This window comes from Suncus etruscus, chromosome 1, assembly GCF_024139225.1.
Source record: "Suncus etruscus isolate mSunEtr1 chromosome 1, mSunEtr1.pri.cur, whole genome shotgun sequence".
NCBI classification, from domain to species: domain Eukaryota; kingdom Metazoa; phylum Chordata; class Mammalia; order Eulipotyphla; family Soricidae; genus Suncus; species Suncus etruscus.
Window position 1 is genome coordinate 186318220 of NC_064848.1, and position 72089 is coordinate 186390308.

The following is a 72089-nucleotide window of genomic DNA, read 5'->3' on the forward strand; positions in this document are numbered from 1 at the left end:
ATTAAATCTGGTGTTTAGTTTATCAAAATACGGAGAGACAAGGCTTATTTTCCAGAGAAATCTCAGTATATTCTTGAACTTGTTAGAAAATTTTTATATCAATAATGATAATTGTTTCTAAAATTCTATGCAGCTTTTAATTCTTAGGTTACAGGAAAAATTTCCATGTATAATTCTGAGTGTGGAAAAGTAGCACTTTGAAAGATGAGTTCAGTGAGGTATTGACCAAATGCAAGAAGGATTTTTGAGTATTTAGGAAGAGAAAGTATTCATGGCTAGATATAGGATCTCCTTTTGGAAGTTAGCCTGAGCATGAATGAGATGAAACAAATTCAAGAAGTTTCTGTCATCTTCATCACGGTTTCCTACACACCATACACATAAATAAAAAATAGGGAAGAAAAAGAAGTTAAAAATGTTAATATATAATTAACTAGATATTCTGATTTTCCTTAATATGTAACAGGAATGAATTAGTGAACTTTACTAAGACATTAGCCACTGAAGTAAAAAAAATTTCCACAGTCATGGAATTTTTTTTTGGGGGGGGTTTTAGGGTCACACCGGCAGTGCTCAGGGGTTACTCCTGGCTGTCTGCTCAGAAATAGCTCCTGGCAGGCACGAGGGACCATATGGGACACCAGGATTCGAACCAACCACCTTTGGTCCTGGATCGGCTGCTTGCAAGGCAAACGCCGCTGAGCTATCTCTCTGGGCCCTCAGTCATGGAATTTTATGACTCTTTAAATAAAAGTCATAAGAATTCTGATCCATGATTTTTATTTATTTTTTTTTGGGCCACACCCGGCGATGCTCAGAGGTTACTCCTGGCTGTCTGCTCAGAAATAGCTCCTGGCAGGCACGGGGGACCATATGGGACAGTGGGATTCGAACCAACCACCTTTGGTCCTGGATCAGCTGCTTGCAAGGCAAACGCCACTGTGCTATCTCTTCGGGCCCTATCCATGATTTCTTTCTTTTTTTTTTTTTTTCTTTTTTAGTTTTTGGGTCACTCCCGGCAGTGCTCAGGGGTTACTCCTGGCTCTAGCCTCAGAAACTGCCCCTGGCAGGCACCAGGGACCATATGGGATGCCGGGATTCGAACCACCATCCTTCTGCATGAAAGGCAAATGCCTTACCTCCATGCTATTTCTCCGGCCCCTGATCCATGATTTCTTGCTTTCAACTCTTTATTTTATTTTAATTATTATTATTTTATTTTTGGTGTCATACCCGGAGATGTTCAGGGGTTACTCTTGGCTCTGTGCTCAGAAATCATTTCTGGCAGGCATGGAGGACCATATGGGATGCTGGGATTCAAACCAGGGTCCTCCTGGATTGGCTGCATGCAAGGCAAATGCCCTATTGCTGTGCTATTCTCTGGCCCCCTCAACTTATTTTTTAAAATTATATTTTGGGGGGGTTGGAGAGATTACATGGAGGTAAGGCATTTGCCTTGCATGCAGGAGGACGGTGGTTTGAATCTGGCATCCCATATGGTCCCCCTCGCCTGCTAGGGGCGATTTCTGAGCGTAGAGCCAGGAGTAACCCCTGAGTACCTCGGGGTGTGACACAAAAATAAACAAACAAACAAAATTATTTTTTGGGGGACTTATACTCATCAATGCTCAGGAATCATGCTTAGCAGGCTTGGGGGACCATAGGAAAAGTTGGGGATCAGCTACATGAAAGGCAAATAAATGCCTTATATGCTATACTTTTTTTTTTTGGTAGTTTTTGGGTCACATCCGGCAGTGTTCAGGGATTATTCCTGGCTCCAGGCTCAGAAATTGCTCCTGGTAGGCACGTGGGACCATATGGGACGCCGGGATTCGAACTGATGACCTCCTGCATGAAAAGCAAATGCCTTACCTCCATGCTATCTCTCCGGCCCCTATATGCTATACTATTATTCCAGCTCCTTCTTTTAACTTTAAAACTATGAGAAAGTTTAAAAGTGTGAGAAATTATCTTAAATATTAGTTTTGTTTTTACAATAAAATAAGGTTAATTGTGTGGCCTCTTTTTGTTGTTTTGAGGCTACACTTGGTGATGCTCAGAGGTTACTCCTGGCTCTGCACCCAGAAATCGCTCCTGGCAGGCTTGGGGGGACCATCCCATCACCAAATGGGATGCAGGGAAACAAACCCAGTTTGGTCCCTGGTGGGTCGGCTGCATGCAAGGCAAATGCCCTATCACTGTGCAATTGCTCTGGCCCTGTGTTGACTTTCTAATAAATCTAAAATGGTCTGGAGTGAAACCACAGTGGGTAGGGCATTTGATGTGGACAACCTAGGTTGGATCTCCATATGGTCCCTTATGGCATCCCATATGGTTCCCCCGAGCCTACCAGGAGTGATTTCTAAGTGCAGAGCCAGGAGTAACCTCTGAGCACTGCTGGGTATGACCCCCAAACAAACAAACAAAAAACCTAAAACAATACAATTGAAATTATATGTCTTTGTGATATATTAAGTGAGCATGTTAAATTTTGTTTTGGGGCCACACCTGGCAGTTCCTGGACAGGGGAAACTACTTCCAGTATGGTGTTCAGTGGATAAGGCAGTACCAGATATTAAACCTGGGGTACCTGAATGCTAAGTATGTACTCCAGTCCTTTGACCCATTTCCATGGTCCCAAAGTTAAAGTTATGATATACAAAATTGAAATTGAGAGGCCAGAGTGAAAGTACAGTAGGTAGGGTGTTTGCCTTGCACATAACTAATCCGGGTTCGATCCACAGCAGCCCATATGGTCCCCCAAGCCTGCCAGGAGTGATTCCTAAGTGAAGAGCCAGGAGCAAGCCCTGAGTACTGCTGGGTGTGGCCACAAAAAAAAAATCAGATTTAGGAAGAGTGGAGTTGTAGAGGTGGGTTGGTCCACACTTAGTGGTGCTCAGGGGCAGTGTCACGTGATGGCAGAGATGGAACCAGAGTTAGTTGCATTGCAAGACAAGTGCCTAATTCTTGTACTATCTCCACAAATTCTAAAACCAGATTTTAAAAGTATTAAGACTGGGGGCTGGAAAGATAGCACAGCGGTAGGGAATTTTCCTTAGACAATGAAGAACAGTGGTTTGAATCCCGGCATCCCATATGGTCCCTTGAGCCTGCCAGGATTGATTTCTGAGCATGGAGCCAGGAGTAACCCCTGAGCACTGCCGGGTATGATCCAACCCCCCCCCCAAAGTGTTAAAACTGGAAACTACAAAATTGTTCATTATTAAGATTTAGTCATAAAATGTTCCAACACCCACAAATGTCCTGTTTCTTTCCTACCTGCCCTCCCCTCACCAGCTCACCTCTCTGACAGACACACACTTTTCTCTTTTTCCCTCTTTCCCTTTTATCTTTTTTAGGCACTGTGGTTTGCAATACTTTTAGCTGTCTGCACACCCACAAATGTCCTGTTTCTTTTCTACCTGCCCTCCCCTCACCGGCTCACCTCTATGACAGACACACACTTTTCTTTTTCCCTCTTTCCCTTTTATCTTTTTTAGGCACTGTGGATGGCAATACTTTTAGCTGTCTGCTTTTTTTTGGGGGGGAGGGGTTCACATCCAGCAGTGCTCAGGGGTTACTCCTGGCTCTACACTCAGAAATTGCTCCTGGCAGCTCGGAGGACCATATGAGTTGCCGGGATTCAAACCACTGTCCTTCTGCATTCAAGGCAAATGCTCTATCTCCATGCTATCTCTCCGGCCCTTTGTCTGCTTCTTAATTTGGTTTGGAAACAATTTATACAGAATTACCTATCTTAAATAGAGGTAAAGGTGCTTGTGATGGAGTGATGAAACATCAGGTATGGGGGGCAGAACATATGGTCAACCTGGATTCGATCCCTGGCATCTCATTCTGTTGTACCCTGAGCATCATCAGGACTAATTCCTGAATGCAGAGTTAGAATTAACCCCTGAGTATTGCCATAAATGGCCTCCAAAAACAAAGAACAAATAGTAGGTAGGGTGCTCAGCATGCAGCTGACTCAGGTTCTAATCCTCACAACCTCATGTCGTCCTTTGAGCCTACCACGAGTGACTGGAGCATAGTGTTTGTGCACAGTGTTTGTGCACGGATGTGGTCCAAACCAAACACAGGGGAAGGGATGCAGTTTACTCATATCTATACATCATCTCTGTACATACTTACCAGATATAACTACCTGCAGCATTTCCATTGTAAGACATGCAAATGCATTTGTCACATTTTGTAGGAAGTTACTTCTTTCCACTGGAGTGCTAAAGACCTTACAGACTTTCTGCATTATTTTAACTGCCCAATCCATGCAGTATAGCTCTTTCTCACACACCTGATTTAGACATAAAATCATTATGGTAAATCTTCATTGCAAAGAAAGCTGTTGAATTTGAAAATGGTAAAACAATAGCTTATACCTTAACTATCAATATCACATTATATTAAGCCTATAAATGGAAAATAATCATATCAATACTCCTTCCTTTTATTTATTTATATGAAGGGTTCATATATTATTTTGTATTTTGGGGAGACACTCCTGAAGATGCTCAGGGGTTATTCTTGGCTCTGTAATCAGGAACTACTCCTAGCAGTGATTGGGGACCATATGGGATGCTGGGATTAGAAACTGGGTCGGTTTTATTCAATGCAAGTGCTCTTCCTGCTGTACTATCTCTGCAGTCCCTAATACTTCCTTTTAAATGGTCCAATTTAGGACTGAAGAGATAGAACAATAGGTAGGGCACTTGTCCTGCACATGGTCAATTTGGGTTTCATTCTAAATGCCACATATGGTCTCTGAGCCTTACGAGGAATGATTCCTGGGCACAGAGCCAGGAGTAATTCACAAGCACTGTTAGTTGTGGCCCTAAAACTAAAATTAAGTGATATAATTTGGGTCTAGGCACATGGTTTGCTGGTAGAATACATGCCTTGCCTGGATGAGGGATTTCTGGTATGCAACTACAACAACAACAATAAATGTGGTACAGTTTTGGGGCCACATCTGGCAGTGCTCAGAGGCTACTCTTAGAACATTGCTTAGGGGTTGTACCCTGTAGTATTAAGGTAACCATGTGGTCCTGGGGCTCAAACCTGTGCCTTTGGTATATATATTCTGTAATCTACCTCCACAGGCCCAAAAGACAAAATATTAGTGAGAAAAATATGTGAATTAAATAAAAGACTGATTTAATATCATCACAAATGTTATTTACTAAGGTAAAACTACTGAAAGGTATTGAATTAAAATAAATTAGAAAAAAATAAATAAATAAGAGTTCTGCTTTGTAAGTATTATTGACCAAATGCCATGAGCTGAAATACAAGGACAATCCATATAGACACTTCTTTTTTTTTTTTTTTTTTTTTGGTTTTTGGGCCACACCCGTTTGATGCTCAGGGGTTACTCCTGGCTATGTGCTCAGAAATCGCCCCTGGCTTGGGGGAACCATATGGGACGCCGGGGGATCGAACCGCGGTCCTTCCTTGGCTAGCGCTTGCAAGGCAGACACCTTACCTCCAGCGCCACCTACCCGGCCCCCATATAGACACTTCTATTTTTTTTTTTTTTTTTGTCACACCTGGTGGCTCTCAGGGGTTACTCCTGGCTTTTGCACTAAGAAGTCGCTCTTGGCAGGCTCAGAGGACCACATGGGATGCCAGGATTAAAACCACCATCTGTTCAAATTAGCTGCATGCAAAGCAAATACCTTACCCCTGTGCTATCTCTCCAGCCCTGACACTTTTTTTTGTTTTGTTTGTTTTTGGGTCACACCTTGCAGTGTTCAGGGATTACTCCTGGCACTATGCTCAGAAATCGCTCCTGGCAGACACAGGGGACCATATGGGATGCTGGGATTTGAACCACCGACCTTCTGATTATAAGGCAATTGCCTTACCTCCTGCTATCTCTCTGCCCCCCCCAGCCCTGACACTTCTATTTTTTTTTTTTTTTTTGGTTTTTGGGCCACACCCGGTTGATGCTCAGGGGTTACTCCTGGCTATGTGCTCAGAAATCGCCCCTGGCTTGGGGGGGACCATATGGGACGCCGGGGGATCGAACCACGGTCCTTCCTTGGCTAGCACTTTCAAGGCAGACACCTTACCTCCAGCGCCACCTACCCGGCCCGACACTTCTATTTTTTGACTGAGGGTTATGAGGTAGTGGTGGTTTGGGCCATACCCTGCAATATGCTCAGGGGTTACTCCTGGCTCTGTACTCAGGAATGACTCCTGACAGTGCTCAGAGAACCATATATTTTTTTGGGGGGTGCCACACCCGGAGACTCTCAGGGGTTAATCCTGGCTATGCACTCAGAAATCGCTCTTAGAGAGCCATATGGGATACTGGGGATCAAACCCAGAATGGCTGTGTCAAAGCAAATGCCCTACCTGCTGTACAATCTATCACTCCAGCCCCAAGATACAACTTCTATTTTATTTATTTTTAATTTTTATTTTGACCCAAGTGGATTATAAATCTTTCACAGTAATATTTTAGGTACACAGAGATATTGAATCAGGGGCATTTCCACCACCAACGTTGTCCTTCTCCACCCCTGTTCCCAGCATGCATCCCATATCCCCCTCCTTTACAACCCCCACCCCCGGTTGCTAGTATAAGTGATCCCTTCTGTGTCTAGCATGTTGTAGATTGGGTATCAATTCTGTTGTCGTTGGCTTTGGATTTGGTGTTTAGGTCTGATCATTTTTAAATTTCTATTTAATGTTCATACATTAAATATTGGTCTTGGTTCCTCCATTATTCCCCCCTCAATTTGTGAGGTGGAACAAGATGATTCAAGTTATGTGGTTCTGTTTATTTATTTTTAACTTTTTTGGTCATACCCGGTGGTGCTCAGGGAACCATATGAGGTTCCAGGGTTTGAATACAGGTCAACTCTATTTAAAGTAAGTGTCCTATCCTTTGTACATCATTTTGGTTTCACTGCTTCTTTTTTTTTTTTTTTGCCATATCTGGTGGTGCTTAAGGTTTATTCCTGGTTTTGTTTTTAGGGATCACTTCTGGCAGGCTCAAGGGATCCATAAGGAGTTCCAGGTATCAAATTTGTGAAGAACCACAGCTTTTTTTTTTTTTTTTTTTTTTGAGGCCACACCCAGTATTGTTCAGTGCTTATTCATGGGGTGCCATGAATAAGACCTGGGTCTTACGTGGCTTACCAGCTATTCTATCCCATTTTCTTTTTTTTTTTTGCTTTTGGGCCACACCTACCAGTTCTGCTGCTGTGCTAAGAAATTACTCCTGGAAAGCTCAGGGGGACCATATAGGATGCTGAGGATTGAACACAGTTTGGCCATGTGCAAGGCAAACACCCTACCTGCTGTGCTATCTACTCTGGCCCCATGACTTTTTTTGTTTGTTTGTTTGTTTGTTTTGTTTTTTGGGTCACACCTGGCAATGCTCTGGGGTTACTCCTGGCTTTATGCTCAGAAATTCCTCCTGGCAGGCTCGAGGACCATATGGGATGCCGGGATGTGAACCACTGTCCTTCTGCATGCAAGGCAAATGCCCTACCTCCTTGCTATCTTTCCGGCCTCAGAATTCTTTTTTTTGGGGGGGGGCACACCCAATAACCCTCAGGGGTTATTCCTGGCTATGCACTCAGAAATCGCTCCTGGCTTGGGGGATCATATAGGATGCTGGGGGGATCGTCATATGTGCAAGGCAGACGCTCTACTGCTTGCGCCACCACTCCAGCCCCATAAATACTTTTTTTATTTTTTTGGTTTTTGGCTTTTGGGTCACACCCGGCAGCGCTCAGGGGTTACTCCTGGCTCCACACTCAGAAATCGCCCCTGGCAGGCACAGGGGACCATATGGGGTGCCGGGATTCAAACCACCGTCCTTCTGCATGAAAGGCAAACGCCTTACCTCCATGCTATTTCTCTGGCCCATAAATACTAATTCTTTTTTTTTTTTTTTTTGTGGTTTTTGGGTCACACCCAGCAGTACTCAGGGGTTATTCCTGGCTCCAGACTCAGAAATTGCTCCTGGCAGGCACGGAGGAGCATATGGGAAACCGGGATTCGAACAGATGACATCCTGCATGAAAGGCAAATGCCTTACCTCCATGCTATCTCTCCAGCCCCTAAATACTAATTCTTTTTTTTTTTTTTTTGGTTTTTGGGCCACACCCGGCGGTGCTCAGGGGTTACTCCTGGCTGTCTGCTCAGACACAGCTCCTGGCAGGCACGGGGGACCATATGGGACACCGGGATTCGAACCAACCACCTTAGGTCCTGGATCGGCTGATTGCAAGGCAAACGCCGCTGTGCTATCTCTCCGGACCCTAAATACTAATTCTTATAAAATAATATTAACATAGTTTAGTTTCTTTAGGGTAACTTCCTGATGGAAAAAACAGAATGTTAAACAATTTTCTAGATAAAAACTTGTTTTGCTTACCAAAGCCAAAAACACGATCAGCCTTGCTAATTCTATAGCCCGTCCATTCACAGCCTTACTAGCCATGAAGGTGAAACAGATGTTGTTCCCACTTAGGATCAGAAGACGTGCATTATTTTCTAGAAGCCATTCCCGGGGAACCACTTTTATTAGAAGAACAGTTAATGAGAAATCACACACAGCAATAGTCAACATCATTAAATATACTACTATATCAATTCATTGGAAATAAAATTCACACCAAGGGTAAAGCTTTAGTTTTTAAATTACACTATTCAATTAGAGATAGAATTATTGCCATGTTGAGACAGCTATTATAAATAAACGTAGTTGGAATAGACTCAAAGCATTTTCTTTCATTTGGATCAACAGGTAAGGCGGTCTAATGTATAAGGAAAGAAATTCTGTAAAGTTTTAAACTTATTTAATTTTTGGGGTCATACCCAGCATGCTCAGGAATTACTCCTGGCTCTTTGTTCAGAAATCGTTCCTGGCAGGCTCGGGGGACCATATGGGATGCTGGGATTCGAACCACCTTTGGCTCTGGGTCAGCCACTTGCAAGGCAAATGCCCTGCCACTGTGCTATCTCTCCAGCCCTAATGGTGAACTCTTGATAGAGGAACTGCATGTGATGAAAAGGATCAAATTCTGGTCAGCAGTATGCAAGGCAAGTTAAACCTTTTTTTTTAAAACCTTTTTTTTTTTTTTTTTGGTTTTTGGGCCACACCCGGCGCTGCTCAGGGGTGACTCCTGGCTGTCTGTTCAGAAATAGTTCCTGGCAGGCACGGGGGACCTTATGGGACACTGGGATTCGAACCAACCACCTTTGGTCCTGGGTCGGCTGTTTGCAAGGCAAACGCCGCTGTGCTATCTCTCCGGGCCCTTTTTTTTTTTTTTAATCTTTTTAAATCATATTTTTCCCCTTCCTTCCTTCCTTCCTTCCTTCCTTCCTTCCTTCCTTCCTTCCTTCCTTCCTTCCTTCCTTCCTTCCTTCCTTCCTTCCTTCCTTCCTTTTCCTTTCCTTCCTTTCCTTCCCTCCCTCCCTCCCTCCCTCCCTCCTCCCTCCCTCCCTCCCTCCCTTTCTCTCTCTCTCTCTCTCTCTCTCTCTCTCTCTCTCTCTCTCTTTCTTTTTATTTATTTTTTGGTTTTTGGTTTTTGGGCCACACCTAGTGGCGCTCAGGGATTACTCCTGGCTCTGAGCTCAGAATTTGCTCCTGGCAGGCTCAGGGGGCCATATGGGGGAGGGAGGGAGGGAGGATGGGAGGGAGGGAGGATGGGAGGGAGGGAGGAAGGAAGGAAGGAAGGAAGGAAGGAAGGAAGGAAGGAAGGAAGGAAGGAAGGAAGGAAGGAAGGAGAAAATAAACTGATTATATGATATTTTTCAAACATTTATGCCAAACTCTTTTTCTTGACTACACTAAGTGGTCTGCTGGGGTTACTCCTGGATCTGTACTCGGATAGCTCTGGATAATGCTTGGGAAAAAGCTTGGGGATTGAATCCTGTTCTCCTACATGCAAAGCATGTGCTCATCCCATGGAGTTAGCTCTCTGACCCCAAAATTGATTATTTATTTATTTTTGTTTTTTTGTGGACCATACCATGCAGTGCTCAGGGCTTTTTTTGGGCTCTGTGCTCAGTGATTCCTTTCCAGCTGTGAACAAGATAAGCACTCTAACCCCTAGTGAAGTCCACTGCCTGCCTGCCTTCCTTCCTTCCTTCCTTCCTTCCTTCCTTCCTTCCTTCCTTCCTTCCTTCCTTCCTTCCTTCCTTCCTTCCTTCCTTCCTTCCTTCCTTCCTTCCTCCCTCCCTCCCTCCCTCCCTCCCTCCCTCCCCCCTCCCTCCCTCCCTCTTTCCCTCCCTCTTTCCTTTCCTAACTCATTGCTCTGCACACAGGAATCAATCCTGGTGGGCTCAGGGGATCATACAGGATTCCAGGAATCAAACCTGGGTTGGTCATGTACAAGGCAAAAATTCCCTATAGCTACTATATTATGGCTTCAGCCTCCCAACTCTATATTTTTTTCCCCACAGGAAACACACCCACGAGAAAATACTCATGGGCTACTTGAGGCTTGGTGCTTAAGGAGTGCTCCTGGACAACCATGTGGAACTGGGATCAAACCCAGGAGTCCTACATGCAAAGTATGTACTCCAGTACTTTTTTTTGTACTCCAGTACTTTAAGTTATCTTTCTAGCCCCATAATACCAAGCTATTTAAATATTTCCAAACACTCAGTGATTTCCAAAAGGTACCGTATTTTCTGGCATAATATAAGACGACTTTTGAAACAAAAAAGTCAACTGAAAATCGGGGGTCGTCTTATACGAGTATATCCTGAAAAATGTTTCAATATGCCGCTAAACGAAACAAACAAACAAAAAAATCAGGCCGCAGAGTTTCCAAATCTCTTTCTTGGGGACTCCCAAACAGTACTCAGGAGATCTGGGGGCCACTTCTGGCAAAACCCAGCTAACCGTGTTGGTGGTTCACTTCTAGGGTCCGAGGATGGGGTGTTGTTTGGTTCATGTAGCCGGGGAGATTAATTGACACCACCAGGGAATTGCCAGAAAAGGTGCCTATGATAAGGGACCAATCACTGCAAGGCTGCTCGGACCGCCTCTCTAACTCAGCCAATCCAAGCAGGCTTTTTATGCATGCAAATTAGACAATGTTCTGTACCGAATCTACACTGTCAAAAGCCTGCTCTGATTGGCTCGAGTCAGAGAGGAAGTCTATGACCTTTGAACCTTTGCTTGTTGTGTTGGCTCACTGTGGTACAGACAGTTGCAGCACAGGAATGTTCTGTCTGATACAGCGAATATAGGCCTCAATCTATGTTTTAACTGCAAAAATTAGGGGGTCGTCTTATACGCCAGAAAATACGGTAATATGTTATTTGTAAAATGATCCTTATAAATTTATAAGTATAATCATAATTTTTTATTACAATGTGAAATACATATATTTTTACCTGATAGTTCATCTACAAGACTGATAATATCATCTGCTGTCCACTCTTTGGTGTCTGTTTCATATAATAATTTAATGGCATCTGCCAAACCTTTTAGACTGGATTCATCTGAAGGTCCTTCTATCATTTTCTGCCAAACAACCAGCCCTGAATGATAATTGAAACAAAACTAGGATTTGACCAAATAATTGGCTTTGTGATAAAGATTTCATGGATTGTTTAAAAATGAAATTAAATCGCATAAAGGAATTCACTAGTAAAATATATGCTACTTTCAACTTTCAGTTCTAATAACAAAATAAATTAAATGTCTCTGACTGATGAAATGAAGTGACAATAACTAAATGAGGAGAAGCAGTTTTACTGTGTAGAAAGCTTCTAGCTCAAAGATAGTGCTACTTTATAACAGAGACTAGAATAAATAATTGATATAAACTCCTGAAAATAAGGGCTGGAGTGATAATGGTAGGGCATTTACCTTGTAAGCAGCCAACCTACCAGGACGGACCTGAGTTCCATCCCCATCTCATATGGTCCCCCAAGCCTGCCAGGAACAATTTCTTATATATATGTATATATATTAGGATTACTGTGATTTATTTATTTTAAATTATATCTTTATTTAAGCACCATGATTACAAACATGTTTGGAATTGGGTTTCAGTTATAAATAAAGAACATCACCCTACACCAGTGCAACATTTCCACCACCAATAACCCCCATCTTCCTCCTCTCCCACCCCCTGTCTGCATTTGAGACAGGTATTCTATTTCTCTCACTCACTACCACTATCATGATAGTTGTCAGTGTAGTTATTTCTCTAATTGAACTCCCCACTCTTTGTAGTAAACTTCATATCACGGGCTGGTCCCAGGAGTGATTTCTGTGCTCAGAGCCAGGAGTAAAGCCTGAGCGTCAACAGTGTGGCCCCAAAACCAAAAACCAAAAACCAAAATCCAAAGCAAAACAAAATTTTGAAAATATGGGGCTAGAGAGATAGCACAGCGGTAGGGCGTTTGCCTTGCATGTGGCAGACCTGGGAGGGAGGAACTGGTTCAATTCCCGACATCCCATATGGGCCCCCACCCTGCCAGGGGCGATGTCTGAGTGCAGATTTCTTTTTCTTTTCTTTTTTTTGGTTTTTGGGCCACACCCGGTGGTGCTCAGGAGTTACTACTGGCTGTCTGTTCAGAAATAGCTCCTGGCAGGCATGGGGGACCATATGGGACACCGGGATTCGAACCAACCACCTTAGGTCCTGGATCGGCTCTGCTTGCAAGGCAAATGCCACTGTGCTATCTCTCCGGGCCCTGAGTGCAGATTTCTGAGCGTCGCTGGGTGTGGCCCAAAAAACAATAAATAAATAATAAAGTTAAAATAAAAATAAAGTATGCTGATCTCTTCCCAAAATTAGAGTATATTGTATAAGATTCTCCCAAACATAGAAAAACAAGGTAGTATGGTTAATGTTTTATTATTTATCTATTACCAAGTATTTCTGTGAATTTAATATATAAGACTTAATATTACATTAAAACCAGATTGACTTTTTGCTATATATTTCTGGGTTTTTTTGTTTGTTTGTTTTTGCTTTTGCTATACTGAACAATGCTCAGGGGTTACTCTTGACTTTATTTATTTTAATTAGTTAATTAATTAATTTACTTTTTGGGTTTTGGGCCATACCAGGCTGTGCTTAGGGGTTACTCCTGGCTTTGTGTCAGAAAGTATTCCTGGCAGGCTTGTGGGACCATGTGGGAGACTGGGGATTGAACCTGGGTCAGCCATATACAAGACAGATGCCCTATCCACTGTACTCTTTTTATCGTTTTGTTTTGTTGTTGTTTTGGCCATACCTGGCTGTGCTTAGGGCTTACTCCTGGCTCTGGTTCTGTGGTCAGGTATTACTCCTAATGTTCTCATGACTCAGGGGACATATGGGATGTGGGGGATTAAACCCAGGTCAGAAACGTGCAAGGCAAGTGCCCTATTCATTGTACTATTGCTCTGGTCCCTTTTCCTGGCTGAGCTCAAGAATTATTTTATGGGCCGGAGAGATAGCATGGAGGTAAGGCGTTTGCCTTTCATGCAGGAGGTCATCGGTTCGAATCCCGGCGTCCCATATGGTCCCCCGTGCCTGCCAGGAACAATTTCTGAGCCTGGAGCCAGGAATAATCCCTGAGCACTGCCGGGTGTGACCCAAAAACCACAAAAAAAAAAAAAAAAAAAAAAAGAATTATTTTATTTTTATTTATGTATAAAATACAAATACACTTATACACTTTTAATTTTTTGCTTTTTGGGCCACACCTGGTGATGTTCAGGGGTTACTCCTGGCTATGTGCTCAGAAATTGCTCCTGGCTTGAGGAACAATATGGGATGCCGGAGGATGGAACTGTCTAGGTCAGCCGTTTGCAAGGCAAATGCCTACCACTGTGCCACCGTTCCAGTCCCCAAATACACTTATTTTTTAAACTGGTTTCTGTCTAACTTACATTAATTTGGACTGCAAAAGAAATACCTGGTTGGTTAGAGTCTGGCATCCCATGACTGATTCCCTATGACCACCAGAAGTGATTCCTGAGGCAGAACCAGGAGTAAGCTCTGAGCGCTACCAGGTGTGGACCAACCCACACCCCAATAGTAATTTTATATGTTTGTTTTTGGGCTACACTAGTGGTGCTTAGAGGCTACTCATGGTTTGGTACTTTGGGGTCACTCAGGTGTTTAGGGGACCATATGATGTCAGAGATGCACCTTGCAACCTACATGAAGAGTATGCATTCCAGCCATTTGAGCTAGCTCTTTAGCACCAATATGCTAATTTAAACATTAATCTAAGAAAAGCTTAATTAAAAATGTAAATAAAGGGGACAGAGCGATAGCACAGCGGTAGGGCGTTTTCCTTGCACGCAGCAGATCCAGGACAAACGGTGGTTTGAATCCTGGCATCCCATATGGTCTTCCGTGCCTGCCAGAAGTGACTTCTGAGTGTAGAGCCAGTAGTAACCCCTGAGCGCCACCACGTATGGCCAGTAGTAACCCCTGAGCGCCACCAGGTGTGAACGAAACACCAAAAAAAAAGGGGGGGGGAGGGGAGGCCAGAGAGATAGCACAGCAGTGTTTGCCTTGCAAGCAGCCGATCCAAGACCTAAGGTGGTTGGTTCGAATCCCAGCATCCCATATGGTCCCCCGTGCCTGCCAGGAGCTATTTCTGAGCAGATAGCTAAGAGTAACCCCTGAGCACCGCCGGGTGTGACCAAAAAAAAAAAAAAACAAAAAACCCAAAATAAAAAGTAAATAAAAACCTCAAAAGCAGGGGCTGGAGAGATAGCACAGCTGTAGAGCATTTGCTTTGCAAGCTGCGAACCCAGGACCGACGGTGGTTCAAATCCCAGCATCCCATATGGTCCTCCATACCTGCTAGGATCGATTTCTGAGCACAGAGCCAGGAGTAACCCCTGAGCGCCACTGGGTGTGGCCCAAAAATCAAAAACCAAAATAAATAAATAAATAAATAAAATACCCCAAAACAAAAATCCTCAAAAGCAAAATGTCATATACTGAAAATTAAATAAAATATCAGTTCTGATCATTGTGCATCACTGCCACCTTAGTCCTCCTCCAGCAACAAACATAGTGTTTAATGAATTAGAATAATGTTTAAAAATAAAAACCAATTATTTTAGGTGAAGATAGAAATATATTTGGTAATAAGCTGCAGCAGAATAAATTTTTTTTGCAGAATAATTTTTGTCTGAAAGTGTGAGTTATACACAAGTTAACATAGTATCATTTGTGAAATTATGAAGCAGTTTAGTCATAGGAATGATGAAACTGAAGAGGTATGAAGAGATATGATCCTCAAAGTAAATATAATTATTCTGTGACAAACATCATTAATGAAATGGGTACTCACCATCTTGAGGAGATACTGGTCCAAAGATGATATAAAGTAATCTTGCCTGATTCACCATTGGCCATGGTTTTAATATACGTGTCAACCAAAAAGCAGAATCACTTCGATGTGTCCACTGATCAAGCAAGACATGTCTACAGAAGAGTCGAATTCTTAACTCCAGTTTTCGGGCACTTCCTAGGAAAATAAGAAAATAAAATGTAGGGGCTGGAGTGATAGCACAGTGGTAGGGCATTTGCCTTGCACAAAGCCAACCTGGGTTTCTCCCTGGCATCTCATTTGGTCCCTTGAGCCTGCCAGGAAAGATTTCTGAGTGAGAACCAGGAGTAACCCCTGAGCACTGGTGTGTGTGGCCCCCAAACAAAACAAAAGCAAAACAAAACAGTAATAATTTTTTCTGGAAAAGTTGATTTGGGGACAGAGAGACAGTACAGTGGGTAAAGCACCTGCCTTGCTCATGTCCAACTTTTTTTGTTTTTCCATGTCCAACTTTGGTTTGCTTCCAAGAACTACCTATCATCCCCTGGGCACTGCCAGAAGTGATCCCGGAGCACAGAACTAGGAGTAAAGTCCTAGCTACACTGTATGTACCCTGTCCCCACACAAAAAATTCCAACAAAAAACAAAATAAGAGGCCTGGAGAGATAGCACAGTGGCGTTTGCCTTGCAAGCAGCCGATCCAGGACCAAAGGTGGTTGGTTCGAATCCCGGTGTCCCATATGGTCCCCCGTGCCTATTCTGAGCTATTTCTGAGCAGACAGCCAGGAGTAACCCCTGAGCACCGCCGGGTGTGGCCCAAAAACAAAAACAAAAAAAAAAAAAAAAAGAAAAAACCAAAATAAGTTAATTTGAATACTGAATAGCTAACAGTGATACCTTGTTAAAGTGTCTTGTACTGAAAGTGCAACTTTGGGATCGGAGAGATAGCAAGGAGGTAAGGTGTTTGCCTTTCATACAGAAGGCCATTGGTTCAAATCCCGGCATCCCATATGGTCCCCCGAGCCTGCACCCAAAAACCAAAAACCAAAAAAAAAAAAAAAAAAAAAGTGCAACTTTAATGCAACTGTATTAATGGCAAGGGGCTAGCTTTTTTTAATTGTCTTCAGATACAATTTATAAACATACACTTTGCTCACTTAAGACATGGATTTTCTTTGGTGTTGTTTTTGGGTCACTCCTGAGGGCACGCAGGGGTTACTCCTAGCTCTGCATTCAGAAATCACTCCTGGCAGGCTCGAGGACCATATGGGATGCTGAGGATCGAACCCAGGTCTGTCCCAGATTGGCCGCATGCAAAGCAAATGCCTTGCCACTGTGCTATCTCTCCGGCCCTGAGATATGGAATATTTTTCAAATATTCAAATCTATGTAGACCTCAAGGAAAATTTAAAACGTTTTGTCTTTGTTTTTAGGCCACACCCAGTTATGCTCAGGGTTTACTCCTAGCTCTGAGTTTAGGGATTACTTCTGGTAAACCTCAGGGTACGTTCTGGAGTGTAGGGGAATGAACCTTGGTCAGCTTTATCCAAGGCATGCACCATACTCTCTGTATTATTTCTCTAGCCCTCATAAAATGCTTTGCTTACGGTGCCAAAGTGATATTACAAACTTGGTCCTGCATACTGCTAACCCTAGTTTGAATCTCTGGCATCACATATGGTTCCTGAGGACTTCCAGGGGTCACTCACTCCTGGCATAGCCTGTGACCACCACCAGTGTGGTCAAAAACTAAAAAACCAGGCCCAGAGAGATAGCACGGCGGTGCTTGCCCTTGCAAGTAGCCGATCCAGGACCAAAGGTGGTTGGTTCGAATCCCGGTGTCCCATATGGTCCCCCGTGCCTGCCATGAGCTATTTCTGAGCAGACAGCCAGGAGTAACCCCTGAGCAATGCCGGATGTGGCCCAAAAACAAAAACAAACAAAAAAACCCCTATTTTTTCTGATCAAGAGTGGGACATGACAAATTAATATTTCTACTGTTTAATTGGGATTCTAAACATTTTTGGGAGGTGGGGAGCCAGACCTGATGATACTCGAGGGCTATTCCCATTTTGCAGGTCAGGGGCCACTTTGGGGAACCATGAGGTATCAGGACTTGAATCCTTATATTCTACTTGCAAAGTATATACTCTAGTCTGTTGCTATCTCTCCAACCCTCAAACCTACCTTTTATGTGTATGTGGGAGGAGGTGGAGAAGTGTTGTCCATTTAAGTGGTGCTTAAGACTACTTTCGGCAATGCTCAGGGGACCATGCAGGACTGGGGCTTGAAGCCAAGGCTTCTCACATACAAAGCATGTATCATCTCTACAGCCCCTAAACCTTATTTTTGATCCATAATTTGGGGAGAGGGTGTTTCAGGGCTATACTCAGTGGTTCTCAAGGGCTATTTCTAGCTCTGTGCTCAGGAATAACCCTGGCAGTATTCAGGGGTCCCTATGTGATCTGAGGAATCAAGCCTAGGTTAGTGGGATACAAAGCAAGCACTCAAACTCTTCCTTGAGACATTTTTGCTTCTGTTTGATTTTTTGGGGGCTATATCAGTGGTGTTTGAGGTTCTACTGAATGTAGTCCAATGTCTGGGGTTGTGCTAGGGTATTGTGTGATGTTGGTGATAGAACTTATAGCCCTACATTTGGGGTTAGAGCTATATAGTACAGTGGCACTTGCTTTGCATACAGACAACCATGATCTTCACCACTCCATACTCAAGCCCCTCCAAGTGTGAATGCAGAGCCAGGAGTAAACCCTAAGCGCTTCTGATTGTGCTCCCCTTCTTGGATTACATTACTATAAAAGGGGACTGTCCCTTTAAGGGTGGAGAAATCTGCTAAAAAGGAACCATTGGTTAGTTGTCCAGGAGGTATAAAAAACCCCAGTTGAGGGCCGGGCGGTGGCGCTAAAGGTAAGGTGCCTGCCTTGCCTGCGCTAGCCTAGGACGGACCTCGGTTCGATCCCCCGGTGTCCCATATGGTCCCCCAAGCCAGGAGCAACTTCTGAGCGCATAGCCAGGAGTAACCACTGAGCGTTACCGGGTGTGGCCCAAAAACCAAAAAAAAAAAAAAAAAAAAAAAAAAACCCCCAGTTGGAGTACAGCTGGCTGGCTGTTTTCTCCTGGCATTTTCTCCTGGTTGTTTCTTCCAGATGCTGGCTGTATTTCTGGGATGGCTTCACTGGGAAAACTGTTGACTAGCCTACCGTTTTCTGCTGTAAGGCCCCTAATTTTCCTAAACTGCCTGTTGCCCACTAAACCCAGTCTCAAGAAAAATCCTGTTGTGTCAGAGTTGTGCCTGCTCAACCTTAGGTGGAAGGTGGCTCCTGGCACTCCTCTTCCCCCAAGAAAAAGTGTAACCCAACATTGAGAGTCCTCTCTATTTGATTCCATTGTAACGGTGAAGGTCTGATTCCACTGTCACTCAAGTGCCAATCAAATGAGAAACAAAAGTGATGGGTCAAAAATGAGCTTTGTGGGGCCAGAGTGATAGCACAGTGGGTAGGGATTTTGTCTTGCATGTGGTCAACCTGTGTTCAATCCCTGGCTTCTCATATGGTCCCTGGAAGCTACCAGGAGTGATTTCTGAATGTAGACCCAGGAGCAACCCCTGAGCACAGCTGGTGTGACCCAAAAGCAAGCAAGTAAACAAACAAGCAAGAATAAATCAATCAATTATACAAATACTTTGACCCCTGTGCTATCGTTCTAGCCCTTTTTGCAATGCAGAAAGACCTGTTGGCCCCTGACATTACCTGGTGCTGTGAGAATCACAGTCTGGAATAGGGAGTAACTCCCAAGCACTGTTTGTTTGGTCCCAAAATATAACAACAACAATAATAATAACTATTATTTGGCTTACCCAATTGACATACAAAATTAACTATAAATGTTTACAGCTATGTTCTTTTTTTCCCCCCGGTTTTTGGGCCACACCCAGTGACACTCAGAGGTTACTCCTGGCTATGCATTCAGAAATCCATTCTGGCTTGGGGGACCATATAGGATACCAGGGGATTGAATCACGGTTCGTCCTAGGTTAGCATGGGCAAGGCAGACGCCTTACCACTTGCACCACGGCTCAGGCCCCTATAACTATTTTTTTTTTTTTTTGGATCACATCCGGCAGTAGTCAGGGATTACTCCGGGCTCTACGCTCAGAAATCGCTCCTGGCAGGCTCGGGGGACCATATGAGATGCTGGGATTCAAACTACCGTCCTTCTGCATGCAAGGCAAACGCTCTACCTCTATGCTATCTCTCTGCCCCCCCCCCAGTACAACTATGTTCTTATAGGTTTTGTTTGTTTGTTTTTTGGGTTACTCCTGGCTATTAGCTCAGAAATTGCTCCTGGCTTGGGGGACCATATAGGATGCTGGGGGATCAAGCCTCGGTTTGTCCTAGGTTAGCACGAGCAAGGCAAACACCCTACAGCTTGCGCCACCACTCTGGTCCCTGTTCTTACAGTTTTTTAAAATATCTATATAACCATATAAAGGGCACATGGAATTACTTAAGTGATTTGTATCTTTATAAATATATAAATAATATCAGGTTGAAAATATCCTTTCTTGGGTGGGGTTTCTTTTGCGTTGCTTAGAGGCCAACCAGGCAGTTTGATGCTGGAGTTCATAGATGTGGTAATGTTCATGCAGTTTAGACACCTGAAATGTTGCTAATGATCACCTGGATTATACCTTTGGTACTCAGGGGCTGGCCTGCAAGGGCTTTACCCATTGATGAGCAAGGACCATGTGGTATCAGAGATCAAACTGGTATTGACTGCTTGTAAGGCAAATGCTTTAATCCCTATATTATTATTATTATTATTATTATTATTATTATTATTATTATTATTATTATTATTATTATTATTTTGGGTGTTGGGCCATATCTGGTAGTACTCAGGATTTATTCCTGGCTTTGAATTCAGGAATTACTTTTGGTGGTGCTCAGGAGATCATATGGGATGCTGGGGATCAAACCTGGGTTGGCCACATGCAAGACAAGAGCTGTACCCGCTGCATATTGCTCTGGTCTCATGAGAAAGTTTTCATTAAAACTTATTTAGAGGGCAAAGATATAGCATGGAGGTAAGGCGTTTGCCTTTATTGCAGAAGGACGGTGGCTCGAATTCGGCATCCCATATGGTCCCCCGAGCCTGCTAGGGGCAATTTCTGAGCAAAGAGCCAGGAGTAAAACCTGAGCGCTGCCGAGTGTGACCCAAAAACAAAAACAAACAAACAAAAACTTATTTAGAGGGCTGGAGAGATAGCATAAAAGTAAGGCATTTGCCTTTATTGCAGAAGGACGGTGGTTCGAACCCCGACATCCCATATGGTTCCCCGAGCCTGCCAGAAGCGATTTCTGAGTGTAGAACCAGGAGTAACCCCTGAGTGCTGCTGGGTGTGACCCAAAAACCAAAATAATAAACCAAAAACCAAAAAACAAAAGAACCCAACTTATTTAGAGGGGCCCGAGCGGTAGCACAAGTGGTAAGGCATTTGGCTTGGAGGTGTGTAACCTAGGACAGACCATAGTTCGATCCCCTAGCATCCAATATAGTCCCCCAAGCCAGGGGAGATTTCTGAATGCATAGCCAGGAGTAATCCCTGAGCATCACCAGGTGTGGCCACCCCCCAAAAAAAACTTATTTAGAAAGATTCAAGGAGGGCCCGGTGAGATAGCACAGTGGCGTTTGCCTTGCAAGCAGCCAATCCAGGACCTAAGGTGGTTGGTTCAAATCCTGGTGTCCTATATGGTCCCCCATGCCTGCCAGGAGCTATTTCTTTTTTTTTTTTTTTTTTTCTTTTTTTGGTTTTTGGGCCACACCCGTTTGACGCTCAGGGATTACTCCTGGCTATGCGCCCCTGGCTTGGGGGGACCATATGGGACACTGGGGGATCGAACCACGGTCTGTCCTACGCTAGTGCTTGCAAGGCAGACACCTTACCTTTAGTGCCACCTTCCGGGCCCCAAGGAGCTATTTTTGAGCAGACAGCCAGGAGTAACCCCTGAGCACCGCCAGGTGTGGCCAAAAAACCAAAAAAAAAAAAAAAAAAAAAGAAAGAAAGATTCAAGAGAGGGTCTGGAGCAGTGACACAGTGGTAAGTCATTTGCCTTGCACACCACTAACCTAGGATGGACCTCGGTTTGATACCCTGGCGTTCCATATGGTCCCCTAATCCAGAAACGATTTCTGAGTGCATAGCCAGGAGTAACCCCTGAGTATCACTGGATGTGCCCCCCACCAAAAAAAAAAAAAGATTCAAGGGAAAAGAAAAAGAAAAGTATGTGCTCAAGAGAATGTAGGCTTTTCTAAAGTGTAAATAAAGAAATGTAGAGACCAGCAAGAGAGATATGTGTTCAAGGCTTAAAGAGCAAGACTTATATAAGTCTCCTTGTGTGCGCATAGAAATGTCTCAAAATTAAAAAAAAAAAGAAAAGTCTCAAAGTGAAAATATTAGATTGAAGCATTCTATAATTTGATAAGTATGTATCCTTTATAAATTTTATAAATATAAAAGTTTATATAGGGGGATAGTGATATGTCGTATTAGTAGAGCTACTTGCTTTGCATGTACAAGAGCATGGGTTTGATCTTTAACTTCAATAGAAAAAATACTATGATAGGGTCAAAAGGAATAAATAGTTTAGTGACTAACAGTGCCTGCCTTGTAAGCATAAAGTCACAAGTTCAAATCCCCATGACCTACATGTGCTCAGTGCAATACTGGCAGTTCTGCTGACTGTGATCCTCAACACCCAAGCAATTTGTCTGCACCACAGCAGATAGCTCAGTGGTCAGGAATACATGCCTTCCATGCACAAGGACTCAAGTTCAATTAATGGCATATCCTTTCCCTGCTGTGTATGATCCTAATGGCTGCCCAGGTCTGAGCACACTGCCTAGGTCTGAGCACACTGTATCACCAGGCCCAAGTATTGAATTATCCTACCTGATTGGCAGAGTATTGTACATGGGAGCTGCCTGTTCCACCAATAATAAGGGACAAAAAACTTTGGATTATAACAGAACTTTAAAGTGTGCATGGGGGCCAGATAGATAGCACAATGATAGGGTATTTGTCTTGATTGTGGCCGACCCCGGAAGGACCGGTTTGATTCCTGGCAGCCCCATATGGTCCCCCAGCCTGCCAGGGGCTATTTCTGAGTGCAGATCCAGGAGTGACCTCTGAGCACTGCTGGGTGTGGCCCCCAAACCAACCAATTAATCAATCAATCAATAAAAAAAAGTGTCAATGGACCACTGACAGGTGTGTATGATACCTGGTCATTGCAATAACATCAACAACTAAAGAGAAAGGTGGAAGGTATAAAAGTAGATAGATAAGTAGGTAGATAAAAATAAAGTGAACTGGGGTCCAGAGTGATGCTACAGAGGGATGGTCACTGGACTTGCATGTGGCTGACATGGGTTCAATACCCAGCATCCCATATGGTACTCCAAGCCATGCCAGGAGTGGTCCTTGAGTGCAGAGCTAGGAGTAACCTGAGCACTGCTAGGTGTATCACACACACACACACACACACACACACACACACACACACACACACACACGCACACACAAAGAGCAGTACCTTTAAAAAAAAAAAAAGGAGGGGCTGGATCGATAGCACAGCAGTACAGTAGGCGTTTGCCTTGCACGCCGCTGATCCAGGAAGGATCATGGTTTGATCCCCAGTGTCCCATATGGTCCCCTAAGCCAGGAGCGATTTCTGAGCACCTAGCCAGGAGTAACCCCTAAGTCACTGGTGTGGCCCCCACCCCTCAAAAAAGGAATACCAGGGTCAGAGATATAGTTCAATGAGTGGAGTGTATGCAAGAAGTCCAGGTTTGATCCCCAGAAACTATTGGTTCTGACTACCACTAGAAGTAACCCTTTAGTACATAGTTCCCTCAATCCCTGTCAAGCACCACTGGGTGATCCCCCATTCCCTCCAATAAATACTGTAATAACCTTCTTTGAATACGCCACACAGATTAAGGAAAAGCATCAATACAATTGAAGCAGTTTGAATACCTCTTTCTCTAATTACATGCCACTTTTGTCTCACTATACAATTCAATATTTATCATCTTCTTGCATTTCTTGCTCCTTTTGCTATATATAGATCTGACCTTTATGTTTTGTTTTGTTTTGGGTCACACTTGGTGGCACTGAGGGGTTACTCCTGGCTCTGCACTCAGAAATCTCTTCTGGCCAGCCTGGGGGACCATATGGGAAACTGGAATTTGAACCACTGTCTGTCCTGAATTGGCTGCATGCAAGGCAAATGCCCTACTGCTGTGCTATTTCTCTGGCTCCAGATGTGAACTTTTATTTAGAAAGAAAATGGGGGGAGGCACGTTCAGCGGTGCTCAGGGGTTACTCCTGACTATGCTCAGAATTCACTCCTGGCAGGCTCAGGGACCATATGGGATGGTTGATGTGATGATCAAACCTGGTTCCTTCCTGGGTAGGCCATTCCAAGGCAAATACCCTTCCACTGTGATATTACTCCAGCCCCTATTTAAAATTTTTTGTTGATTTTGGGCCACATTCAGCAGTGTTCAGAGTTTATTCCTGGTTCTATTCTCAGGGATCACTCATAGCAGTGCTCAGGGAACCATATAGGGTGCCAGGGATTATTTCCAAGTTTACCACATGCAAGGTAAGTGTCCTACCGATTGTGCTATCACTTTTGTCTTGTGAACATTTTTTTGTTGTTTGCTTTTGAGCTACACCTGGTTGGGCTCAGAAATCACTTTTTTTTTTTTTTTGGTTTTTGGGTCACACCCGGCAGTACTCAGGGGTTATTCCTGGCTCCAGGCTCAGAAATTGCTCTTGGTAGGCACGGGGGACCATATGGGGTGCCGGGATTTGAACCGATGACCTCCTGCATGAAAGGCAAACGCCTTACCTCCATGCTATCACTCCAGCCCCAGAAATCACTTTTGAAGGGACCATATAAGGTACCAGGGATTGAACTAGGTCTGCCATATGCAAGGTAAGCACTCTACCCTCTATACATCAGTCCAGCACCTGTGATCACTTACTTTTAATCATTTTTGTGTGCATTTTGGTTCTGGGGATTTAACCAAGGTCCTTTTACTATAAATGGATATGACAATTAAATTTTTTTTTTTTTGGTTTTTGGGTCACACCCAGTGGTGCTCAGGAGTTACTCCTGGCTCTGCACTCAAAAATCACCCCTGGCAGGCTTGGGAGACCATATGGGATGCCGGGATTCGAATCACTATCTGTCCTGAATTGGCTGCATGCAAAGCAAAAGCCCTACCACTGTGCTATCTCTCTGGCCCCTGACAATTAATTTTTTTTTTTTTTGGTTTTTGGGTCACACCTGGCAGTGCTCAGGGGTTATTCCTGGCTCCAGGCTCAGAAATTGCTCCTGGCAGGCACAGGGGACCATATGGGACGCCGGGATTCGAACCGATGACCTCCTGCATGAAAGGCAAACGCCTTACCTCCATGCTATCACTCCAGCCCCAGAAATCACTTTTGAAGGGACCATATAAGGTACCAGGGATTGAACTAGGTCTGCCATATGCAAGGTAAGCACTCTACCCTCTATACATCAGTCCAGCACCTGTGATCACTTACTTTTAATCATTTTTGTGTGCATTTTGGTTCTGGGGATTTAACCAAGGTCCTTTTACTATAAATGGATATGACAATTAAATTTTTTTTTTTTGGTTTTTGGGTCACACCCAGTGGTGCTCAGGAGTTACTCCTGGCTCTGCACTCAAAAATCACCCCTGGCAGGCTTGGGAGACCATATGGGAAACCGGGATTCGAATCACTATCTGTCCTGAATTGGCTGCATGCAAGGCAAAAGCCCTACCACTGTGCTATCTCTCTGGCCCCTGACAATTAATTTTTTAATTTATTTATTTTTGATTCTGGGGCCACACTTGGTGGTGCTCAGGGATTACTTTGACTCTGCACTCAGAAATTACTCCTGGTAGGCTCATATTCTGGGGCTCAAACCCAGATCTGCCATGTGCAAAGCAAATGCCCTATCTGCTGTGCTATATGGCTCCAGACCCAACAGTGCTGGGGACTGAACCCAGGGCCTCATACATGGAAGGTTTAGCTCTATTACTGAGCTACATCTCTAGTCAAGGTATAATTTTTTTTTTTTTTTTACATTTTTTTTGGGCCACACCCGGCATTGCTCAGGGGTTACTCCTGGCTGTCTGCTCAGAAATAGCTCCTGGCAGGCACGGGGGACCATATGGGACACCGGGATTCGAACCAACCACCTTTGGTCCTGGATCAGCTGCTTGCAAGGCAAACACCGCTGTGCTATCTCTCCGGGCCCACAATTTATTTTTAAATACACATTTGAGCTTTGACACACAACCTCACTTTAGTCATCTGTGAATAGTGTTCTTTACCTGGCTTGCTGCATACAACAGTCTGCATCTTGCGGGACAGGTTAGTTAGCTCACTTAAGAAGTTAAAGACACGGTGACACTCAAGTTCATCCCAACCTGCTGTTAATGTCTGAGGATAATAAAATAAAGGAAACACTGTAGATGTTCAGTCTATCAAATAAAAAATAAAGTCACTACTGCTCTATGGTCATAACTGTTAGAAGTGCATGACTGAAGTGATGAAGTTTTGATACAAAACTGTATAAAACTATTTGAAAATTAACTTTCTTTTCTTTTTGCCCAACTTATTTATTTTTTGGTCCAACAATTGATATACATTGTGCAAAACTAAGGTATACAATTCAGTAATTTTTTTTTTAGTTTCTGGGCCATACTTTGCAATGCTCAGAGGGTTATACTGGCTCTGTACCAAGGAATACTCCTGACATTGCTGGGAATAGGGGAACCCTATGGGAAGGGGTCAGCTGCATGCAAGGTAGTACCCTACTTGATGCACTATGGCTCCAGTCCCCACTTAATAATTTTATATATTCTCTTATCCAAGGGAATATGTTCTTCAAAGACCCTCAACTAAAATTTTGTGCTGTATACAGCAGAAAACACTATACAAATTGTATTTTTTCTTTTGGTTTTTCGGGCCACACCCGTTGCTCAGGGGTTACTCCTGGCTAAGCACTCAGAAATTGCCCCTGGCTTGGGGGTACCATATGGGACGCCGGGGAATAGAGGGGGGGGGGTTTCGAACCTCGGTCCTTCCTTGGCTAGCATTTGCAAGGCAGACACCTTACCTCTAGTGCCACCTCACCGGCCCCACAAATTGTATTTTTCTACATATATTATGGTAATGCTTACTTTATAAATTAGGTGCAGTAAGATATTGCCAGTAATCAAAAACAAACAATTATAGCAATATGCTATAATAAAAGCTATACCAATGCTATCTTCTCTCTCAAATTATCTTACTATACTTAATATTTATAGACTACAATTGACTATGGACAACTGAATTTACAGATAATAAAACTGAGGATAAGTGGGAACTATTATATCTGTAGATTACCATAATTATAATTTTTCCACAAGTTGATTTTTAAATTTTACTCTTTAAGTAAATATGGAGGTTAGAGCAATAGTACAGTGGGTAAAGTGCTTGCCTTACATGCAGCAAACCCTATTTTAATCCTCAGAACCCCATATTGTCCCCCTGAGCCTTGCCAGGAGTCAGCTTTCAGCACCACAAGGTGTAATCTCAAAACCAAGATAAATATATGCACATCGCCATTCATTGTAGCACTCAGTACAATAGCTAAGAGTTGGAATCAACCAAGATATCTAACAACAGATGAGTGAATGATGAAGATGTGGTACATATATTCAATAGAATACTACACAGTTATAAGGGATGATGCAATCATGCAATTTGTCACAACATGGATGAAGCTGGAGGATATTAGTTTTTGTTTTTTGGCCCACACCTGGCGACGCTCAGGGGTTACTCTTGGTTCTGCGCACAGAAATCGCTTGTAGCAGGCTCGGAAACCATATGGGATGCCGGGGATCAACCCGGGTCCATCCCGGTTGGCAGCATGAAAGGCACATGCCCCACAGCTGTGCTATCGCTCTGATCCTGATATTATGTTAAATAAAGGAAGCTAGAAGAAGAAGGATAGAATGATATCACTTATATGGGATACATAGAATAATTGCATGAATAAATGCAATAATTTAAATGGGAGTTGTCTTGAACACCCTTGGCCCCAGTGTATAGAGAGGAGAAAGAAATTGAGTGGAGAAGGAAAAACACAAATATGAAAGAATGGGGGCAAGGGGCCAAGTGGTCTCAGGTGGATTGGTAGTGTTAAAAAGGACAGAATTAAATATCTAAGCCAAAGTCAGAAACAATGAAATCAAAAGACCAAAACTTTTTTTTTTTTTTTTTTTTTTGGTTTTTGGGCCACACCCAGTAACGCTCAGGGGTTACTCCTGGCTATGTGCTCAGAAGTTGCTCCTGGCTTGGGGGACCATATGGGACACCGGGGGATCGAACCGCGGTCCGTCCAAGGCTAGCGCAGGCAAGGCAGGCACCTTACCTTTAGCGCCACCGCCCGGCCCCTTAAAAGACCAAAACTTTAACAATCAAAACTTAAAACTGGCCTGTTATACTGGAAGGCTCGGGACAAGGGTTGGTGGCATGGGATGTATCCTAGGAACACTGATGGGGTGAGGTTGACACTGGTGGTGGGATTGGCCTATACATATAGTATATCTGAAACTCAACTATGAAGAACTTTGTAAATCACAATTATTTCAATAAAATATTTAAAAAGCAAGATAAATAAATTAAAATTTAAATTAATTAAACAAATATACCCACCCCTTACCACAGTATTTATATTCTTTATAACTAACTGGCTGGAAATTCCAAGAAAATAGGTATAGTGCAAATAAAGTTAAATAATTCTTTTTTTTTTTTTTTTTTTTTTTTTTTGTTTTTTTGGGCACACCCAGTAACGCTCAGGGGTTACTCCTGGCTATGTGCTCAGAAGTTGCTCCTGGCTTGGGGGACCATATGGGACACCGGGGGATCGAACCGCGGTCCGTCCAAGGTTAGCGCAGGCAAGGCAGGCACCTTACCTTTAGCGCCACCGCCCGGCCCCAAGTTAAATAATTCTTAAACTATGATAAATCTAAGAAAATAATCTGAGGTGACAAAAATTATTAGATATAGGGCCGGGCGGTGGCGCTAGAGGTAAGGTGCCTGCCTTACCTGCGCTAGCCTTGGACGGACCTCGGTTCGATATTCTGGCATCCCATATGGTCCCCCAAGCCAGGAGCGACTTCTGAGCACATAGCCAGGAGTAACCCCTGAGCGTCACTGGGTGTGGCCCAAAAACCAAAAAAAAAAATTATTAGATATATATAATACATTTTTAATGTGTTTACAATGTAATTTTCACTTTATTTATTTTTTGGTTTTTGAGCCATACCCGGTGACACTCAGGGGCTACCCTTGGCTATGCGCTCAGAAATCACTCCTGGTTTGGGGGACCATATGGGACATCGGGGAATCGAATCGCAGTCCATCCTAGGCTAGCACAGGCAAGGCATATGCCTTATCACTTGTGCTATTGCTCCAGCCCCTGTAATCGTCACATTAGATTATTATTACCTTTATTAGTCTATAGAAAAACATTTTATATGCATTACTTGTATTTCTGTTCCTCTTTCATTTAAAAAATGTAAGGCTGGATAGGTAGTATAGTGGCCAAAGAGGTTTCTGTGGATGTAGCTGGCCCAGGTTCTATTTCCAGCAGCCCAAATAGTTCCCCAAGATCACCAGGAGTGAACCAGGAATAAGCCTTGAGCACTGCCAAGCTGACCCCAAAATAAGAAAACAAAAACAAAAAATATATATACCTGTAAAAATATGCCATAGCATGATAATCCTAAACATTGCAATGGAGCTGGACAGCCACTGAATTTAAAACAGGGAACCTGTAAAGAGAACTATGATTAATTCTTCCTCAGTGGAACAGTATGATGATTTTATATTCAAATTCATTGGAAACATAGTATTTTTTCCATAGTAACTGAAAATAATGTAAATACTACATAACTAATGAGCACTGGGCTATATTAGATAGGGTTAATTAAAAAAGTATAAAATAGTGTGCCTTCTTAGGTTTGGAGTGATAGTATAGCAGATAAGGTTTTTGCCTTGTACAAGGCTGACTCAAGTTCAATCCCTGCAGTCATGTGGTCTCCTGAGCATGACCACAAGTAATTCCTGAATGGAAAGCCAGGAATAATCCCTGAGCACTGCGGGGCGTGGCTCAGAAAAACAAAAACAAGTATACCTTCAAACATTTGAAAATTTATAAAGTATACATGCATGAAATTTTATTGATAATTATGTGAATATATTCAAATGCTAATGGTAGAATATATACTACCTCAGACACCAGGAAAGCAGAAAAACTTGCTCAATTTGGGAATTTTCAGAAAATTTATAAAAGATATAATGATAAATAACAAATATATAACAGATATAACAAAAAGGATTGGTGAAACAACCAGCACAAAACTGTATGTAACTACAGGCCAAAAAGGCAGTATTACTTTACTCTTACTAAAAAAGAGTAAGGCTCTTTTTGCCTTGCTTGTGACCAACCTGTTTTTGATCCCTGGTATCTCATATCCTCCAAGCCTATCAGGAGTAATCCCTGAGCTCAGAGTCAGAAATAAGACCTAAGCACAGCTGGTATGATCAAATAATAGTAATAATAAGAAATAATAATAGTAATAATAATAATAATAATTGTATGTAACCAGAAATTTAAAAAAAGATATGACTAGCTTAATCAGGTTTAAATTGGTACCATCTATGGACTTTGGAGTGTTTTGGGGGAGGAGTGGGTTTTGGGTTTTGGGTCACAACTCACTGTGCTTAGGGCTTACTCCTGACTCTGCATTTAGGGGTCATTCCTGGAGGGAGAGATAGCATGGTAGTTAAAGTGTGTACCCAGTTTCTATCCTGGGCACCCTACTGTGCTATTTCTCTAGTCCCTGACTTTTCTTCCCATCTGTTTTTAAACCACAGCCAGCAGTGCTTGGATTTTATCCTGACTCTGTGCTTAGAGAACATGCCTGGTAGTGCTCATATGGGGAGGAGAGTTTGGGATTGAGCAGGATAGAATAAATGCAAAGCAAGCCCACTGTACTGCCTCTCTGGTCCCAACTATAGATGTTAAACTTTATCTTGTTGGAAGTGAGTAGCCATTGAAAAGTTTTATTTTTTGTTTTATTTTTTTGTTTGTTTTTGGGCCACATCCGGTAATGCTCAGGGGTTACTCCTGGCTATGCACTCAGAAGTCGCTCCTGGCTTGGGGAACCGTATGGGACACCGAGGGATTGAACTGCGTCACCGCGCCGGCCCCATTTTTTGTTTTGAAGCCACACTCACTCCTGGAAGAACTCAAGGGACCATACCTGGGGATAAAACCTGTTTGGTTGCATGCAAGGCAAGTGTCCTACCCACTGTACTATTGCCCCAAATTAATTTATTTTAATAAAATACTTAAGTCATCTTTTTTGGGGGGACCTCCCTAAAAGCTTCCTAGTGATTCTGGACCCACTGAACTACAAGCACAACAGTTCAACGAGTGCCCAATAATGTAGGTTTTATGGTGCTAGGTTTAACCCAGTAGCAATCAGGGGTCCTCTAGGGCTGCACCTAAGAGATCAGGTGGTATGAATCAAACCAGAGTTGGTTGTATAAGGCATATACCTTAACTCCTTTGCTATCTCTTAGGGTCTCTAACGCACAAATTGAAAATGTTCTCAGAATTCCCATGTTCGGAGATATAGCACAGCGGCGTTTGCCTTGCAAGCAGCTGATCCAGGACCAAAGGTGGTTGGTTCGAATCCCGGTGTCCCATATGGTCCCCCGTGCCTGCCAGGAGCTATTTCTTTTTTTTGTTGTTGGTTTTTTTTTGGTTTTTGGGCCACACCCCGCAGTGCTCAGGGGTTACTCCTGGCTGTCTGCTCAGAAATAGCTCCTGGCAGGCACGGAGGACCATATGGGACACCGGGATTCGAACCAACCACCTTTGGTCCTGTATTGGCTGCTTGCAAGGCAAACACCGCTGTGCTATCTCTCCGGGCCCAAGCAGACAGCCAGGAGTAACCCCTGAGAACCGCCGGGTGTGGCCCAAAAACAAAAAACAAAAACAAACAAACAAAAAAAAGAATTCCCATGTAGAAAAAACTTTTTTGTTTGTTTTTGGGTCACACCTGGCGGCACTCAGGAGTTACTCCTTGCTCTGTGCTCAGAAGTCGCTCCTGGCAGACTCGGGGGACCATATGGGATCCAGAATTAGAACCGAGGTCTGTGTCCTGTGTTGGCTGTGCAATCTTACCTTATCTTTACTGCTGTGCTAATGCTCTGGCCCTAGAAAAAAATTTTTATTTTTATTTATTTATTTTTTTTGGTTTTTGGGCCACACCCAGTAACGCTCAGAGGTTACTCCTGGCTATGTGCTCAGAAGTCGCTCCTGGCTTGGGGGACCATATGGGACACCGGGGGATCGAACCGTGGTCCGTCCAAGGTTAGCGCAGGCAAGGCAGGCACCTTACCTTTAGCGCCACCGCCCAGCCCCAGAAAAAAATTTTTATAACCTGATAAAACTAATAAACTTGAACAATATTGTTAGTTATATTTAAAGAATTGTTTTGATGGGCCCGGAGAGATAGCACAGCGGTGTTTGCCTTGCAAGCAGCCGATCTAGGACCAAAGGTGGTTGGTTCGAATCCCGGTGTCCCATATGGTCCCCCCTGCCTGCCAGGAGCTATTTCTGAGCAGACAGGTAGGAGTAACCCCTGAGCACCGCCGGGTGTGGCCCAAAAACCAAAAAAAAAAAAAAAATTGTTTTGGGGCTGGAGAGATAGCATTGAGGTAGGGCATTTGCCTTACATGCAGAAGGACAGTAGTTCAAATCCCGGCATCCCATATGGTCCCCTGAGCCTGCCAAGAGTGATTTCTGAGTGTAGAGCCAGGATAAATCCCTGAGTGCTGCCAGGTGTGACCCCTCCCAAAATAAAACAAAAAAAATTAAATTAAAAAATTATTTTGAAGGCAGGAGCGATTTTCTGAGCACATAGCCAGGAGTAATCCCTGACCGTCACCAGGTGTGCCCCTTATAATAACAATCAAAGATATTTTAAAAGATGGGACCAGAGCAGTGATGCAAGTGGTAGGGCATTTGCCTTGCATGAGCTGACCTAGGATGATCCCCCGACATCCCATATGGTCCCCCATGCCAGGAGCGATTTCTGAACGCATAGCCAGGAGTAACCCCTAGGTGTGGCCCAAAAACCAAAAAAAATTTTTTTAAATGATGGGTCAGAGAGATACCTCAGTATGTAGGGTGTTTTCTTTGCATGCTGCCAACATGGGTTTGATCCCCAGTATCCCATATGGTCCCTAGAAGTGATTCTTTTTTTTTTTTGGTTTTTGGGCCACACCCGGTGACGCTCAGGGGTTACTCCTGGCTATGCATTCAGAAGTCGCTCCTGGCTTGGGGGACCATATGGGACGCCGGGGGATCGAACCGCGGTCCATCCGAGGCTAGTGCAGGCAAGGCAGGCACCTTACCTTTAGCGCCACCACCCGGCCCCAGAAGTGATTCTTTTTTTTTTTTTTTTTTTTTTGGTTTTTGGGCCACACCCTGTGACGCTCAGGGGTTACTCCTGGCTATGCGCTCAGAAGTTGCTCCTGGCTTCTTGGGGGACCATATGGGACGCCGGGGGATCGAACCGCGGTCCATCCTAGGCTAGCAGGCAAGGTAGGCACCTTACCTCCAGCGCCACCGCCCAGCCCCCAGAAGTGATTCTTATACACAAAGCCAAGAATAACTTCTGAGTGTCTCCCCTTCCCCAATGTGTTGAGTACGTACCATATTTGCAGGAGATTCAGGTTCAATGCATTTCAGGAATCACATCATCCCTTAAACATTATTGTGATCAATTCCAGCATGTAGAATTAGTACAAGAATGCTTTCACAGCACAAGCACCCCATATGGTCCTCTGAGTCTTGTCAAGAGTGATCCTTGAATGCAGATTTAGGAGTAAGCTCTGAATAATGCTGAGTGTAGCCTCCTCAAAAATACTTTTAAAATTGTTTTGAGGGGTCAGGTAGTACATCTGCCTTGCAAGTGGGTAACTCCAGTTTAATCAATCCTTTGACCCCAGTACTATCAAGAGTGACTCCTGGGAACCACCAGGTATACCCCCAAAGCAATAAAAAATTGCTTGATAATAAGTAAAAGCAACTGTAATACATTTTTGTGTTTTATAATCTCTAAGTATTTGATCAAGTATTAGATGATCATTTTGTAGCACTAATTAGTGAAATTTTACCAATTATAGATTTTTTTGGGGGGAGGGTTTGGGTTTTGGGTCACACCCAGCAGCGCTCTGGGGTTACTCCTGGCTCTATGCTCAGAAATCGCTCCTGGCAGGCTCAGGGGAGCATATTGGATGCCGGGATTCGAACCACTGACCTTCTGCAAGAAAGGCAGACACCTTACCTCCATGCTATCTCTCCAGCCCCCAATTATAGATTTAAATGAGGACAGGCAAAAAGAAAAAAATATCTTTACTAGAAATCAAGATTATAAAATAATTCAAATTATCTTACTTCTGCAAGTATCTTGTGAATATATTTTAGTCTTTCTTTAGTGGGTAGCAGCAATGTACATCTTTTAAATAGCAGACCTGAAAAAATTAGAAAATATAAAAATAACATTAACAATGCAATTAATTTATGAATATTTAAAAAACACAGGAAAGGATTGAGGATGTAGTTCAGTAGAAAGCACATGCTCTGCATATATTATATATGACTCTGTAACAAAATAAAAATGGAAAAATTATGGGCCTGAGGAGATAACACAGGGAAAAAATGCAAAACACGTATTTGGTGCTTACCAAGTAACAATGATACCTATGAGGCATTGGCATAAAACTTTAAAGTGGGCCCGGAGAGATAGCACAGCGGTGTTTGCCTTGCAAGCAGCCGATCCAGGACCAAAGGTGGTTGGTTCAAATCCCGGTGTCCCATATGGTCCCCCGTGCCTGCCAGGAGCTATTTCTGAGCAAACAGCCAGGAGTAACCCCTGAGCACCGCCGGGTGTGGCCCAAAAACCAAAAAAAAAAAAAAAACACAAAACTTTAAAGTAAGAAAAAACTTTAAAGTAAGAAATTGTGGGCTGGAGAGATAGTACAGCAGGTAAGATATTTCTCTTACATGCGCTCAACTTGGGTTAGATTCTGGCACCTGAGATGATCCCCCAAACCTGCTAGGAGTGATTCCTGAGCCCAGAGCTAGGAGTAAGACCTAAGAACAACCAGGTGCTACCCTCTCAAAAAGGCAGAGAGCTTCATTGAATTTGACCTCTGGCACCTCATATGATCTTTCTAGTCCCACCAGGAGTAATTCCTAAGTGCTGAGACAGGATTAATACCTGAGCACTGCCAGGTGTGGTCCCAAAACAAACAAAAAAAGCATAAAATAATTGGAGTTAGGGAGATGGTTCAATGGGCTACCTTTGTATGTAGAAGTCAGAAGGTTCAATCCTGGATCTGTGTGATTCCCTAAGCAATGCCAGAATGACCCTAAAACCAAACTTGTAAAATAGATGGTGCTTCAATAATAGAGTTAATGCCTAGTATATTTGAGTCCCTAGGTTCAATTCTCATTCAACTATCTCCTGTCCCACACTGCAATAAAAAGGTGGGAGGGGAGCAGGTAGTAAAGCAGATAATGAAATTGATAGAATACTGGTTCCATCCTCAGTACCGGTTATGGTACTACAAGCATCACCAGGAGTGAACTGAGCACAAAACTAGGACTTAGAACAGACTATCATCTGATTTGTCCCCCCAAAATCTCTCCCTTATTCCCAGAAAAAATAAAATAAAAAATAAATAAAATAAAAATTTCTATAAAATAGAAATAGAATAGACATTAGAAAGTATTTAGTTTTTTTTGTTTGTTTGGTTTTGGTTTTGGAGTCACACTTGGCAGAGCTTAGGGGTTACTCCTGGTAATTGTATTCTCTTCAAATAAGAAAATTAAATCATATATATTTATAAGTTGAGGTCAAAAACAGTTTTGCTCACAGAAAGTATTTAGCTTGTATCAAATACCTATCTCTTTGAAATTATCCTTTTAAGGAGCTTGCATGTTAAGAATGTCTAGAATTTCATGTTCACATATTTAAAAATGAAAGTCTTTCAACTTTTCAGTGAGATATGTAACTTGTACCACAGGAAATGCTTGATTAGTTTCCTCTTACTTTTAAAGTATTCTGTATTCCTAAAATAGCAACACATTATTAACATTCTTATGAGGGCAAATGTTCTTAAACTATAAATAAGATATATCATAGAAAGACATATGCTTTAAAGTAAATTTTTTTTTTTGCTTTTTTGGACCACACTCAGCTGTGCTCAGGGCTTCACTCTTGGAGGATTCAGAGGACCTCATCCAGGGAACCACGTGCCAGGGGTCAAATCCAGATTAGCCATATTCAAGGGAAGTGCCTTAACTTCTGTACTATCTTTTTTTTTTTTTTTTTTTTGGTTTTTGGGCAACACCCGGCGGTGCTCAGGGGTTACTCCTGCCTGTCTGCTCAGAAATAGCTCCTGGCAGGCATGGGGGACCATATGGGACACCGGAATTTGAACCAACCACCTTTGGTCCTGGATCGGCTGCTTGCAAGACAAACGCCACTGTGCTATCTCTCCGGGCCCAACTTCTGTACTATCTCTTAAACCCTACATTTAGTTTTTGTTGCTGTTGCAATGTTTTGGGGCTATACCCAGTAGTACTTAGAGCAAAGGTAAGGCAAGCTCACCGCTCTGGCTCCTAATTCAGGTATTTATATCAAAATTAAGCTGATGTGACCTGAGAAAAGGTACTGAGGTTAAGGTATCTATCTACCTTGCACACAACTGCAATCTATATCTATACTCAGCACCATATATGTCTCCTGAGCACCACCAGTAGTGCTTTGACCTTAGCACAAAGCCAAAAGTAAGCCCTTGACCACAGCTGGATGTGGCAACAAAAAAAAAAAAATGAAATTAAATGAAAATTGAAATCATTAATAAATAAAATTATTTTATTTGGAAGGGTTATTTTGGTTCCAAGCAATGCTTGGGAACTCAAGAGTCTCTTGGCCAACTGAGCCAATGCTAGTGCTCAGTGATGCAGCACTGCTAGGGCTATTCATGCGGTATCAAATACAGACCCTTTTGCATCCAAGATATGTTTCTTTGATCCCTGAATTACCTCCTGGACCTTTAAACAAAACAATTTGTGGGGGGTTGTTTTGGGTGCCACACCTGGATGTGGTCAGGGATTACTTCTGGCTCTGTTCTCAAGGACCACTGTTGACAGTGCTGAGAGAATTATATGGAGTTTCAGGGATCAAACCCATATTGGTCATATGTAAGGCAAATAGCATATCTGCTGCACTATCTCTCCTGCCCCTAATTAAAACAAAAAAAATATTTTGGGGGGGAGTCACACCTGGCAGCACTCAGGAGTTACTCCTGGCTCTACACTCAGAAATCATTCCTGGCAGGCTCAGGGGACCATGTGAGATGCCGGGATTTGACCACCGACCTTCTGCATGTGAGGTAAATACCTTACCTCCATGCTATCTTTCCGGCCCCTAATTAAAACAAAATTTAAAAGCAAGCTTTGATGCTAGAATAGGTACAGTAGGTAGGGCCCTTGACTCAAAAGCAGACCTGGGTTCAATCCCAGCATATATATATATATACATATATATATATATGTATATATATATATATATATATGGTTTCCCAAGCCCCCCAGTAATGATTTTTAAATTAAGAGACATGATTGATTACAGCCAGTGGGGCTCCCAAATCAATAAAATAAAATAAAAAGCTAACACTAGAGAGATAGCTCAATGACTGAGTGACTTGGAAAGTGTAGGTTGGATATCTTGCATTGCATGTCCCCCAAGCATCATGGGATACAATCTCAAGTTTAGAACCAGAAGCCTCAGCATCTTTTGCTGTAGACCCAAAACATAAAATAACACAAAACAAAAAAGCAGTTAGGAACATCACATATTTGCAGTTCCACCCTGGGGTCCAGGTGATAAAACCTGGGCCTTCTGCATGACTACAGAACTGTGTCTAGCCCAAAGATTGATTTATTTTCATTTTTTCAGATGTTGGTTGATATCAAATCCAGGGTCTCATACATGCTAGGAAAGTGTTCTATTACTGAGTAATATTCCAGGTCCCCTTATTTAAATTTTAATTGAATTATCCACATAATTTTGTTAATTCCTTTTTTGTTTGTTTGTTTGTTTTCTTTTGGCCACACCAGTGATACTCAGGGATTACTCCTGGCTATGCACTCAGAAATCACTCCTGGGGCCGGGCGGTGGCGCTAAAGGTAAGGTGCCTTCCTTGCCTGTGCTAGCCTTGGACGGACTTCGGTTCGATCCCCCGGTGTCCCATATGGTCCCCCAAGCCAGGAGCAACTTCTGAATGCATAGCCAGGAGTAACCCCTGAGCGTTACCGGGTGTGGCCCCCCCAAAAAAAAAAGAAAAAAAAAAGAAATCACTCCTGGCTTGGGGGACCAAGCTAGGGGATTGAACCTTACAATGGTCCATCCTAGGCTAGGCTAGCGCAAGGCAGACACCTTACCGCTTGTGTCACCACTTGGGTCCCTGCTTTTTTGTTCTTTTTTTGGTTTTTCGGGCCACACCCATTTGATGCTCAGGGGTTACTCCTGGCTATGCACTCGGAAATTGCCCCTGGCTTGGGGGGACCATATGGGATGCCGGGGGATCGAACCGTGGTCCTTTCCTTGGCTAGCGCTTGCAAGGCAGACACCTTACCTCTAGCGCCACCTCACCAGCCCCTGCTTTTTTGTTCTTAAGCTTTTTTTTTTTTTTTTTTTGGTTTTTTGTTTTTGGGTCACACCCGGCAGCACTCAGGGATTACTCCTGGCTCTACGCTCAGAAATCGCTCCTGGCAGGCTAGGGGGACCATATGGGATGCTGGGATTCGAACCACCGTCCTTCTGCATGCAAGGCAAACGCCCTACCTCCATGCTATCTCTCTGGCCCCGTTCTTAAGCTTTGATTATAAAGAAAATTTTCTTTAGATCAAAAAAAGTATAGAGAAAAAAAAGTATAGTGGGTAAGGTACTTGCAAGGTAAGGCCTTGCATGAGGCCTGGGTTCAATCCTCCTTAATGTAGAGCCAGGAGTAATCCTTAAACACCAGAAACACACCCCCCTTTAAACACACACACACACACACACACACACACACACACAAGAAACTTAAGAATAAGTTCTTGATGGGGCGGCGAGGTGGCGCTAGAGGTAAGGTGTCTACCTTGCAAGTGCTAGCCATCGCTTCTCGGCCTTTTGGCTAAGATCAAGTGCAAGTGCTAGCCAAAGAAGGACCGCAGTTCGATCCCCCGGCATCCCATATGGTCTCCCCAAGCCAGGGGCAATTTCTGAGCACTTAGCCAGGAGTAACCCCTGAGTATCAAATGGGTGTGGCCTGAAAAAAAAAAAGAATAAGTTTATGAGACCTGAGAGATAGTACAGCACGTAAGGTGCTTGCTGACACATGGCTGACAAAGGTTTGATCCCTGGACCTCTGAGCATTGTCAAGAGAGATTCCTGAGCAGAGTCAGGAGTGGCTCAATCCCACCTCCTAAGAAAAGAATAAGTTCTTTTGCCAAGTGCCATTTTCTCTGCCACTAAATATGAAGAAATATATTTACAATAACAGGTTGTAAAAGTAATTACTGGGGCTGGAGAGATAGTACAGTTGGTAGGGCTTGTGTGGCTCACCTGGGTTTTATCCCTGGCACCCCGTAAGGTCCTGTGATCCTGCTAGAAATGATCTTGAGCGCAAAGCCAGGAATAAACCAGAAATAAGCCCTAAGTACAGTAGGTATGATTCAAAGTCAAACCAAAATAAAAAAGGAATTACTATATTCTTTTACAGACTTTACTAAGTAAGCCTCATCATAAATATTAAATCAATATATTATGAGAAAGGGAGGAGCCACTGAACTTCGCTGGATCTCAGATGCCAGCACCGTTCTGCCTCTCTACTCTGCTGTCCTGCATTTTTGGCCTGATTTCATCCTGGGTGCGGCCCATCTGCCAGCCTGCCTTCCTGTGAGCCTTCCGTGGAGGTGAGTCGACACGCCCAGAAAGGGAGAAGCCAGAGGAGCACGGTGCACAGCATTTAGCCAATGAATACAATCACAACACGTAGAAAAACACGCAGTACTAGTGTGACAATGGGGAAACAACATGGGCCAGTGCCAGACATAGAGAATGAAGATGGCAACTCTGATGACTTGAACATGATCAACCACCTAGTCAGTCTCTCAGATAAGGAGTTTAGAGTTGCAATATGGAACATGTTCAAAGAACTCAAACAAAGTATAGAAGAGAAAACTAAAAAGAATCAGGAGAATATGAAGATAGAAATGAGAAAACTCCAAACGGAAATTTCAGATCAAATAACAGGTCTGAGAAACTCAGTAGATGAATTGAAGAAAAACATGTTTGAGATTTCCCACAGGTTAACAGCAGCTGAGGATAGAATCAGTACACTGGAAGATGAGATACATAACAATTACATACAGCAGAAGAAATTGGAAAAAAGCCTCAAAGCAAATGATCAAACAATGGAAAAATTACTCAAAGAATGGGAACAGATGAAAATAGAAGTCTATGATAAGCTCAACAGAAACAACTTAAGAATCATTGGAGTCCCAGAGACTCAGGAAGAAAATCTCCAGGAAGAATCAACAGTCAAGAACATCATTAAAGGGCCCGGAGAGATAGCACAGCGGTGTTTGCCTTGCAAGCAGCCGATCCAGGACCAAAGGTGGTTGGTTCGAATCCCGGTGTCCCATATGGTGCCCCGTGCCTGCCAGGAGCTATTTCTGAGCAGACTGCCAGGAGTAACCCCTGAGCACCGCCGGGTGTGGCCCAAAACCAAAAAAAAAAAAAAAGAACATCATTAAAGAGAAACTACCAGAGATAATGAATACATGTGATCAAATCCTGCATGCCCGAAGAGTGCCAACTAAAAGAGACCCCAGAAAAAAACACCCCAAGACACATCCTAGTCACAATGACGAATCCCATAGATAGAGACAGAATTCTGAAAGCAGCAAGATCGAAAAGAGAAATTACATTTAAGGGAACATCCTTGAGATTTACTGCAGACCTGTCACCAGAAACACTCAAGGCCAGAAGGCAGTGGTGGGACATAGTGACAAAACTCAATGAAATAAATGCTTCGCCTAGAATACTGCACCCAGCAAAACTCACTTTCAGGTTTGAAGGAACAATACATAGTTTCACAGACAAACAACAGCTCAAAAACTTCACAGACTCAAAACCATTCTTTTTTTTTTTTTTTTTTTTTTTTTTTTTGTGGTTTTTGGGTCACACCCGGCAGTGCTCAGGGGTTATTCCTGGCTCCAGGCTCAGAAATTGCTCCTGGCAGGCACGGGAGGACCATATATGGGACGCCGGGATTCGAACCGATGACCCCTGCATGAGAGGCAAACGCCTTACCTCCATGCTATCTCTCCGGCCCCTCAAAACCATTCTTAAAAGAAAAACTGAATGGCATACTTTAAGACAAGGCTTACCAACAGACACACCAAACTTTAATATAAAGATGGCACTAACTCCCAGGACAATTCTTTCTCTCAATGTCAATGGACTAAATGCACCAGTTAAGAGACACAGAGTCTAAATGGATCAAAAAACTCAATCCAACCTTCTGCTGCCTATAAGAAACGCACCTGAATAGTCAAACAAACATAGACTCAAAATAAAAGGCTGGAGGAAAATCATCCAAGCAAACAACACCCAAAAAAAAAGGTGGAGTGGCCATATTATATCAGATGATGCAAACTTTATACTTAGGAAAGTTGTAAGGGACGAAGATGGACATTTTGTATTAATCAAGGGATATGTACAGCAGGAAGAAATCACCCTCCTAAACATATATGCACCGAATGAGGGGCCAGCAAAATATTTAATAAACTGTTGACAAATCTGAAAAATAATATCAATAACAACACAATAATTGTGGGAGACCTCAACACGGCATTGTCAACACTAGACAGGTCAACCAGATGAAACCCAACAAGTTATACTAGACCTGAGGAGAGAATGGAAGTAAGAGGCCTAGTAGATATATACAGGACACTCCACCCCCAGAAGCCTGGATACACATTTTTCTCTAATGTACATGGACATTCTCTAGGATAGACTACATGTTAGCACACAAAACATATCTCCATAATATCAAGAGGATAGAATTTTGCAGGCTGCCTTTGCTGACCACAAAGCCCTGAAATTATATATAAACTACAAAGGGACACAGAAGAAAAATTTTAACACCTGGAAGTTAAATAGCCTCATACTGAGTAATCAGTGGGTCCGAGATGAAATCAAAGAGGAAATCAAAACCTTCCTGAAAACAAATGACAATGGAGACACAATTTATCAGAACCTATGGGACACAGCAAAAGCAGTACTGAGAGGAAAATTTATAGCTTTGCAAGCACACATCAGGAAGAAGAAGGGGCATACCTGAATAGCTTAATGACGCAGCTCATAGAATTAGAAAGTGCTCAACAAAAGGATCCAAAAATAGGGAGGCAGAAGGAAATAACAAAGCTGAGAGCAGAAATCAATGAAGTGGAAACCAGAAAAACCATCCAAAGATCAACGAAAGCAGAAGTTGGTTCTTTGAAAAAATAAACAAGATTGATAGACCATGGCAAATAAACAAAGAAAAAAGAGAGAGAAACTGATAACTCGTATTAGGAATGAAAAAGGAGAGATCACTACTGATATGGTAGAGATTCAAAGGGTAATCAGAAACTACTTTGAGAAAACTCTATGCACTAAAAATGAAAACCTGGAAGAAATGGATAAATTTTTGGAATCTTATAATCTTCCACGATTGAATGAAGAGGATGTAGCATATCTAAACACACCCATTACTATTGAGGAAATTAAGAAAGTAATCAAATGTCTGCCATAAACAAAAGCCCAGGCCATGGTTTTACTAATGAATTCTTTCAAACCTTTCAAGAGGAACTACTACCAATCCTGGCAAGATCTTTCATGAAATTGAAAAAACAGGAAAACTTCCAAATAGCTTTTATGAAGCCAACATTACCTTGATACCTAAACCAGACAGAGATGCTACGAAAAAGAAAATTACAGACCAATATCGCTGATGAATGCAGATGCAAAGATCTTCAACAAAATCCTGGCAAATAGGATTCAATGCCTCATTAAGAAGATCATCCATTATGATCAAGTAGGTTTCATTCCAGAATGCAAGGCTGGTTTAACATCCGTAAATCTATCAACATAATACCAACATCAACAGCAAGAAAAATAAAAATCACATGATCATATCAATCGACGCAGAGAAAGCATTTGACAAGGTCCAACACCCATTCTTGATCAAAACTCTCGCAAGATGGGAATGGAGGGAACCTTTCTCAATATAGTTAAGGCCATCTACCACAAGCCAGAGGCAAATATTGTCCTCAATGGAGAAAAACTGAAAGCCTTTCCTCTAAATTCTGGCACAAGACAAGGCTGTCCTCTCTCACCACTCCTATTCAACATAGCACTGGAAGTACTCGCTATAGCGATTAGGCAAGAAAAAGGATTCAAGGGAATCCAGATAGGAAAGGAAGAAGTCAAGCTCTCACTGTTTGCAGATGACATGATACTCTACTTAGAAAACCCCAAAGACTCTATCAAAAAGCTTCTAGAAAATAGACTCATATAGCAAGGTGGCAGGCTACAAAATTAACACACAAAATCAATGGCCTTTCCTATACACCATACTAATAAGGAAGAAATGGACATTAAGAAAACAACTCCATGGGGGCTGGGCGGTGGCGCTGGAGGTAAGGTGCCTGCCTTGCCTGTGCTAGCCTAGGACGGACCGTGGTTCGATCCCCCGGCGTCCCATATGGTCCCCCAAGAAGCCAGGAGCAACTTCTGAGCGCATAGCCAGGAGTAACCCCTGAGCGTCACAGGGTGTGGCCCAAAAACCAAAAAAAAAAAAAAAAAAAAAAAAAAAAAAAAAGAAAACAACTCCATGGGGCCGGGCGGTGGCGCTAAAGGTAAGGTGCCTGCCTTGCCTGCGCTAGCCTTGGACGGACCGCGGTTCGATCCCCCGGTGTCCCATATGGTCCCCCAAGCCAGGAGCAACTTCTGAGCACATAGCCAGGAGTAACCCCTGAGTGTTACCGGGTGTGGCCCAAAAATCAAAAAAAAAAAAAAAAAAAAAAAAAAAAAAAGAAAACAACTCCATTCACTATAGTGTCACACAAACTCAAAAAAAAGAAAACAACTCCATTCACTATAGTGTCACACAAACTCAAATATCTTGGAATCAACTTGACTAAAAATGTGAAGGACCTGTACAAGGAAAACTATAAAACTCTGCTCCAAGAAATAAGAGAGGACACGCGGAAATGGAAGCATATACCCTGCTCATGGATTGGCAGGATTAACATCATTAAAATGGCAATACTCCCCAAAGCACTGTACAGATTTAATGCGATCCCCCTAAAGATACCCATGACATTCTTCAAAGAAGTGGACCAGGCACTTTTGAAATTTATTTGGAACAATAAACACCCTCGAATAGCTAAAGCAATCATTGGGAAAAAGAATATGGGAGGAATTACTTTCCCCAACTTTAAACTTTACTACAAAGCAATAGTTATCAAAACAGCATGGTATTGGAATAAAGACAGGCCCTCAGATCAGTGGAATAAGCTTGAATACTCAGAGAATGTTCCCCAGACATACAATCATCTAATTTTTGATAAAGGAGCAAAAAATCCTAAATGGAACAAAGAAAGCCTCTTCAACAAGTGGTGTTGGCAAAACTGGGTAGCCACTTGCAAAAAATTGAACTTAGACCCCCAGCTAACATCATGTACGAAGGTAAAATCCAAATGGATTAAAGACCTCGATATCAGCCCCAAAACCATAAGATATATAGAACAATACGTAGGTAAAACACTCCAGGACATTGAGGCTAAAGGCATCTTCAAGGAAGAAACTGCACTCTCCAAGCAAGTGAAAGCAGAAATTAACAGATGGGAATATATTAAGCTGAGAAGCTTCTGCACCTCAAAGGAAATAGTGCCCAAGATACAAGAGCCACCCACTGAGTGGGAGAAACTATTCACCCAATACCCATCAGATAAGGGGCTAATCTCCAAAATATACAAGGCACTGACAGAACTTTACAAGAAAAAAACATCTAATCCCATCAAAAAATGGGGAGAAGAAATGAACAGACACTTTGACAAAGAAGAAATACAGATGGCCAAAAGACACATGAAAAAGTGCTCCACATCACTAATCATCAGGGAGATGCAAATCAAAACAACGATGAGATACCACCTCACACCACAGAGAATGGCACACATCACAAAGAATGAGAATAAACAGTGTTGGCGGGGATGTAGGGAGAAAGGAACTCTTATCCACTGCTGGTGGGAATGCCGTCTAGTTCAACCTTTATGGAAAGCGATATGGAGATTCCTCCAAAAACTGGAAATCGAGCTCCCATACGATCCAGCTATACCACTCCTAGGAATATACCCTAGGAACACAAAAATACAATACAAAAACCCCTTCCTTACACCTATATTCATTGCAGCTCTATTTACCATAGCAAGACTCTGGAAACAACCAAGATGCCCTTCAACAGACGAATGGCTAAAGAAACTGTGGTACATATACACAATGGAATATTATGCAGCTGTCAGGAGAGATGAAGTCATGAAATTTTCCTATACATGGATGTACATGGAATCTATTATGCTGAGTGAAATAAGTCAGAGAGAGAGAGAAAAACGCAGAATGGTCTCACACATTTATGGGTTTTAAGAAAAATGAAAGACATTCTTGCAATAATAACTTTCAGACACAAAAGAGAAAAGAGCTGGAAGTTCCAGCTCACCTCAGGAAGCTCATCACAAAGAGTGATGAGTTTAGTTGGATAAATAACTACATTTTGAACTGTCCTAATAATGAGAATGTATGAGGGAAATTGAGAACCTGTTTAGAGTACAGGCGGGGGTCGGGTGGGGAGGAGGGAGACTTGGGACATTGGTGATGGGAATGTTGCACTAAAAAAAAAAATCAATATATTATAATTAAATCTTTCATTTAACATTATTAAATATACTTGACAATTATATACTTAGTGTTTTTGTACACTTCTGTGGTCTTATTATTTTGAACCTAGATATCCTTGGGCTGCTAAAAGGTAACACTTAACTTACCATTATGCCTCTGTATATCTCACTATCACTTTAGTATTTGTGTCATGCTTTAGTTACCAATAAAGCAGCTTTATAATTAAATCTTTGTCATTAGTTAAATTGAAATTATAGTTTTAGTTCAGCACCCAAGGATAATGAGATCAATAAATGAGGTGAAAGACATAAATGATTACAAATCAAAGGAAGAAAGAGTATAAAAATTTCCTTTGGGCCCGGAGAGATAGCACAGCGGCGTTTGCCTTGCAAGCAGCTGATCCAGGACCAAAGGTGGTTGGTTCGAATCCCGGTGTCTCATATGGTCCCCCGTGCCTGCCAGGAGCTATTTCTGAGCAGACAGCCAGGTGTGACCCCTGAGCACTGCCGGGTGTGGCCCAAAAACAAACAAACAAAAAATTTCCTTTGACAAGGCTATTTAATCATAGTATTGTGATTTATTAGTAAGTAGGCAGAGTGCTTTAATAAAAAAAGAAAATCAGAAGAAATTCTGATAAAAGAATGATATACAATAATGTTTAAATTTATTTTCTATTTTAAGTACCAGGTTATGGTTGAAAGGAAGAAGGATATAAAGATAAACTATATTAGTTTTGAGGCTGGAGAGATAGCATGGAGTAAGGCGTTTACCTTGCATGCAGAAGGATAGTGGATGGAATCCCGGTATCCCATATAGTCCCCTGAGCCTGCCAAGAGCTATTTCCGAGCATAGAGTCAGGAGTAACCCCTGAGCACTGCTGAGTGTGAACCCCCCCCCCAAAAAGTAGTTTCACTAAAAATTCACTAAACTAAAAAAATTAGTTTAGGGGGGCCCGGAGAGATAGCGGCGTTTGCCTTGCAAGCAGCCGATCCAGGACCAAAGGTGGTTGGTTCGAATCCCGGTGTCCCATATGGTCCCCCGTGCCTGCCAGGAGCTATTTCTGAGCAGACAGCCAGGAGTAACCCCTGAGCAATGCTGGGTGTGGCCCGAAAACCAAAAAAAAAAAAAAAAAAATTTAGTTTAGGGAGTAAAAAACAGAAAATACATCAGTAGCCTAACTGGTTAACCACCGAATATAGGTGACACTGCATTCACCTAAAATCACAAGACTGATATCTTATGAAAGTGCATTCTCTCATCTTTAAAGTGACAGTTGTTATGAGAAAGTCATCAGATTGAAGAGTAAAAGGGTCACTGATAAAGACATATTTAGGGGCCAGAGAAATAGTACAAAGGGTTACTTGCCTTGAGCACCAGTGTGCCTGGGTTCAATCCCCAGTATCCCTTATGGTCCCTTGAGCCCTGCCAGGAGGGATCCCTGAGCACAGAACCAGGAGTAAGCCCTTAGCATGGTATGGTTTAATATAAAATTTAAAAACCCAACATACAAAAAATGAAAATATCCCTTTTTTCACAGGCCTTACAAATGCATAACAAAATCTCCATAAGTGTATCTCTTGTTCCAATTCAATTTCATAAATTACCTAAAGATTTGTAGTGCTCCAGTATAGTAAAGTTTGGTTTCCAGTCTTGCAGTTCAATGTGAAAATCTTGTAGTAAAAGTCTTTTGCTTCCTGATGAGGTTGAGATGTAATTAATAATATACTGGCTGATTGTTTTGGACACCATACTTAGCAAGCTGATATCTTTCACTACCAAAAGAAAAAAACACATGATTGAATACAAGAACATCACTATTAATATATCTACTCACTTAAAAACTTAACAGATTAATACTACTAAATAATTAAAAATACAAGTGATAAAAAGGAGAAAAAAATTTCTTTTTTGTTTTTTGGGCCACACCCAGTGACACTTAGGGGTTACTCCTGGCTCTGTGCTCAGAAATCGCTCCTGGCAGCGATAGCACAGTGGTAAGGGATTTGCCTTGTACGCAATCAACACAGGACAGATGGCGGTTCGAATCCCGTCATCCCATATGGTCCCCCAAGCCTGCCAGGGGTGATTTCTGAGTACAGAGCCAGGAGTAACCCCTGAGCTGAGTGCTATCGGGTGTGACCCAAAAGACAAACAAAAATAAATAAATAAAATCGCTCCCGGTGGGGCCGGTGAGGTGGCGCTAGAGGTAAGGTGTCTGCCTAGCAAGCGCTAGCCAAGGAAGGACTGCGGTTCAATACCCCAGCGTCCCATATGGTCCCCTCAAGCCAGGGGCAATTTCTGAGCGCTTAGCCAGGAGTAACCCCTGAGCATCAAATGGGTGTGGCCGAAAAAAAAAAACACAAAAAAAAAAGAAAAGAAAAAAGAAAATCGCTCCTGGCAGGCTCGGGGAACCATATAGAAAGATGGGGATATAACCCAGACCATATGGGATGAAGGGGATATAACCCAGGTTAGTCCTGGGTCAGCCGGTGTAAGGCAAATGCCCTACAGCTGTGCTATCGCTCCAGCACCAGGAGAAAAAAATTTTTTTAAAAGAGATATTAAAATTGTTTAAAATTCAATGCTCAAGAAATTAGAAACAGTTTGGTATATTACAGCACCATGCTATTTTAATTAATAACATTCTTTAGACTGGTTGAGTATGAGAAATTCTTACTGCACCCCTTAACCAACAATGAAGAAATTAGAAAATAAATGCAATGTTAATTCCATTGACATTTTAACAGTTTAAGATGCATTCAAAATGAAAATAGTTGAGAGTCTATGCAGCCTGTTCATAGTCCCCAAACCTCACCTGACAAATATCTTAAGATATTCTGGAATATTTCCAATGGCAAGACTTTAAAATTTCCAAGTGTTGATAACAGCAGAGAATTGGAATCAAAGGTGTTAGAAAAATAGCTAGACCTTCGATGAGTACGTCTGAATTTATGATTGGGAATCAAAGTGAAACTGGCATTTATTTTAGAAGTCATTCTTTTTCTTTTTTCACGAATTATCCTTGTTAGAAAAACAAACTATAAGAGACAAAAAAAAAAGGCATTAAACTGTTTATTTCTGTTTTTGTTGTTGTTTTTTGGGCCACACCCGGTGACGCTCAGGGTTTACTCCTGGCTATTTGCTCAGAAATCTCCTGGCTTAGGATGCTGGGGTGGGGGGATCGAACCCCCGTCTGTACTAGGCTAACCTGTGCAAGCCTCACAGCTTGTGCTACCGCTCCGGTCCCTAAATTGCCTCCCCCCCCCAACTGCTTTTATTTATTTCTTTATTTATTTCTTTATTTATTTCTTTATTTATGTTTGGGTTTTGGGTCACACCCGGCAGCGCTCAGGGGTTACTCTTGGCTCTGCGCTCAGAAATTGCTCCTGGCAGGCTCGGGAGACCATATAGGATGCCGGGGTTCGAACCACCGTCCTTCCGCATGCAAGGCAAATGCCCTACCCTCTATGCTATCTCTCCGGCCCCAATTAAAATTTTCTTTAATTTTAAAATATTTTTAAAAAAGATCTTAAGCTTAGAACTTTTAAACTTTTAAACTAGCTCTAACAGATAAGAAAGTAAGTAGCATGAGGAACTTTAAACTAGCTCTAACAGATAAGAAAGTAAGTAGCATGAGGAACTTGAGCAGGTAGAGCAGGTCCAGCATGTGCCTGACCAGGGTAGGTTCTGGCATCTCTACATCTCATCTCATTTGATCCCGAGTACCACCAGGAAAGACTCCCAAACACAAACACAAAGAAAATTGCATGACCAAACTACTGGGGTTTTATTTGTTTGTTTTAGGGCCACACCAGCGAGGCTCAGCACTCAGGAATTATTCCTGGTTGTGTTGGGGGACCATATGGATTGTCGGAGATGGAACCCGGATAGGCCGAGAGCAAGGCAAGTGCCCTATCCTCTATATTATTGCTCTGGCTGCAAACGTGCTGTTTTATATAAATAAGCAATAAAATTAATCTTGTGAAATTAATTATTCTAAGACTAGAATACATAATAAACACTTTCTCCTTCAGTCTTACTGTTGTTAATAAGATTACTAATAAATTTGCATACATAACCTGACTTCAAAAATAAACATTTCTTTTCTCATTTTTGTTTTACTCCTGATGAGCTTGGGTGACCATATGCGATGCCGGTGATTAAACCTAAATCGGCCGCATGCAAAACAAATACAATACTCACTATGCCCCAAAATGAACATTCTTAAAAGAACGAATTTTCAATTTATTATAATCACCGATAATTCGCTTACATTAATCAATAATTATATATTACGCCACCACATACAGAAATTTTGTGTGACTACTGCTTCAATGGCTAACCTTATTTTGAATACATATATTATATATGTGTGTATATATATATGTGTATATATCGGCCCCCCAATACAGCTACCATCCATCCAAGGCTAACACATCTCATCAGTTACAAGTAGATGCAAGCCCCCTATTGGCAATAGGCTGCTAAAACCACATTGTTTCTTTATTAGGATACACAACTTGCCCATTGTCAGGAGTTACAGAGCTGAAAATCTGGCAAAGACACACGCTAAAAAACCCACACTATGGGCCCGGAGAGATAGCACAGCGGCGTTTGCCTTGCAAGCAGCTGATCCAGGACCAAAGGTGGTTGGTTCGAATCCCGGTGTCCCATATGGTCCCCCGTGCCTGCCAGGAGTTATTTCTGAGCAGACAGCCAGGAGTAACCCCTGAGCACCGCCGGGTGTGACCCAAAAACCAACCAACCAACCAACCAACCAACCAACCAACCAAACAAACAAACAAACAAAAAAACCCACACCACAGTCATCCCGCAGGGGATTCCTAATTTAGGAAGGTTCACTGCATCAAGAAAAACCACACAAGGATCTATGCGCTTGGTCTCAACAGCTTCCAGACCCGCATCAACAAGAAAGACCCAAATAAGATAGATACACTTTGGTTCCAAAGGTTCCTTCCTAGAAACACTTCGGTTTGCCTCAGTGCAGAACGGGTACTTGGAGATCAAACTTTTTTCATTTGTTTTGTTTGGGCCGGGAGGAGGGGAGCAGAACCGGTGGTGCTGGGATCCTGCTGGGATTTTCTTGGGAGGGAAGCATATGGGATGCCGAGGATCAAATCCGTATGGGGAGCGCTTTACCCCACTACCCCACACTACTATCTCTCAGTCGCGTGACCAATTTCTCTTTAACGAAAACAAAAGGTGGGGGGAGCTCTTTCTTCCCTGTCAGGAGAAATTGGACCTTTTCAGGGTCCTTAAAAGGCTCCTTTTTTGGGGGGTGGGGAGAGATAGCACAACCGTAGGGCGTTTGCCTTGCACGCAGCCGATCCAGGATAGACGGTGGTTCGAATCCTGGCATCCCATATGATCCCCCTGAGCCTGCCAGGAGCGATTTCTGAATGCAGAACCAGGAGTAAGCCCTGGACGGTGGTTCGAATCCCGGCATCCCATATGATCCCCCTGAGCCTGCCAGGAGCGATTTCTTGAGCGTAGAGCCAGGAGGAACCCCTAGACGGTGGTTCGAATCCCGGCATCCCATATGATCCCCCTGAGCCTGCCAGGAGCGATTTCTGAGTGCAGAGCCAGGAGTAAGCCCTGGACGGTGGTTCGAATCCCGGCATCCCATATGATCCCCCTGAGCCTGCCAGGAGCGATTTCTTGAGCGTAGAGCCAGGAGGAACCCCTGAGCGCTGCCGGGTGGGACCTAAAAAAAAAAACAAATCGGGGCTGGAGAGATAGCATGGAGGTAAGGCGTTTGCCTTTCATGCAAGAGGTCATCGGTTCGAATCCCAGCGTCCCATATGGTCCCCCGTGCCTGCCAGGAGCAATTTCTGAGCATGGAGCCAGGAGGAACCCCTGAGCACTGCCGGGTGTGGCCCAAAAACCACAAAAAAAAAAAAAAAAAAAAAAAAAAAAACAAATCAAAACAAAAGGCTTATTTTTCCTGCCTCCCCCTCAGACGTGGGCCACCTTCGTAGAAGCTGCAAGGAAGCCTTGGGGCGGGAGAACCTGAGGGGGCGCGCCCTGTTACTGTTACCTGAAGAAGAGGGGGCGGCAGGGCGTCCCCTCGAGTCCCTGAGGGAGGGCAGCTCCCGAGTCCAGCCCGGGGAAGGGACGCGCCCCTCACCCCGCAAGAGTCCCAGGACACCCTGAAACCCAGGAGACGTTCCGCCCCCGCAGCGCGGGCTTGCTCAAGCGGCGCCCCTGCCTGAGGGAACGAAGCCCCGAGGGAACCAGGTTGCCCCGGCCCGTCCTCCCCCCCTCAGCGATGAATCCCGTTCTTGGGGGGCGCGTTCGTCTGTCTTTCTCCCTGAGGGAAACCCGCGTGAGGGGGTGCGCCCGGAGCCCCTTCTCGTCAGCTCCAGAACCTGCCCCTCAACCGCCAAAAGGCACCTGAGGGAGTCTAGCCCCACGCGAGGCATTTGTTATTCCAGTCAGAAAGGGAATTCTCTCCAGGAATTTCTGTGAGGAAACCCCCTCTTTTTTTTTTTTTTTTTTTTACCACAGATTTTGAGTTTTTTCGGCTAAAGGGATCACGGGGACTTTGGAATTGAGCCGTTTTGCCTCACGTTTCCTCGATCGTTTATCAAGAACAAAAAAATCTCCTCAGAGTTTGCTTTCCCGCCCGGGAGAGAGCGAGTGTTAGCAGCGCGCACGCGACCTCCTCACCAGCCGCCGCCGCCGCCGCCGCGCTCTGACGAACCGCCCCTCGCGCCTCGGGAGTATTTTTAGACTCTTCCCAGGAGGCCCCGCGGGAGTGAGGCCACGCCCCCTAACCAATAACTAGAGCCCTAGCTAGAGTGTCCCGCCCCCTTCTTCATGAATATTCTAGCACCGTCGTAACCACGCCCCTTATGCATAGGAGAGAGTCGGCACCCCGCCCACGTGCCTTCCTAGCTCATGAATAATCAACACGAATAATGAATAATGAATAATGACCACGAAGCCGCGCCTCGCGCCTCAGGAGTATTTGACTCTTCTCAGGAGGACCCGCGGGAGTGAGGTCCCGCCCCCAGCCAATAGCAAGAGCCCTAGCTAGAGTGCTGCCCCGCTCCTTAGCCAATAGCAAGAGCCCTAGCATGAGTGTCCCGCCCCTTCTCATGAATATTCTAGCATCGTCGTAACCACGCCCCTTATGCATAGGAGAGAGTCGGCACCCCACCCCTCCCACATGCCTTCCTAGTCATGAATATGAACACGAAGCCCCAGGCTCCTCCACAGACACCAAAGGTCAAATCCAATTGCAACCAGTTGAACGCGCGAGTGTGCAGCCAGTGTGGAGGCTCCTTAGCTAAACTCCAGAGGAGAGTAGGTGTGAAGGGTTCAAACATGGAGGGCACACGTTGGCTCCAAACCTGACGGTGCTCAGAGGTTCCTTCCTGGAATCACTTGTGAGCAAGTGCTCCGGGATGGAACCTGGATGGGCCTGGTGCAAAGAAAGATTACTTTACTCGCTGTGCAATCTCTCTGGCTCCGGTTCTTTCAACCTGGGTTTTGAGCCAGTTTTGTAATCTCCTTATCTCTGCGCCCTTAGGGGATTAATGACAAGAGCCAACTCTGTCCCTAGAGGAGGATTGGGGCTAAGAAACTTTCCTTGCATCCTGCCAACAAGGGTTCCATCCTCAGTGTGGCATCCTCAGTGTGGTTCCTTGAAAACAACCAGGAGAGATTCCTTAAACTGGTCAAGTGTTGTCCCCAAACAAAAACAGACAGAAACGATGGAAGATGAGTTACCCCACCTTGGAGTCCAACCAAGTCTTTTATTTCACTTGGCCCTAAGAAGACCCATTACTATTATTATTTATTCTGATAACCTTCCAGGGATAAGGCACTGGAGTAGGTCTAAGGGTAATAGAGACCAACATATTAAGGTACTACAGAAGTTAAACTAAGGTACTAAGTTTCCTCTTGCCTTCAGGAAGTTTTTTTTTTTTAATTGTTTGCTTAATTGGTTGATTTTTGTTTTTGTTTCTGAGGGGGTTTGGTTACTCTCAATGGGTCCTATGGGTTTACTAATCTCTTTGTTCAGGGATCACTCTTTTTTTTTTTTTTTAGCAAACCCCCCCCCCCCCAGGGATCACTCTTGCCATTGCTACAGGGTACCAGGAATCAAACGTGGTTGCAAGTTCCTTATCCAGATACCTGTAAATGTTTCCCTAGGAGGTGGGATGTCAAATGTTTATTTATTTTATTAAGTTTTTATTTTTATTTTTTTATTTTTGTGTCTCACCCGGCAGTGCTCAGGGGTTACTCCTGGCTCCATGCTCAGAAATCGCTCCTGGCAAGCACAGGGTACCATATGGGACTCCGGGATTCAAACTGATGACCTGCATGAAACCGCCTTACCTCCATGCTATCTCTCCGGCCCCTTTCTCTCTCTCTTTCTTTTCTTTTCTTTTTTCTTTCTTTTTTTTTGTTTTTTTGTTTTTGTTTTTGGGCCACACCCAGCGTTGCTCAGGGGTTACTCCTGGCTGTCTGCTCAGAAATAGCTCCTGGCAGGCACGGGCGACCATATGGGACACCGGGATTCTAACCAACCACCTTTGGGATCAGCTGCTTGCAAGGCAAACACCGCTGTGCTATCTCTCCGGGCCCCCCCCCTTTTTTTTTTAATATGGAACGCTTCACGAATTTGCATGTCATTCTTGCTCAGGGGCCACGCTAATCGTCTCTGTATCATTCCAATTTTAGTATATGTGCTGCCAAAGCGAGCACTCTTGAACCACTCTTGGCAATACAATGGGCCTAAATATTTCACTCCTAGGACCAACAATAAGGTGGTGCTCTGGCTCATGTGTATGTGCTGGGAATGGGGAAAAGGTCATGTATGTGTTGGGGGGGAAACCTGTGCTGCTGGGGATCAAACTCTGGGCTTTGTGCATTCTCCCAGGCAACAACCATGGGAGAAAGTCACTAAGAGTACTTGGATACATTTTCTTTCTTTCTATGTCAAAAGAGCTCTATTCTTTTCACTTGTTACATGTTAAACAAATACAAGTTTGTATCATTATTATGCATTATTAGATTGTTTCCCTTTTTGTTGTTTTTGTTTATTACTCAAAGAAGACTCTAGAAACGCTTTTGCTATGCATTTTAGGATAAACTTTCAAACGTTCATTTTTTTGAGGGGGAGCTCATCCGGCAGCTCTCAGGGGTCTGTCTCTGCTTAAAAATTGCTCTTGGGGGCCGGAGAGATAGCATGGAGGTAAGGTGTTTGCCTTTCATGCAGAAGGTCATTGGTTTGAATCCCGACATCCCATATGGTCCCCCGAGCCTGCCAGGAACGATTTTGAGCATGGAGCCAGGAGTAACCCCTCAGTGTGGCTGGGTGTAACCTAAAAACCACACACACACACACACACACACACACACACACACACACACACACAAAGCAAAAATTGCTCTTGGGGGCTGGAGAGATAGCATGGAAAAGGTCATGCAGAAGGCCATTGGCATCCCATATGGTCCCCCAAGCTTGCCAGGAGCGATTTCTGAGCATGGAGCCAGGAGTAATCCCTGAGCGAGGCCAGGTGTGACCCAAAAACAAAACAAAAACAAACAAAACAAAAAAAAAACAACAAAAAAAATTGCTCTTGGCAGGCTCTAGGGACCATATGGGATGCCGGGGATTGAACCTGGGTCCATCCCAGGTTGACTACATATAAGGCAAACGCACTACCGATGTGCTATCACTCTGGCTCCTCAAATTAATTTCTTGGTTTGTTTTGGGGGCTTGCCTAGGAGTGCTCAAGGGTTACCCCTGGCTCTGTTCTCAGGAATTACTGAGCTTAAGAAATCATAAGGGATCGAAGATCCAACTTAGGTCAGCCTACCTGCTGTTCTATGGTCCCAGCTTCTCTGATGTTAATTTTTGTCTTGTGGAGGGATATTTTTGTTTGGGGCAACACCCAGCTGTGATGATGGAAGTACTGGGGAAGCTTCTCTGTGTTCAGAGATCACCAACAGAAGTGATCCAGGGATAACCGCTAAATATTTCAAAAAACGAAAACAAAACAATCTATCAGGAGCTAGAGAAATAGTACAATAGGCAGGGTGCTTACCTTACATGTGAATAAATTTGATCCCCAGCACCCCATATGGTCCATCTCCCAGCTCTGTCAAGAGTGATTCTGAGTGTACAGCCAAGAATAATCCCTGAGACTGCTGAGTGTAGCCCCACAGCCTGTAGCCCCCAAAACCTGTAGCCCCCTACTCAAAACTTACAGGATCTTTCCCCGACTTTATTTCAGGCAGAAATGCATGCTAAAAATTTCCCAGCAGAGGGCAACAGAGAGCTATACAAGATTTTTGTGCGTGTGCTTTTTCAAATCAGGTGTCAAACTCCTAAGGCAGAGAACTGAAAAACACTGAATTGTTTTCAAGCATCCTAGATTTACAGGTGAGAACATACATAGCTCCAGAGGTGAATTGGCTTTCCTATGTCAAGCATTTTTACTAAAATGCATTTTTTTTTCAGTGCCAGAGATCAAATCCAGGACTTCACACATGTGAGCCCAAGCTCTTGAACTGAACCACATTTTCCTGAAGAATGTCAGATTATGAAAATTAACTTATAATTATACTGTACTGAGTGCAAATACACTTAATGAAATGTGAAATTAGAGCATTTTGCATGAGATAATAAATTACTATAAAAAGAAAAAATGTTTTGTTTTGTTTTGGACCACACTCAATGGTTCTCAGGGCCTATTCCTGGCTTTGTGTTAAGGGTTAACCCCTGGCTGGCATTGCTCAAGGGACCATATGGGCTACCTAGAACCAAATCCAGGTTCATTCATGTGCAAGGCAAGTGCCTAATCCACTATATTATCACTTGGGTCTTAGCAAAAATGAGCTTTGAAGACTCTGGTTGGATTCCCAACTCTACCTGGTTCCTTGAGCACTACCAGGAGCAACCCCTTATCACCAGACTTTGTGCATGAAAACAAATTATTTCTCTTGCTCATTGAGTTATTTCTCCATTTGAGATTGGTGAGATTTGTGATGGTTATGAAAGAAAATTAGGTTTTGTTGTTGTTGTTGTTGTTGTTATTTTGGTTTCTGGGACACACCCAGCGATGCTCAGGGTCTACTCCTGGCTCTACACTCAGAAATCATCACTGGCAGGCTTGGAGAACCATATGGGATGCCGGGAATCGAACCACTGTTCTTCCTGGGTTGGCCATGTGCAAGGCAAACACCTTACTGTTCTGTTATCTCTTTAGCCCCAGTAAGTGAGATCTTAATGAAACTATTAGGTAGATGCCTCTGAATTGAAGCAGGTTATAAAGAAACATGCTTATCAACCTGCAATAGTCCAAAGGCAAAATAGTTTAAAATTTTTTTTTGAAGTGATTCCAGAGCCCATCCCCCTTTGTTTTTGTTTTTGGGCATCACCAGTGATACAAATTATTCTGACTCGGCACTCAGTAATTAAACCTGGCAGATTTGGGGGATCATTATCAATGTCTCAGATAAAACCCAGTTGGCTGTGTGCAAGGCAAATGACCTACCCACTGTACTATCACTCTACGCCCCAAATTTCTCCTCTTTTAAATACAAATTTTTGTTGTTTTGTTTTAGTTTGAGGTTTGGGAGACACACCCAGCAATGTTCAGGGGCTACTCTTTTTTTGGGGGGGGGTTTGGGCCACACCCGGCAGTGCTCAGGGGTTACTCCTGGCTGTCTGCTCAGAAATAGCTCCTGGCAGGCACGGGGGACCATATGGGACACCGGGATTCGAACCAACCACCTTTGGTCCTGGATCGGCTGCTTGCAAGGCAAACGCCACTGTGCTATCTCTCCGGGCCCACAGGGGCTACTCTTGCTGTGCTCAGAGGTCACTTCTGGTGATGTTTGGGGGACCATATGTAGTCAAATGGGGGTCAGTTGCATGTACTATCTCTGCACTATCCCTGTACTATCGCTTCTGCCATGAATATAATTATTTTTGTTGTTTTGTTTTGAATAGAATGTGCTCAAATATTACAACTGGTTCTTTGCTCAGAGATTATTCCTGGCAAGCTTTGTGGGATATGTGGAGTGCTGGTGATCGAGCATGGGTTGGTAGAATGCAAGGCAAGTGCCCTACCCTATTTCTTCTCCCTCCTGAATCTTAAAAAAAAAATACTAGAGGTGGGGAGACAGCTTAGAGGTCAGGAGTCCATGTTGAGCTTGTCCAGCACCTGCGTTCAGTCTCTAGCCCTGCATTTTCCCCTCACCTCCAACCTTCACACACATACCCCCACCCTCCACAGCACTGCTAGATGTGGCATTGAATCAGAACAATTGGCAGAATATTATAAGAAGTGATTCCTAGGCCACTGAGCACAGCTTAGAAAGTTCATCCCCCTGCCACTGCCAGGAAAAAAATAATTGCTCAAAAGCTTTGGTCTTTTTTTTTTTTTTTTTAATCACACTCCTCAGTTCTTAGAAGTTATTCTTGACCCTGCAATCAGGAGTGACTCCTGGCAGTGCTCGGGGGACTGAACTTGGGATGGGCGTATGCAAGACAAGCATCCTACTTGTTGTGCTCTGGCTCTGGTCCCCAATTTATTTTTTACTAAAGGCTTCGCCTGAATTAGATTTGCTGAATTAGATTTGCTCTGCAAAGCAGTCAATGTCTGAGCTCTGTCTCCCATCCAGAAGTTCTTTTGTTTGTTTGTTTTTGGTTTTGTTTTTGGGCTACATCTGGCCCCTGGCTCTGCACTCAGAAACTACTCCTGGCAGGATCAGGGGACCATATGGGTGCTGGGGATCAAACCCAGGTTCGTCCCGGGGCAAGGCAAATACCTACTGCTGTGCTATCATTCCACCCCCATCACCCCCATCCAGAAGTTCTTAAAAACTAAGACATCAAATTGGTTTGGCAATTGCTTCATTTATGTCTCTTAGTTCTATCATGCTGTCACTTGGTTTTGGCTCAATATTCCCATATTTAGAGGAAAATATTCTTAGCAGTTTATGTATTTTTATTTATTTATTTTTTTTTAGTTTTTGGGCCACACCCAGCGTTGCTCAGGGGTTACTCCTGGCTATCTGCTCAGAAATAGCTCCTGGCAGGCACAGGGGACCATATGGGACACCGGGATTCGAACCAACCACCTTTGGTCCTAGATTGGCTGCTTGCAACGCAAACACCGCTGTGCTATCTCTCCAGGCCCTTATGTATTTTTTTAAATAGGAACCACCCTCAGTGGTGCTGGGGGGAGGCCAAGGCAGGACAAGGGGAGCAATGTGGTACCAGGGATTGAACTCAGGACCTCCCACATGGTAGACAAGTGTTCTACCACTTGAGCCTCTATCCAAAATTTTGTGTGTGTGTGTGTGTGTGTGTTTTAACAAGAATGTTAGTTGGGGTGTCTGGGTCTATTATATCAAGGCATTTTAAACTTTTTACACTCAACCTTTTTGCCCAAGAACTGCGTCATGGAGGAGGGCCGTCAGAAACACCTTAGGTTCATTACACGGTTGACTTCTGATTAACTTTTGGTTTTGGCAAATTCAGAAACCTTTTACTGTTGCAGCCCCCACATTCACTTATATAGTGCTAGTCTGGGTGGCTAGATAAAATTCTGCATCAGTTATTTTTTTTGGAGAGGGAATGGGCACACCCAACAGTGCATAGGAATTACTCCTTGGCACTGCACTCAGGAATCATTCCTGGTAGACTTGGGGGACCCTCTGGAATGCTGGAGATCAAACCCAGGTTGGCCACATGCACTATTGCTCTGGAATTGCATCCGTATTTTCAAAGATATTTTTGATCCCAGAGAGATAAAGCAGAGACTAAAGTACCTGCCTTGCATATGGCTGTGACAATAGTTTGAATTCTGACACCCCATACAGCCTACTAATGACCAAAAGATGCAGCCCCTTAGCACTGCTGGGTGTGGCCCAAAAATAATAATCTGTCTCTCTAGAAAAGACTCGGTTTTGATGAACATTAATTCTGCAGCATTCCCAGTCTCTTTTCATGTTATTCTTTCTTCCAAGGCTTCATCCTTTAAGTATGACACATGCTGACTGATTCCAACATGAGAAGTGTGGAGCTTTGGCAGGCAGAGAGTTATGGAACATCAGGCAGAGAGCAAGATTTCAAGGGCAGCCAAGGTCAGCAACGTACAAGCCATTTTGGATCTCTTTAGCCTCTTGTTTTCTCTTACACTTCCTTCCCGAAATACTCCTAAATTGCCCTGTTTGTCTTCCTTGCCTAAAATTTCTGGTAAAGGGCACAGTTTAATGTTTATCAAAGAAATCTTTTTAAGGACAGCAAGCTTGCATTGGACTGTCTTCCCTCTCAGTCTGGTCCTGAAGCTCAGAACAGAAACATTTTCAGCATCTATTTCTCCACCTCTCATCAGTTCACATGCTTCCATTTTTTGTGCCCCACAGAAAAGTTTATTGCAGCCAGAGGGAAGGCAGCACAAAGCAGGCGAGTAACACTCCTGCCACTGGAGATGTTTTCTCTTTCCTTCTAGTGCCTCAGACCTCCAACACTGCCTAGAGACAATCTCTTCCTCCACCTGTCCCCAAAACAAAGATGGGGTTGGGGGGCTTTCCAGCTCCCTCACATTTTGTTCTCCCCATGAACAACCTAGTGACCCACTAGCAGCTCCATCTGTGTCTTCAGGACCCACATCTTCTCCCTTTTATTTCATCTGCTAGCCTCTTTTTTTGTTTGTTTGTTTTTGTTTTGTTTTTGCGTCACATCCGGCATCACTTAGGAGTTACTCCTGGCTCTATGCTCAGACATTGCTCCTGGCAGGCACAGGGGACCATATGGGATGCCGGGATTCGAACCGAAGACCTTCTGCACGAAAGGCAAACGCCTTACCTCCATGCTATCTCTCCGGCCCCATCTCCTAGCCTCTTTCTCACATCCTTCTCAGCAGTCTTCTCATTCCTCTTATTTTTATTTGTTTACATTTTATTTGTTATACCTTTCTATTTTGGGAGGTAAGGAGGAGTTGTACCCAGTAGTATTCAGAGTTTACTCCTGGCTCTTTGCTCAGGGGTGATTCCTGGAGGAGCTTGACTGTATGGGCCACCCGGAATAGGATGCAATTGGCCTTATGCAAGGCTTTAAGCCCTATACTATCTCTCTAGCCCCTCTTTCACTTTATTTGTAAGCACCAATGCTCCTTAAGACTACACAAGAGGGCTGGAACAATAGCACAATGGGTAGGGCATTTGCTTTGCATTTGGCTGACCCAGGTTCGATCCCTCACATTCTGAATATGCCTCTGAACTTGCCAGGAGTAATTTCTGAGCGCAGAGCTCAGAGTAACCCCTGAACACTGCTGGGTGTGGCACAAAAATCTGAAAGGAAAGAAAGAAAGAAAAGAAAGAAAGAAAGAAAGAAAGAAAGAAAGAAGAAAGAAGAAAGAAAGAAAGAAAGAAAGAAAGAAAGAAAGAAGAAAGAAAGAAGAAAGAAGAAGAAGGAAGGAAGGAAGGAAGGAAGGAAGGAAGGAAGGAAGGAAGGAAGGAAGGAAGGAAGGAAGGAAGAAAGAAAGAAAGAAAGAAAGAAAGAAAGAGAAAGAGAGAGAGAGAAAGAAAGAGAAAGGAAGAGAAAGAGAAAGAGAGAAGGAAGGAAAGAAGAGTGGGCTGGAGTGATAGCACAGGGGGTAGGGCATTTGCCTTGCACTTAACTGACCTGGGTTCAATCTCTGGCATTCCATATGGTTGCCTAAGCCAACTGGAAGAATTTCTGAGTGCAGAGCCAGAGTGCTAAGCCCCATTGGGCATGATCCCAAAACCAAAACAATAAACAAAAAGATTTCAAGACTCTACAAAAGACCATTTGCTCTTTTAACCTCCACTCATCCCAATCCACCTGTGTCTCCACTTTATGTTGTTGACTCACAAAGATTATTCCTGTTTCCTTCCGCCTGAGCTCCAGACCTCCAAATCCAGCTGCTTCTGGTGCCTCCATGCAGATAACCTCTCATTCAAGTGTGTCCTAGATGCATTTTCCTGGTCACCTCCCATGTCCACCAATATTTTCTTCACTTCATGCTTCTGTTCACACCCAAATCCAAGCCCAAGCATCTTATCTCCCTTCCCCCTCCTACCTCACTCATGTATTCATAAATATTTATACTGTTCCATTACAAATTCACCTGCCTAATCTTTCTTGTCACTGTATTTGCATTCTAACTAGTCTCCTTGCTTCCCTAAACAGTTGCTTCACGGCCTGCTGGGACCTCCACAATGCTGGTTGTAGAATGTAAATGCGGTGTCTTCCTCTTGCTTACAACCTATCACTAGAGCCAGAGACTTAGTACAGGGGTTAGGATATTTGCTGTGCATGTGCCAACCCTTCATTGATCTTAAGCACCCCATAAAATCCTCCAATCACTGTCATGAGTGATTCCAGCACACAGGGCCCAAAGGAAGCTCTGAGAACTGGGTGTAAACCCCCCCCCCCAGATGAGTGTTTCCAAGCCTAGAACATGAAGGTGCTGTTGCCTGGCTGCTTCCTTAGCTCCAGTGCAGTGCAATCCTCCTGTTTCACAGACACCCCCCATGATTATTTCTGCCCCCACTACAGCCAGGCTCCGGGTGGAATTCTCAGAAAATGCTGTTTCTATCTCCGTTTCGCTTTCTCCTCCCTCACCTCTGCCTGGGAAAAATCCCAACCTGAAGTCTTTTATCAGCCTCATCACCAGTGGGTATAAATCTCTCAAAGGGTGCTTCAGAGTCCCATACCATTTTCCCAGGGTGCAGAAAAACTCATAATTCAAGATCAAAACCACCTGCTTGAGATCCAAAGCTGCACCCTTTCCAGCTTTCTGGGGTTCATCAGCAAACCCCCAGAGCCAGCACCACCAGCATGTGAGCTGCACAGAGAACCACCAGAGAGGTTCTACAGAGCAGAATAGGCAGCCCCAAGGGGGAGCAGCCAGAGGGGATCTTGGATGAGGGCCACAGATGGAACCAACGCTTGCCACCCTGGGGAAGGCTACCCCTAACGTCGTAGTGACGAGAGTGGAGCACGGAGCTCAGCGTGTAGCTTTGTGCTCTGTCACATTCAACGCACAGAGCAAGCTGTTTCATCTCCTGGGCCCCTCCACCACCAACGCCTCCCCATCATCCATTCCGGCTGCCGCCTTCCAGCTCCTGTGGTGTGCTGGTCTGCATCTGTTGTGGCAGTTGGTGTGTTCCGCCTCGTAGATTTACTTTTTACAAACTCGTCTCATCCGCCCTACCAGGATCCTGAGTTCTCTCCATGGGATCTGCAAGCCCTATGGCAGGGAAAAAAAGAGATGGTTAAAGTAATTGCTGACATGCATATAGTGAAATAACTTTCACAAGAGTAGAGGCAATGCCTATAGTCTAGGGGCCCAGAACTATAGTACTGCAATAAAAACTTCCTTGCACATTGCAGCCTTGGGTTTGATTCCCAGCACCCATCTGGACCCCTGAATCATGCCAGGAATGATTCCTGAGTGCAGAGATAGGAGTAAGCTCTGAACATCGCCAGAGTGATGTTCCTCCCACAAACAAAACAAAACTTGTATTTTTGTCCTATTCTTGCTCCTGAATAGTTTATACATATATCCCTATAGGCCCAGAGAAATACACTTACACATATACTCTTGGGAGATGCTACTAAGGGCTAGGGAGCTAACCCAAATATGCAAGACATCAGGGGCTGGAGCGATAACACAGTGGTAGGGTGTTTGCCTTGCATGTGGCTGATTCAGGATGGACCTTGGTTCTATTCCAGGTGTCCCATATGGCTTCCCAAGCCAGGAGCAATTTCTGAGTGCATAGCCAGGAGTAACCCCTGAGTGTCACAGGTGTGGCCCAAAAAGCAAAAACAAAACAAAACAAAAACAAAAACAAAAAAACAACCCACAAACACGCAAGGCCTTGAGTTTGATTCCTGTAACCATATGCTTTTCCAGCATAGCTGGACCAGAATGCATTACATCATTGGCCTATATAATGGATCTCTTGGCCTGGTTGACTTCGTATCATCAGGAGTGGCTCCAAGGTATATTAACTAGTATAATAACTAGTATAGTAAGGTATAATAACCTCTAGGGCCAGCTTTCTCAGAAAAGGCCAGAAATAGCTCCTGAGCTATTCCCTGGACTAGAGCGATAGCACAGTGGTAGGGTGTTTGCCTTGCATGTGGCTGCCCAGGATGGACCTGGGTTTGATTCCCAGCATCCCATATGGTCCCCCAAGCCAGGAGTGATTTCTGAGCACAGAGCCAGGAGTAACCCCTGAGCATCACTGGGTGTGGCAAAACCAAAACCAAAAACAACAACAAAAAACCTTCAAACATTATGTTCCCAGTAAGTAGGAACCCTTATGTATGCCTGACATACATATATAGTAAAGCATTGAGGAATTCTTACTCAGCCACCAAGATAAGTTATAATGCAGTGGGCCCGGAGAAATAGCACAGCGGCATTTGTCTTGCAAGCAGATGATTCAGGACCAAAGGTGGTTGGTTCGAATCCCGGTGTCCCATATGGTCCCCCATGCCTGCCAGGAGCTATTTCTGAGCAGACAGCCAGGAATAACCCCTGAGCAATGCCGGGTGTGGCCCAAAAACCAAAACCAAAACAAAACAAAAAAAAAAATGTTTGGGCCCGGAGAGATAGCACAGCGGCGTTTGCCTTGCAAGCAGCCGATCCAGGACCAAAGGTGGTTGGTTCGAATCCCGGTGTCCCATATGGTCCCCCATGCCTGCCAGGAGCTATTTCTGAGCAGACAGCCAGGAGTAACCTCTGAGTATTGCCGGGCATAGCCCCCCCGCCAAAAAAAAAAAAAGTTATAATGCAGCAGCAAGAAAGAACTGATAAGCTAATTTTCTCCAGGACAATGTTCTCTCTCATGACATGGAATTGCCACTTCTCTGATCATCAGAGAAGTGCTTCATTTCCTCTTTGGGATGATAGAAATCTTGCTATTAAAAAAAAAAAAAAAAAAGGGGCCGGGCGGTGGCGCTGGAGGTAAGGTGCCTGCTTTGCCTGCGCTAGCCTAGGACGGACCGAGGTTCGATCCCCCGGCGTCCCATATGGTCCCCCAAGAAGCCAGGAGTAACCCCTGAGCGTCACAGGGTGTGGCCCAAAAACCAAAAAAAAAAAAAAAAAAGAAATCTTGCTATTTTTCTCTCAGCAATAGAGAGCACAACGTCTGGCATGTACTGGCAGGGCTTGAGGTATCATATGGGGTGCCAGGGATGAAAGATAGGTCAGTTGCATGCAAGGCAAGCACTCTACCCTCTGCGCTATTGCTCTGGTCCCTACCTAATGTTTTTTTGTGTCAGTTAGACATATTCCTTTATCAGGATTTTGTCATATTGGTTTTCTTTCTTTCTTTCTTTTTTGGAACCACACCTGGACTAACTCCTGGCTCTGTGCTCAGAGATCACTCCTAGTGATTCTTGGAGCTCATATGGTGTGTGGGAAAGAAACAGGAATGACCATGTGCAAAGAAAGAGCCTTACCTTCTGTACTAGCTCTCTGGCCCAAAAGTAGTTTTTAAACCAGAACAGATGAGTCAATCTCTGCTATTTCTGGCTGGATGATATTTTATTTATTTATGTTTTGTTTGCTGTGCTCAGGGGTTACTCCTGGCTCAGTGCTCAGAAATTGCTCCTGACAGGCTTGGGGAATTATATGGGATTCTGGGGCTCACACCTGGGTCTATCCCGGGTTGACAGCAGGCAAGGCAAACGCCCTACAATTGTGCTATCGCTCCAGCCCCTGGATGATTTTTTTTGTTTGTTTGTTTGTTTGTTTGTTTGTTTTTTGGGCCACACCCGGCAGTGCTCAGGGGTTACTCCTGGCTGTCTGCTCAGAAATAGCTCCTGGCAGGCACAGGGGACCATATGGGACACCGGGATTCGAACCAACCACCTTTGGTCCTGGATTGGCTGCTTGCAAGGCAAACGCCGCTGTGCTATCTCTCCGGGCCCCCTGGATGATATTTTAATATGATTCTACTGTGGGCCCGGAGAGATAGCACAGCGGTGTTTGCCTTGCAAGCAGCCAATCCAGGACCTAAGGTGATTGGTTCGAATCCCGGTGTCCCATATGGTCCCCCGTGCCTGCCAGGAGCTATTTCTGAGCAGACAGCCAGGAGTAACCCCTGAGTACCACTGGGTGTGACCCAAAAACAAAAACAAAACAAAACAAAACAAAAAAAAATGATTCTACTGAGCCCAGTGTCTGCACTTGTAAAATGTAAATAAAAATAATTCCTGGTTGGGGGCCAGAGCAATAGTACCATGGACAGAGTGCTTGCTTTCAAGTGGTTTTCCTGGGTTTGATCTCTAGTACTCTATATTGTTCCCTGAATAACATCAGGAGTAATCCCTGAGTGCAAAGCCAGTCTTAAGTTTAGAGCACTCCTGGGAATATCTCCCTTCCCCCACACCGAAATTCCTGGCTAACAAATTGGTTGCAAGTATATGAAGCATTTAGGGCAAGTTGGTGATCAATAATATAAAGGTGGCTAGTTGCCACTTTTGGGGGCCATTGTCATTGCTTGCAGATGGCTAGTTAGCATAGGTCTGGCAGCAGCTTCAGCAGAAGAAAAAGAACTGAGATTGAATGACATGTTTCACACTCCAGTCCTAGATGCTCTTAGGGACATTTCTTTTTTTTTTTTTTTTTTTTTTTTTTTTGGTTTTTGGGCCACACCCTGTGACGCTCAGGGGTTACTCCTGGCTATGCGCTCAGAAGTTGCTCCTGGCTTCTTGGGGGACCATATGGGACACCGGGGGATCGAACCGCGGTCCGTCCTAGGCTAGCTCAGGCAAGGCAGGCACCTTACCTCCAGCGCCACCGCCCGGCCCCGGGACATTTCTTTTATTACCTTATTTTTTTCAGAGGTTGGGGCCTTGGCCAGTCAGTGCTGGGAATTTCTTCTGTGGTACTCAGGGTACTATGAGGTCCCAGGGATGGAACTGGGACATGGAACCTGCAAAGTCCTCTCTTGAGCAACAGAGCTCTTATCGTGCCTCTTCTTTTTTGACGATAGAAGTGACTGGGAGAAGACAGAGATGAAGTAGTGTTTGATGACGCCACTTTTCTTGGCTGTGAATATTCATATGCTTATGTCTCTTTTATCCTTGTGAGAGGCTGCAGACGTGAAGCGGGTGGGCAGGACAGGAAAGTGTGCTCTCAGAATGTAATGTCAAGGGGTCCCATTTTTTATTTTATTTTATTTTGGTTTTTGGGCCACACCCGGCGGTGCTCAGGGGTTACTCCTGGCTGTCTGCTCAGAAATAGCTCATGGCAGGCACGTGGGACCATATGGGACACCGGGATTCGAACCAACCACCTTTGGTCCTGGATCGGCTGCTTGCAAGGCAAACGCCGCTGTGCTATCTCTCCAGGCCAGGGGGTCCCATTTTTAAATCCCACCTCCTTTCCATCCTTCCTTCCTTCCTTCCTTCCTTCCTTCCTTCCTTCCTTCCTTCCTTCCTTCCTTCCTTCCTTCCTTCCTTCCTTCCTTCCTTCCTTCCTTCCTTCCTTCCTTCCTTCCTTCCTTCCTTCCTTCCTTCCTTCCTGCTTTCTTTTTTTTCGGTCACACCTGGCATCGCCCAGGAGTTACGCCTTGCTCTGTGTTCAGAAGTCATTCCTGGCAGGCTCAGGGGACCATATGTGTTGGCTGTGTGTAGCAGGACAGCCCCTGAAGAGGTTGACTGATGGAGGGATGGAGAATGAGGCCCTTTTCTTCCAGCTCGGAGCACGTGTCTGCCACCCTGTCTAGCCCACGGTTCTGAGGTGAAACGGCGGGTAAACAGCTCACAGACAGTCAGGCTCGTGGAAATATTTGCTTTATTCGGATGAACAAAACTGAAGTCCAAAGACTCAGATTCAGTTCCAGCCAGCAAAAAGCCCTCGCCTTCCACAGACCCTTGCTCTTATAGTCCAGAGTCAGGTCCCACCCAATGGTGGGATCAGATACCAACCAATGGTGGAAGCAGAATCAGGTCCTACCCTAGGGTGGGGGCAGAATGCCAGGTCACACCCTAGGGTAGGGCACAATCACCTAATCAGATTAGGGTGAGCAACATAGTAATCCCCCAAAATATTTACATACACAACAATTCCCCCTTTTGTTTTTAGTAAACAAACAATATTGTCTACAATTATTAAAAGAAAAATTAGTCAATAATAAAAGAGCGGCTGTTTGCATAAGCGCATCACAGGAAAATGTAAAGAAAAACTTCTAACCTAAGCACAGGGTGTCTAAAACCAGAAACATGTATCAAGGAATCAACTACAAGCTCCTGAGAAGATAAATCTAAGACGTACATAGATCTTTCGAAGAGACACCAGAAAGGTTGTGTAGCAGGCAAGAAGAAGCATCTTTTCTTTATTTGTTGTTGTTGTTGGTGGTGGTGGTGGTCGTTTTTGGGTCACACCTGGCAGTGCTCAGGAGTTACTCCTGACTCCACGTTCAGAAATCGCTCCTGGCAGATACCGGCATTTGAACCAATGACCTTCTGCATGAAAGGCCAATGCCTCACCTCCATGTTCGGCCTCCATGCTATCTCTCCAGCTCCATTTTCATTCAAGTTCAGGTAGACCAGAAAGCCCATCTTTGAGGGCATTGAACTAGGCCTTTATTTCGGAAGAAGAGGCACATACACCCTCTGCACAGTGGGGAGCCACTGCAATGATGATCAATAGGTATCTGAACTTAGTCCAAGTTCTTAATCCAGTCTGAAGTCCATAAGATGTCTGAAATTGATGTCGACTATTTATAGATGGGAGCTTAAGTCACAAACCAAAACAAAATGTTTAAGGCAGAGACCCTCCCTGTGTAAATAAACAACTTGAGGGCCCATCCAAAATGGATGGAACCTTCTATAAACCTAGTATTTTGCCTATGATGCGCCCACGCAAAAAACCCTGAGAACAGACAAAAATATCATTTGGGAAATTATAGACAATAATATATAACTCACAAACCTAAAGTCAAGAAAGCAAAACCTTAATGTAATACAACATCGATTCCTAATATTAAAAACTAAAATAGAAAAACATTAATTACGATAGTCAAAAGAAGTGTAGTACCAAACATAACTTCAAAGGATTACAGTTATAGGAAAAACAACAGATGTAATTTCTACAGAGTTCAATACCAATCTGTAAATATGAGGGGTCTGGAACTCCAAAAAGACCGGCAGAAGACACTTGATGGGTCTGGAAAAGCGGGTTGAAGCCTTGTACAGGAGATAACATCAAGCTGAATGAAGAAGGAAGGCCAGTACAGTCATCCATGTGTCGGGGCATCCCCAAGCGTTACATCATTACATCATAAGTTGGTTGGGCTTCTGTATTTCCTTTGGGATCGGTGCAATCTTGGGGTAGCCATTGTAGAAACGGTCAACAATAGCATTTTGTATGTGGATGGAAAACCAGAAATTCAGATAGCACAGTTTAACTGGGATCCAGAGACTGTGGGTCTTGTCCATGGATCTTTTCTCTGGTGTTACATTGTGACACAAATCCCAGGTGGCTTCATTTCCAACAAGTTTGCAGCATATATGGTGTAAAACTCCAACAGTCATGGATTTCTTCTTCCCGCCGAGATCAGGAAGCTTGTAGTTGTGGGTGAAGGAGATGGGTTGCACATGTGAAATCCTGAAAATTAAAATGTTAAGGACTAGGAAGAGAGAAGGAAGGATAAGGAAGACTAATTTGGGGAAGATAAAGTTAGGAAAAAGGAAACTATATACAAAATATGCAGAACAGACAGACACTAAACAAGACATACATACACAGACTTCACAAAAAATATGGCCATAACACTCACTCATACTAAAAAATATTTGTTGGAAAGGATCCAAAATAGAGCAAAAGAAAAGAGAATTCAGCTGAATCAACTAAAAGCTCCTTAAAATGTAATAGCCGGCAATTGTTTAGATAAATCATTTCAAATTCAAAAAAAATTTTTTTTTTTATGGTTTTGCCTAGCAGATCTGAAAGAGAATTTCATGCGTAATACAAACATGGAAAACTCTACTATACATGTATATCAGTATATATACAAAGTTATTGTATAACAGTAACTTTATGATAATCAATCATAGGCAAGAAGCACTGTGAAGAAAGTCCACCTAAAATTATCATTCTGTCAGCGTCTTAAAACCTAAATTGAGGGAAATAAAGCAATGATGTTAAAATAAAAAGAGTGAAAGTCGTTAAATGAGTATACCTAGAAAGAAAAACTACATTAATATGATGAGAAATTTCTCTTTCAGGTGAACCTTGACTAAATTAATTTGTAAAATTTCATGATTAACTGAGACCTAGAGCAATAATGAAATTAAGACATAAATCCATCCTACAAGGAAACACATTGGGGATTCATGATTTTCAATCTATATTCATTGATCATGCCTGTGGAAAGAATCCTAGAGCATTAATAGCAACTGATAAGGAAGTAAAATGATTATCTGGTGTTCATTGTAGATCTCTAAGAAGTATAAAACAGGATGTATGCTGCTGTGGATTTCACCAATGTATTAGGGACTTTTTTGATCTTCTTGTCATCAAAATTTATCCAGTGTTGTTTTGCAGCAATTTTACAGTATGAAGTACAGTGTCCATAGTGAACTTTACCATAATGGTTTGACACCGATGATAAGTTGTATTTCTTAATCTTGCTTTTATTCTCTGAAGTGAATTCCTCTAAATTGAGGTCTTCTAAAGGAAAATCTACATAAGTATGCAATTTTTTTATTTGTTTGCCATCAAAAGCAAAACGTTTCAAGTGTATTATAAGTACTGGTGGCAGTTTCCATAAATACGTTTTCTTTGAAAAATCCCTTCTATTTTTGCAACTGTTGCACAGAACTTTGTTGTCATTTCTTAATTCTTCTTCCTTAAAAAATTCAGAGAGGCATTCCTGTAATGTACATTTATCTGTAGATGTAACAGCCAAAGACAAATGAACAAATGTCTCATAAACCTCAGACTTTTGGTGGCAAGTGAGACACTGGAGTATAGATTTGAATTGTCCTTGAAAGAGATCATAAATAATAGATTTATGAGCCTTTTGGTGTTCTGGACTAAATTGTTCATAATTTTCATTTCCCATGAGATGTGTAGTTTTGTCTGTCATTAGATTTACAGTAAGCAAGTCCTGATGTAATCCCTCTATTAGGAACATCAGTAGTTCGTGAGGATCCTGCTGATTGTGTCCAGCAAACTGGTCATTAAGTAAACCAATTGTTACTTTGAAGCTTTCAGGGTTAATATATCTATGAAATCCATTTCCCATGGTTTTGATGAGCCGACCAAATTCTTCGGCTAATTTACCTTCATGCCCCATCGGATTTTTCTTGTTAATATCCTTTTTATAATGATCTTTATAAAAATACTGAGTTAAGTCTGAAATATTATACAAGCATTGCAATATTGAGTTCATGTAGCAAGAGTTTCCTATATTTTGGAGCCCAGTTAAGACAGGTTCCTGTCTTTCCTTTTGCATCTCGGAGTGTAAGGGTTTATCACTACCATCAGTCTCACTCATTGTATGGTGTGTGACAGCTAAATCGTTCCCTGCCCCAGAGACCTTAGTAATATTACTGCTGTTAGTGTCTGAAGTATTCTGTTTTTTCTCTGAAGGGGAGTTTGTAGTCTGAACCTGATCATTTGTGCTAGCCCGATTTCTAACAAGACGTAATGGAACCCAAAATTTCTTGGGAGGGTCATCATTTATAGAAACATAGGCATAACCCCTTCCTCTTAGGAGAAGATAGCCAGCTATCCATTTTTCATCCTCCTTGATCCAAATAGGTTTATGGGTTGTTTCTTGTCTCTGAATATCTTCTTTAAAATGTCTTTCCGCTGCAGTGTAGCTTTCCCCTTGGGGTAAGTTAAAGTAATTTAGTGTGATAAGAGTCAAAGATAGCAAATCCGTTGGTGGTAAACCTCTTTTTCTATTTTTTTGCAATTGAGTTTTTAAGGTTCTGTGAGTCCTTTCTACAATGGCCTGTCCCCTACAATTGTAAGGAATTCCTCTGAGATGTCTTATCTGCCATTCCTTACAAAAAAATTCAAAAGTTTTGCTAACATAGGCTGGCCCATTATCAGTTTTTATAGAATATGGAATACCCATCACAGAGAAACATTGTAAAAGAAAACTACAAGCAGCCTTAGATTTTTGAGAAGACATGGGAATTGCCCACATAAACCGAGAATAAGTGTCCACCACAACATGAAGATAAGGTTTCCTTGGAAATAAATCTGTTTGAGTTATATCCATTTGCCAAAGTTCGTTAGACTGTAAGCCTCTTGGGTTTGCTCCTGCTATGTGAGTCTTTTTTGTTAACGGTGCACATACGTTGCAGTTTTCTACGATTTCTCTAGCTTGCCTCCATGGAATTTGGTAATTCACATGTAAACGGCGAGCATTTGTGTGTAGGGCTGAATGTTCCTCTACAGGTGATTTAAATATAGGCATTGCTAGCAAGTCAGCAGTATTATTTCCTTGAGCCATAGGTCCTGGAAGACCTGAGTGGGCTCTAATATGCGTGATGAAGATGGGCTCAGTTCGTTTTT

The 72089-nt window shown here is 43.4% G+C and overlaps 1 protein-coding gene and 1 non-coding gene across 2 annotated transcripts; both read right to left on the reverse strand.

The window, feature by feature from the left end:
• Positions 1–252: 252 nt before the first annotated feature.
• On the reverse strand, positions 253–48515 carry FBXO47 (F-box protein 47). The gene is made up of 10 exons (XM_049780457.1): positions 48335–48515; positions 47124–47291; positions 33915–33991; positions 29134–29211; positions 25717–25825; positions 15304–15480; positions 11383–11529; positions 8408–8550; positions 4150–4309; positions 253–365 (listed from the first exon to the last, which is right to left on the reverse strand). The coding sequence occupies exons 1-10, from the start codon at positions 48513–48515 to the stop codon at positions 253–255; spliced, it is 1353 nt and encodes a 450-aa protein (XP_049636414.1).
• Positions 48516–54148: 5633 nt separating this feature from the next.
• LOC126027712 (U6 spliceosomal RNA) lies at positions 54149–54255 on the reverse strand. The gene has a single exon (XR_007502315.1). It is a non-coding gene; the product is annotated as a U6 spliceosomal RNA (small nuclear RNA).
• Positions 54256–72089: the final 17834 nt, after the last annotated feature.

What these genes read in the sequence shown, in the direction of transcription:
- FBXO47 (XM_049780457.1), bottom strand. Translation starts at nt 48,515, where the DNA reads ATGACTTCTAAAATAAATGCCAGTTTCACTTTGATTCCCAATCATAAA. An exon ending in ACCAGTATCTCCTCAAGATG is followed by an intron (nt 11,530 to 15,303) that starts GTGAGTACCCAT and finishes ATTATCATTCAG; the next exon opens with GGCTGGTTGTTTGGCAGAAA. An exon ending in GCTGCAGGTAGTTATATCTG is followed by an intron (nt 366 to 4,149) that starts GTAAGTATGTAC and finishes TATGGTGTGTAG; the next exon opens with GAAACCGTGATGAAGATGAC.